General features: G+C 46.0%; 1 protein-coding gene across 3 annotated transcripts; it reads right to left on the bottom strand.

Annotated features, from left to right (window-relative positions):
* Positions 1–12483: 12483 nt before the first annotated feature.
* Positions 12484–46610, bottom strand: YTHDF1 (YTH N6-methyladenosine RNA binding protein F1). Of its 3 annotated transcripts, none has more exons than XM_063959256.1 (6): positions 46220–46610; positions 44092–44116; positions 42255–42373; positions 39445–40983; positions 25749–25811; positions 12484–16670 (listed from the first exon to the last, which is right to left on the bottom strand). In XM_063959256.1, exons 1-5 carry the CDS (start codon positions 46247–46249, stop codon positions 25779–25781), a joined length of 1746 nt encoding a protein of 581 aa, XP_063815326.1. In that variant the 5' UTR covers positions 46250–46610; the 3' UTR covers positions 12484–16670; positions 25749–25778. The 3 variants fall into 3 exon arrangements, with proteins under 3 accessions (XP_063815326.1, XP_063815327.1, XP_063815328.1); XM_063959257.1 differs by having other exon boundaries at positions 42255–42334; XM_063959258.1 differs by lacking the exons at positions 12484–16670; positions 25749–25811 and having other exon boundaries at positions 38260–40983; positions 42255–42334; positions 46220–46609.
* Positions 46611–72089: the final 25479 nt, after the last annotated feature.

Below are 72089 nucleotides of genomic sequence, written 5' to 3'. Positions count from 1 at the left end.
GGAAAACCAGGCGATAGCCTGGCTCAGGTGAGTTGCATGATAGTATTTACGAATGTCCGGCAAACCTCTGCCTCCAGCTACTGGGTCACGTACCAGAGTGGAGGTCCTAATTCTAGGAGGCTTACCAGACCATATAAATTTTAGGAAGAGTCTCTGCATTCGGCATAGAGCCTCAGCGGGGATGCGTACGGGAATTGTTTGAATCAGATATAAGAGCCTGGGTAGGATGTTCATCTTTACTGAGACTATCCGTCCAAACCAGGCTATAATCTGCTTGTCCCAAGCCCGGAGGTCCGACTCTATACACTTAAATAAGGCTGGAAAATTCTCAGAGTATAGGGAGTCGTAGGAGTTTGTGATGAACACGCCTAAGTATTTAATTTTCTTGGAGCGCCAAGCAAAATTAAAGTTGGCAGCTAGGAGAGATCTGGTATCCTCATTAAGATGCAAAGGGAGGGCCTCCGATTTGGAATAGTTAATACGATATCCCGAATAATGAGAGTATGATGATAGGGTTTTAAATAGGTTGGGGATAGAAATATTGGGGGAAGACAGAGTTAACAGAACATCGTCTGCAAATAATGACAATTTGAACTCCTCGTCGCCAACAGTGATACCCTTAATATCGGGATTAGCCCTAACCATACACGCCAGAGGTTCGATGGTCATAGCGAAAATTAACGGAGACAAAGGACACCCCTGACGTGTACCGTTATTGATGTGGAAGAGGTGAGAGTCTTTACCATTAACCCGAACTCTGGCAGAGGGGTTGGAGTAGAGTGCCTGAATACCCTGGAGTAGGCTTCCTCCCAGGCCGAACCTACGCAAAGTGGCGAACATGAAGGGCCAAAGTATTTTATCAAAAGCCTTCTCTGCATCAAGCGAGAGAAGGACAGAGGGCAATTTAGCTTTGTTGATCAGATGGACCAAATCAATGGTTCTGCGGGTATTGTCCCTAGCTTGTCGGCCTGGGACGAAGCCCACCTGGTCAGCGTGAATCAAACGCGGGAGAACTGAGTTTAGTCTCAAGGCAAGAATTTTGGCAAAGAGTTTAATGTCGTTATTTAGTAATGAGATGGGGCGGTAACTAGCACAGGAGTTGGGGTCCTTCCCAGGTTTATGAATTAAAACTATCCGTTCCTCTAGTGCCCGGGACGACAGAGGGTTACCTCTGAGAAAACCATTGAAGAGCCTACAGAGATGGGGTAATAGGATCCCTTTAAATTTCTTGTAATACATAATTGACATCCCGTCAGGGCCAGGGGCTTTACCAGATTTCTGAGTTTTAAGTGCATTATCTAATTCCTCCACAGTTATCTCTGAGCCTAACTGAGAGACTGTCGAATTGCTCAGTGACGGTAGGTCACACTTATCTAAAAGGGATTCGATCCCCTCATTAAATCTCGGTGAAGATGATGAAGGGACCGCTTCCGTGTTATACAATAGCTTATAAAATTCTTCAAATTCACCCAAAATGCGGTCAGGGTCATGAGTTAGTGTTCCCTGTTTGGTGCGAATAGATAAGATATTTTTTGAGGAGATCTGAGCCCTCAACTTCCTAGCCAGAATTTTATCTGCTTTATCCCCTTTTTCATAATAAATCTGGTTAAGGCGTCTAAGACATTGTTCAGTCTTATGAGACAACAGCATATTAAGTTCACCCCTAACTTTAAGTAGCTTGTCTAAATCGGCAGGGTTTAGAGAAGACTTATGAACCTCCTCCAGATGGTGGAGTTGGTCAGTAAGCTCTAAGATCTTTTGGGAGCGCTGTTTGGTGAGCCTGGCCGCGATCTGAATAAAATGGCCTCTAAGGACCGCTTTATGCGCCTCCCACAGGGTCATGTCCGATATACCAGGGGTTTGGTTCTCATTAAAATAATCATTTAATGCCTGAGTAATTTGCTGCGGCACATCGGACTGTTGAAGAAGGGCATCATTAAGGGACCAAGAGGGGGGGGAAAGAGTGCGAGCCAGCCCAGACAGAGATAAGGATATCGGGGCGTGGTCGGACCACGTAATTGGATGAATACAGCATTTCTGGATTCGAGAGGTGAGGTCTCTACCCACCATAATCATATCAATTCTAGTGTATAGATTATGCACTGGGGAGAAGAATGTGTAATCTTTAACTAAAGGGTCGACAACCCTCCAGGAATCGAATAGTAAGTGGTTTTTAAGTAGGGACTGCAGGGCTCTGGAGTTGCGAGTATGTGTATTGGACTGGGATGTTGGTAGGGAGCTAGAACGATCAAGACTATGATGGAGTATAGTGTTGAAATCTCCTGCCATTAAAATATCGCCTTTCCTACACTGAGCAATTTTAGAATCTAAAGAGGCGAAAAACGAGGCTTGATTAACATTGGGGGCGTAAATATTGACCAAGGTGATGGGGACATTATTAAGCTTGCCTACTATAATGAGAAATCTTCCGCGTTTGTCCCTAACGATTTTTTCTGATTCTAAGTGTAAATGGGCGGGGATCAATATGGCAACCCCTCTTTTCTTCTGGGAGCGATCACAGGCATGTATGGCGACAGGATGGCGTCTAGAACGTAGTTCAGGGTGGGAAGTACCTTTGAAATGCGTCTCCTGGAGGAATACCAGATCTCCCCCAACCTGTTTCAAAAAAAGAAATAATTTGGTCCTCTTTTGGGGACTATTGAGACCCTTCACATTATAGGATATTACGTTAACAGACATGACAGTACAGGTGGAAGCAAAACTCTAATGGCCCTAAGGGCCCATAGATGATCTCCCTGGGGAGCGAGGGGAAGAAGAAGAGTGAGAGGTAGAGAAAGAAGAGGAAAAAAGGAGGATAGAAACATAAAGAACAATGTAAAATGAAATGAAATGAACATGTATAACGTACCGAGCCAATGACCCATTGTACGCATCGTACGGGTCCGAATGTTTGAGCTCCCGTATGGGGTATTAAGGGAGAGGAGTTCTCCCCTATGCTCAAAACTGACTATAATGGCTCGGTGGGGGGTATGGCTCCGAGTATCAAGGGGCCCACCGACCAATCAGATGGGGGGGGGGCGACCAGGGGGGACATAACATCAAATAACCGTAATGAACCATTTTTGAATCTTATGAACAAAAAGAGCATATGTTCAGTTAAATGAACACAGTAGAAAAAAGGAACCCGTAAACCTCTAAACTAATATGCATAACAGTAGAAAATGACATGTAGTAACCCGTCAGTGCAGCTGTGAAGAAATGTTCACGAAGGGTCATGTCTCGCAGAGGTTTTTGCCGGGACTGTCAACCACAGGCGTCGAGGTGCCCGCTGCGGGAGGGGTGAGACTGGAGAGCGTTGAAGAACTGGTGCATCCCGCGGGGAGTCAGGTTTATCGGACTCCGGGGGAGAAAGGTTAAGTCTCAAAAGAAGCCGGTGAGCCTCCTCCTTAGAACGTGCCAGCAGTCTCTTCCCATCAAGTTGCACAATGAGGGCAAAAGGGTAACCCCATCTGTAGCGGATTTGGTTGTCCCTGAGGATTTGGGTGTACTCCCGCAGGTCGAAGCGCCTCTTAAGAGTGGTAGGGGATAAGTCCTGAAACACCATTAGCTTATGCGAGTCGAACAGACACAAGTCTCTATTCCGGGCCGCTGTTAGAATTTTTTCCTTGGTTTTGAAGTAGTGACACCGTAAAACTACGTCTCTTGGAGGAGACGAAGTTGAGGGTTTTTGGCGCAGGGCCCGGTGAGCCCTGTCCAGGAGGAACTGCTCACGTGGGACGTCCGGGAGGAGGTGTTGGAAAAATCTGAGGAGGAAATCTTCCAATTGTGCTGGTTCCACCGACTCCGGAATGTATTTAATACGTAGGTTATTACGTCGTGCGCGATTATCTGCGTCTTCCTGTTGGTCTTGGAGCAGGTAGATATCTTCCTGCATAACGTGGACTGAATGTTCCAGTTCCTGCTGGAAGGAAATGACTTAGTCGATTTTCTGTTCAACGTCATTAGTGCGGGCCCCGAGATCAGATATCTCCGCCTTGAGCCCGGAGATGGCTTTATGGATCTCCGAGTGAAAAGCCTGTTTCAGCGATTTCATCTCCGCCAGGATGGAGGAAATGCAATCTTTCATGGAGGGGTCTGGGGCAGATGAGTCTTCCTCAGATTCTGAAACCGGGGCGGGAGTAGGGACGGCCGGTAATTTAGTGGAACTAGACTTCATCTTAGAAATAAAGGAGGAAATTTCCGCAGAAGACGTTGTTTTCTTGGACTTGGACTTAGGCATGGTGTGTGACAGTCCCGGAGCTAAGAGAGGTCACAGGGCAGAGCTGAGTAATAGCATAAATAGTTAGTAGGGAGTGGGAAGCAGGAGTTGAGAATTCACAAGAACAAGACCCCCAGGGTCGCGCCCACAGGCAGTCAGCAGCACATTTCCCTGCTAGATAATATCATAGAAGACTGGAGTATAATGCAGGCGTAATCGCCGGCAGAGGCCAGGAGATGGCGCCCTCGGGCTTGTGGATTGTAATACAGAGAAGTCCAGCACAGTAGGGTAATATCAGAAAACTTCAGCAGGTTATATGAAAGTTTAATACTGGGGGGGCGTTAGAGCATATATAGAGCCCCTGTGGGGCGAGAAGATGGCACCCTTTTTAGCCCAGTTGCACCCAAAGGCAGGGGGAGGGAGGGCAGACGCCAGCATCTGTGAGGGTAGTTGAATGGGGCTCCCCAGCGACCAGGTGGGATCCGCAGGTCGAGGGCCACCCAGCAAGCCAGACCGGAGGAGGGCCGAGGGTCGCAGGAGCCTCCACGCCAAGCGCTGATGATGATGCCCCCGAGGAGAGATAGACGACTGCAGGCCTGGGACCGAGGACCAGCCCCAGAGAGAAGCTGGTGTAGGTGCTGTGGTGCTGCGGAGCTGTGTTCCCCTCCGGCGTTCAGCACAGAGTATCCCGCAGCGGCCTCCCGCTGGCGTCAAGCGCGGGCAACGGTGGGGGAGAGAGTATGTTGGGGAAGCAGCTCACCTCTGGGTATAGTGGAAGCCGCCGGGTCCCGAGTCCGCCGCTCCGTCTCAGGGTCTGAAACCCAAAATGGCCGCCGCTCCCGGAGGACCGGATCCCCGGCGTCTGCGCTCCGGCCGGTTCCCCTCTCCTCCGCCACCCCTGATGTCACGTCAGTTTGGGGAAGCGTGTGTCAGCTCCCAGGGGGTCCACGCCAGGGCACTTGAGAACACTTTAGGGACGGGTCTGAGGCTCCGTACGGCCCGCCGCTGGACAATCCAAAATTGAGGCCCCGGCTTCGGAGTGGTGGGTAGGCCGCAACCCGCAGGAGCCGGTAAACCGGCTCCCCGATTCCGCAGCACTATCCCACCACCGATGAGTGTTCCCTCAGTCAGGGGGAACAAGTTTGGAGGGGTCTTCCGAGGCAGGGAGTGGGTTTTGAGGGCAAAACTCCTCAGTCTCTGCGGAGCTCTCAGTATGTGCTGCCTTTCAGTTCAGCCTCCAGGCCACGCCCTCTGTGGTGTTTTATTTTAATATTTTCTTTACAGGTGCCAGCGGGCCCTTTATGTCCGGGCATGCTGGCACTTGTGGTTCTCCAAGTTCCAGCATGCTGGGGCAGGCTTGCTGGGACCTGTAGGCCACCTGTAAAGAACAATATTAACATACAATGAACCCCGCACCCACCGCCACCAGGGGTGCGGGGCATAGCACTGGGCTATCAGCCCAGTGCTGGTTATTGCTCGGGAGGGGGGACCCCATTTTTATTTTTTGGGGTTCCCACTTTCCGAGGAATTCCAACCCTGGGCTGACTGGCTCGGGGGGATGATTAATGTTATGGCAGGGGGACCCCACACTGAGTGTCTCCCCTGCTATGGCATTACTCCCCCTGGCTGGTTCTGCCTAGTGCTGGTTTTACTGATGTGTCGGGGGACCACATTTTTTTTTTTTTTTCGGGGGGGGGGGAGAGCTTGTTAGCTGCCAGTGCCTCCCCAACCAGTGACCTCACCGCACGTCACTGTCACAGTGCTACTCCTTTAACGATTACAGCCACAATTATCATCTGCACACGGAGACGAGCTGAGCCGGACAAGCAGCGGAGGTTGGCTGACCCGGCTTCATTTCATCCCGCTCGTGTGTGCAGCAGTGTGTCAGAAGTGGCTGCTTCAGAGAGCTGATATAATACTACAGGTATCTCTAAATTTGAGAAAGGTGTGCCATCCATCCCGCGTATCATTAACAGCCACCGACACAACTAAAGGACACTGTGGAGCCATATATATGGTGAGCATATACCGGATATTTTCACCTTTATTATTGGTATATCACAAATCCCGCAGGATCGGATAGAATACCTATTGTAATATTCCCTGTACCTGGACGCCGGTAACAGGTGAACTACCACTGCTAGTAACTGATTATATAGCAAGACTTGGTCATTTTTACTGTGAATGCTCACAAGTTGTAGCAATTTACTGCTACTTCCTACTATACGTGACTGTTGCCATTTAAAGAAGTAACACAATTGTTATTAAGTATCTGATACGCTCAGTATATCCCTGGCTCTTGTTTGAAATGGACTTTTTATTAAATGTGAATATATTTACTTCTATTTTATTATATATGTTGGTGTTCTACATCTGTTACTATTAAGATTATAAACTTTAGTAAAAACTTTTTATTAAAGCAAGTCTCTTAATTATTTAAATTCCCAATGAATCCAAACATATAATTATATAATTAGTTGGTAAATAAAAAATTCATTGTCAGCACATCGCGCGCGCACATTCTGGTGGTTTAGGTAATTTTCTTTTTGGAGCCTTGTATAGCTCTTAATTGTGTGCAGCTGATGAGTGCGGGACCTCGTTATTAAATTATTTATTTGCGCTGGGAGGAAAGGTGATTTATTCACCTAAACAGTTTTTATACTATTTGTAGTATCCAAGGATCTAGATCTGATTGTACCCAGATCTGGCTGAAGAGTTGTAGGCATGCCCCCATCTGAGCGGACTCCCGTAGGGGAGCCCCAGCGTTATGCTGTGGTTTTAGCAGGAGCAGCGGCTGACTTCTGCTCCTGCGATCCTGTTGCAGTTGTAGGTTTCCTACCTCTTCCCCGCCCTCTTCCTGCGAAGGGGGTACCTTAGGCTTTTTTTGTGTTTGTTGGGCCGAACGGACTGCATCGTATGCAAATGATATGCTTTCTTTGCAGGTGCCGCTGCATAAGGGAAAAATGCTGATTTACCTGAGGTAGTCGTCGAAATCATGACATCAATCTGGTCCCCAAATAGCGCCTCACCTTTGTAGGGGAGCGCTTCAATATTCCTCTTTGATTCTGCATCTGCAGTCCACTGGCGAATCCACAGTGCTCTGCGAGCTGAAACCACCATAGCTGAGGATTTGGAACCTAATAACCCAACATGGTGGGCCTGAGTAACGTTCCGGTAGCCATATAAAGGGACTTTAAGGTCGTCTCTAACTTACTGTCAGCAGGCTCCTTTAATGAAGCCGACCCTGGGGCAGGTAAAATTATTTTCTTAGACAACCTAGAAACTGAGGTGTCTACCATGGGGGGTGACTCCCACCTTTTTCTGTCTTCCTCAGGGAAAGGGTACGCCAAACGTATTCTCCTAGGAATATTAAATTTCTTTTCTGGGTTAGACCAGGAATTTTCAAAGAATGTATTCAATTCCTTTGAAGGAGGAAAAGTTATCACCTGCTTTTTATTTAAATTAAAATAAGCCTTTTCCTCAGGTTCAGGTGTTGAATCTGTAATCTCTAACACCTCCCTAATAGCAACTATCATACATTGAATGCTTTTTGCTAGTTTGGGGTCCACCCCTCTCAAATCCCCAGTGTCGACATGTGTGTCGGAATCTGTCTCTGTGTCACCTTGCATAATCTGCGCAAGTGACCTTTTCTGGGAAATTGAGGGGCCCTGTGTGGATGACGTGGAGGGATCAGCAAATAGTACATCCTCCACTGACTTTCTCCAGTATTTTGGCCCTCATTCTAAGTTGTTCGCTCGCTAGCTGTTTTTAGCAGCAGTGCAAACGCTAAGCCACCACCCTCTGGGAGTGTATCTTAGCTTAGCAGAAGTGCGAACGAAAGGATCGCTGAACTGCTACAAAAAAAAAAATTGTGCAGTTTCAGAGTAGCTCGATACTTACTCCTACCTTGCGATCACTTCAGACTGTTTAGTTCCTGTTTTGACGTCACAAAGACGTCCTGCGTTTGGCCAGCCACTCCCCTGTTTCTCCAGCCACTCCCCTGTTTCTCTAGCCACTCCTGCATTTTTATCTGGCACGCCTGCGTTTTTCAGCACACTCCCGGAAAACGGTCAGTTTCCGCCCAGAAACACCCACTTCCTGTCAATCACACTGCGGCGAGTAGTGCGACTGAAAAGCGTCGCTAGACCTTGTGTGAAAGTACGTTGGCTTTTGTGACATATTTTTGCCTGATCGCTGCGCTGCGAACAACGGCAGCTAGCGATCAACTCGGAATGACCCCCTTTGTCTGTTGTTCAGACTCAGAATTTTCTAGAAAGCTTTGACATATTACTTTGTAATTTTCTCACCCACTCTGATGCCTTCTGTGAGGGAAGGGCCAACACATTACACTCCTGCGTATCTAAAATGGCTTCCTCAGGGGAAGAGCTCTCTCCATTGTCTGATATGTCACAAATGTGCACTTTCACACCACAGGGGAGCTATCGGTGACAGACCCACACTAAAATCTGTCAGAGAAATGCAGAGATTTGCCAGTTCACACACTGCGCCCTATATGAAGAGAATTGTATATGTATATTTATTATACAAAACCTTCAGCGCTTTATTTCAATATTAGGCACGCTCACCTAATGTAATAACTCTCCCCCCCCCCTCCTCTCTAGAACACCCTGGTACTTGTTTCAGCGTTGTTATGAGGAGGAACAGTGTCTGCATACCCTCCAACATTTTACACTGAAAAATCGGTACAAATCCGAAAAAGGGGCCCCTTTTCCTATACATTCAATGGAAGTTTGGAGATCCCAAAATCGGTACAGACCATGAAAAAAAGGTACTGTACCTATTAAAAAGGTACAGTTGGAGGGTATGTGTCTGCAAGCTTTTCTCTGTGACCCTGCATGAGAAAATGGCAGAGTGAGTGTCTGGCAAGTCTGAGGAGAAGCCCCGCCTTCCTGCCTCAGCTACAATGATTTTTATACTGGCTGGGGTTTGTAAATCAGAGGCTATACATGTATTTACCATTTTGCCAGTGAGAGTAAGGATTTTCCATGCAGCTCAGGGCGCCCCCCTCCGCGTCCTGCACCCTGTGTGTGTTTTGAGATGCATGCTCGCGCAGCTTCAGTCGCTGCGCTGTACCTTTTTTGCCGCCAACGATGACCGGAGGACCCCTCTCTGCAGGACTACGGTGATATACTCACCAGCCTTCTGGCTCTGTTAGGGGGTGGCGGCAGTGCTGTGGGAGTGAACGCTGGCCAGGCTTGTGATGTGTTCAGTACTCTTCAGGAGCTAATGGTTTCCTGTCAGCGGAAGCAGAACCATTAACTAATTGAGAAGTTGGTTCCTACTTCCCCCCCTAAGTCCCACGAAGCAGGAAAGCTGTTGCCAGCAGCTTCCCTGTAAAACAAAAAACCTAACAAAGTTTTTTTTCTAGCAGAACTCTGTAGAGGGAGGAGCCAGTACACACTGTTGAAAAGTCTTAAAGTGCCGAAGGCTCCTGAGAAACCGTCTATACCCCATGGTACTAAAATGGACCCCAGCATCCTCTAGGACGTAAGAGAAATAAATAAAAATGTAAAAGAAATTGAAGAAAAACTCTAGAGCTAGCAGAGTGTGCATCCTCTCCTGAGGGTACTTTTTTCTAAACTGCCTGTAGGAGGGGGCATAGAGAGGAGGAGCCAGCACACCCAGTGGAAGAAATTTAAAGTGCACTGGCTCCTTTGGACCCCGTCTATACCCTATCGTACTAATGTGTCCCCAATATCCCTTAAGGATGCTAGAGAAATTTTATTTTGCATGTATTATAAAAATTGTACAGAATTGATATATTACTTAATGGTGCACTGACAATGTCATTCTTAATCAGGTAATAATTGGTGAAAAGATTGAAGCCTTATGGCTATTGTTTTGACTTAAGTGATTCAGCTGGAGAGATGTATGTTGGCTAGACATGCTGCGGTCTTACCTGATACGATGTACTTAGCTTATTGAGTTAGAATATTGACAAGAAGAAGGGGGGCCATGGTATATCAAACCAGACATACCAGCACTGCACTGTAAAGCATCATGACAATCTCAGCCTTCCAACTTTGCCATCATGTTTAAACTTATAAAGCGGACATTTGTGATGCTTTACAGCACTGTACTAGCTGCCAACATAGTAGTGAGATTGTGTGGGCACTTGCCTTTTCAACCATGCTGACCAACGGCACAGATATACCCTCAAATTCACATAATTTTGCTTGCAGCCCTATGGGGCTGCAAGTAGTTTTGTGCTAGTTCCAGCTGACGTAAAGTACGGCTGTTGCAGTGCTAACTCACAGGTGTGAGAACTTCACCCGCAATTGGATTCCCCCCCCTTTATATGGACAAATTGGAGAGTCAGAAGTAGAACCAGCATGGGCCCACTGGAGAGGCCAGAGCAAGATCAGCGCTTGTGTGACCACGCTGGAAAGGAAGAGGTAGGATCAGTGTTTCTATGAACAAACTCGAGAGGCAGAAATAGGATCAGCACTTGTGCTACCAAACTGGAGGCATGATCAGCAGGTTTGTGGGCAACTTTAGTGCTATCAACAGTACACAATAAACACAATTCACATATACAGAAAAAAAGTAACCTATGGAAAAGCAAAGCTATATTTCCCAGCTTTCCGTTAAAAAAAAATCTGCCTATCGAGTTTGCATTGCCACAGATGAAATCCACATCTGCTACGAGAAACACACCTCTCATATAAAATCTAATATTGGTGGTCATTCCGAGTTGATCGCTAGCTGCTTTCGTTCGCAGCGCAGCGCACACGCGTCGTACTTATACAACAAACGATGTAGTTTCACACAAGGTCTAGCGAAGCTTTTCAGTCGCTGACCGCAGAGTGATTGACAGGAAGTGACCGTTTTCAGGGAGTGTGCGGAAAAACGCAGGCGTGCCTGATAAAAACGCAGGCGTGGCTGGGGAAACGGAGGCGTGGTTGGCCGAACGCAGGGCATGTTCGTGATGTCAAAACAGTAAATAGTCTGAAGTGATCGCAATCTAGGAGAAGGTCTGGAGCTGCTCTGAAACTGCACAAAATTACTTTGTAGCCGCTGTGCGATCCTTTCGTTCGCACTTCTGCTAAGCTAAGATACACTCCCAGAGGGCGGCGGCATAGCGTTTGCACGGCTGCTAAAAACTGCTAGCGAGCGAACAACTCGGAATGAGGGCCATTGTTGATGCAGCCTTCCACTTTTGCTGGAGAGTCTGCAGGGACAGTCATATCTGGTGGAATACCCATAGATCGTTTCATTTGGGGATTTTTGCGTACAGTTTTAAACTCAAATTAATAACCTGTGGTGCTTCCTTTTGGGTCTTCCCTTTGACTCCTTAGACAAATATGCTGATTATTTGACTACTTAAATCCATAATGCGGCTAGATGTCTAATTGCCTCCCACTGGAACCCGTCCGTCCGTCCCCCTCTCCCTGCAGTCATAAATAAAATTTGGCACTTGGAAACAATGAAAAAATATATATATATATATATATATATATATATATATATATATATATATATATCTGCTTACCTCAATTCCAAATCTCACCAATGTCTGTGGATTTGGGGTCCATGGTATTACCTCATCATGTCCTTCCACACCCTCCACTCTTCCCAAGTACTTTCAGGTCTTCTCTATTCTTTCTAACTTCTTATTTCAGTAAAATAAATAGTGTCATAATTTCAGGAATTTTTTCCCCCATTTTTTTTAACCCTTTCTTCTCCCTCTCCACCGCTGTACCAGTTATGCTTTCATGGTTCACCTTTTCCATTTCATTTGTTCCAGTTTTATATGATCAGTGATTGAAAATATGTAAAATTATTTAAAAAAAATATTAAAATATCTTTTCATGCTTCTTGTTTCTGTGCCTGTCCTGTGCAGGCCTGCCCTCTTATTATATTTTATTTATGGTTTCAAAAACAATAAAAACATATAACACCTTTCACCCCCCCTTCCAGGCTCATACTGCACAATTTTATGTAGGTTGTGTTATTGAATGTCTATGAACAGTTTCAACTACCAAGAAACAGCACAATCATTCAGCACCACCTACAGATGGTGTACTAATACTGCACCCCAGTTATTAAAAAACAACATTACATATATCTTACAGTACTGCATAAGCTGAAGAAAACATTACTTTCACTCACAAAACTATTACTTTAAAACAAAAAGAACATATCTACTCTAATCTGTTCTTTCTCAAGCATTGCAAAGTCCAGCTGCTGTCCTAGCATGGTCCCAAATAACACACCCACAGAAAAGTAAGACACTCCAGTCATGACATTATTGAATTTTTATTAGTCTAGACAAGCAGAGCAGAGTGGCCAGTGCGTGGGGCCGTCTGGAGACGCATAATGAGAATATGCAAGGAAAAAAAATGCGTATTGGATACATTCAGAATCAAACTCAGCCCCTAGACTGACCAGAAAGAGGGGAGCTGGGAGCACAGTCTGCTGTCCCATGGGGCTCCTCAATGCATGCAGGGACTAGAATTCAAACACCTCTAGGACACATAATAGGTCCCCAATGTGGTGAATGGAAAGAATAGGGAAGAAAAAAAATGATATGCAATGTTCACCAGACAAAGGGTTAAATGAGTCATTATAGTTAGAGCAGGACATAGTTGTAACAAGTGTCTATCATGGCAAAAAAAAAGAAGCAGTTCCTGCCACCATACATTCATATTAATCTTTGACACAAGCCACGTTACATTGTTCTCATTGATGTCACTGAATTATTAGCTGTAAAGTATTGATTACCACGGTAGGGACAGACTAATATCCGATGAAAGGGACAGAACCGCATAATTACAAACAATTCCTAAAGATTGGGGGGGGGGAGGGATTGTGAAAGAGCAGATTTTTCCTATTAAAAGATTATTTAAAATCTCCCTGCAAATGTGTACTGTATTACAGTCACCGTCTGTATCAGGTCTAAGCAGCCCATGGACAATAAGTTGTTGTGGAATTTCTATTCTCTCAAACACCATCACCCAGAGGCCATGATAATGTACTGCACCTAAATGCAAGTTTTGTAAACACACACATTCAGAATACGGAGCAGATTGAAACTAGCTTTATAAAGATATAAACCCTCTGCAATACAGGATTCCTTATATACAAAACAGAACTTACAGAAACTGGAGCAGTGAGTAGGGCTACACACACATCGGCATTTGTAATGGGTATTCATCGCACATTGAAATAATAAAGTAAAAACAGACACACACATACAAGGACTTTTTCTTTAACATGCATCAGGTAAGAATGGGAAGTTGTTATGATGCGTTACCATACACATGTGGAAAGATAACCACATCTCGTTATGCTTACAATGCACCCCCCAGAGATAAGGATATGTTTTAACTGTTAAAGGAAAACTTGAAAGCACCTAAATATAAATGGTCTCATTTAGTAACAGGATTTCTACTTTCCAACCCATTTATATGCACTTAATTAACTCCAGAACTGTAATGCCAGTGTGTATGTAGCCTAAAACCAGGCATACACTATACAATTATCTGTCAGATAATCTGTGGTTGGTATGAAAATCTGGTAATGGATGAGAGCAATTGATAATCTGCTACCAAACAGTGGAAAATGGACAAAACCTGTCCGTGATTTACCAATATGTATAAACCACAGTTTTTGTCCATGTTCCACTGTTTGGTAGCAAATGGTCGATTGTCAGTTGCTCTCATCCATTGCCAGGTTTTCATTCCAACCACAGATTATCTGCCAGATAATTGTATAGTATATGCCCAATTTAAGGTTCAGTATGTCGTCAGAGATTCATCAGGGATGATGTAAGGACATCCTAAAAGCCTCCACTGCTGACGTAGGTGGGCAGCCTCGGAGAGGTATAAATGCAGGGAGATATGAAGAATATGTGAAAAACCGAATAAGCCAAACCACAAAACTATGACATGTATGTATGCTCATATATAATGAGACATTACATACAGTAAAAGAACTGGACAGTCATAGACATCTGCTAATAAATATAGTGTGACCTGATGCGACATAACAGCTGCTATATATGTTTTTATTAGTAGCTCTTTGAACTACCTAATAGCTGATAAATATCAGCCGCTGTCAAGTTAGGTGAAAGGCCAACGTTCACAGCTCCCTCTGGTGGTGAGAAAGTTACAGAAAGTCCAATTAGGAGTTGCCTCATTCACACAGTGGAACTGCTACTTTTATACACAGACAAAAACTGAAGATTTTTTTTCTCCATGATTTAATAGCAGGAAAAAAGAAAGTTGGACTTAGAACATCATGGTGTTAGTATAGACCCCTGGAAAGGCTTCAGAGGGGAAAAGGGGGGTGGAATTGGTTATAATCTAGAGATATCTTGATCAATAACCAACACACTGGTCTTTACAGGAGTAACATGCAAACATCGTGGGCTCTCATGAAGCTATGATATGAAGAAAAGACAAGAGGAGCAGATGGCTGGTATATGTTAAAACTACACAAAATAAATATGGTGATTCTCCAAAAATAGAAGAAGCAAAAGTATGGGCCAGTTCAAGATATCACTCCGTGTCATAGGACACAATTCTAACATGTAATTAACACAGTTGATACATACAAAGGTGCAGGCTACAAATACACTAGGGTAAAACAAATTCAGATTTGTAAGCATGATAAATAATGGAAAATGCAATGTGTAAAGGAGATTTCCACCTCCAGATGCCTTCCATTTATTAGCATACCCCTGTAATTCCTATAACTTTTACTAAACATGTTGCTTTCTTCTGACTTTTCCAGCCATGTTTTTATATCAGCAGGCAAATAAAGCAAGCTGTCCCGAAATATGCCCCACAGCTGATCGCTGGTGAAGACTGTATTCATTGCAGAAAACACGGCTCTTATCCCAGGACAATAATAATGTGCTCAACCTCATGATATAAACAAAAGACTGAAAAACACAGGAGCTTGAAAGCAAGAAAAAAATACATTTAATAAAATTAAATGAGCACATGTATGTAACTAAAATTAATTTTGAAGGTGGAAACAACCTTTAATACATTGCAATATTTTTATTATTAAAAGCCACTATTGAGAAGTGTTTATTGGTTAATTATGTCTACTCAAACAGCAAAGCCTGCAGTGCATTGTCATAATTATGGCAGGAAGAGGGTTTGAGAACCTTGTGTTATACACAGTGGAGTGCAGTCTGCCAGTACTGAGGTGTGACTCCGTAAGTTGAATACTGTCTGCCCCCCTGAGTGGAGGTGACTGTAGATCATTTACCCTGGCCAGAGGTGCCATGACAGAATCCCATCCATACTATGATGAACTTACCTTCCCCTCAAGGCTACGGCAATTTACTGCCAAAGCCTCTGCCATGCACGTTCCCAGCTCACGTTACAGCACTCTGCACATCCTACAAGTTGGACTGTTATTTTAAAGAAACTGAGTGATAGATTTTGTCTACTCTAATAGGCCCTACACACTGGCCGATATTACTCAAAGATATGAACGATCTCGTTCATTATTGAACGAGATAACGTTCATATCTTTCAGTGTGGAGTCACCAGCGATGAACGATGGGCGGCCCCGCACTCGTTCATCGCTGGTTCCCCGTCGGCTGTGCATGCAGGCCAATATGGACGATCTCGTCCATATTTGCCTGCACTTCAATGGAGCCGGGTGACGGGGGGAGTGAAGAAACTTCACTCCCCCCGTCACTGCCCCCCCCGACGCCGGGTCGCCCGTCGGCCGTATCCGTCGTCGAGCAGCTCGGCGGCAGATCTTTATATGTATAGGGCCCATTATTCTAAATTAAAAAATAGTTATGCAGTGAATTAAAATGTGGGTTGGGGTTACCTCCGAAACACAACATAAAACTGGCATGTGAACAGACACTCCGAAGCAGATATGATTTAAATGACATTGATCATAGGATTTTGGAGGTACCTGGGAACACAGCACAATTTGTGTTCAACTTCACAGATTGTCACACTGATCATTGTGATGGGCAATTTACCCTTAAGTGGTAAAAATAAAAATTCTGTCCCATGAACACAATAATCTTTGGAGCTTGTCACCTTACTGGGTCAGTCTGAAATAAAGTAGTACTTTCTTATTTTCTTTTTTTTCTTCAGGGCATATAGAGAGCAGATGTTACATATGGAGCAGAGTACACTTATAAACTACAGGTGTATAATGATACAGGAAATACAAGCGGACTGGCCAAAACAAAAGATAAAGAAAATGAAATTTAGTAGTGGAAGGTGGCGGTTACGTTGTAGCCTGCATTAGAAGATACACAGACACTGAAAGATTCATTTCAGTCCCAAGCCTACAGGCTGCACCACAAAATGTCTATTTCTTGAGGTTCTTTTTTTTTTTTTTCACTTGCCAAAGTTACTTTTTTTTTTATTTTTTACTTTTTAAGATCAGTTCTAGTCAGAAAGATGAAGCGGTGTCCTTACGGTTTGCTTCGAGTCAGGCGTTCCTGTAATGAGACATACAATAAAAAAAGGTGGTAAACAATGGCGCCTCCACCTCTGAACAAGTTTATGGACTTCTCGCCCACTTCTCCCAGTTATAGCTCTGAACTGCCTAAATATACAAGATGCATGACATTTAGGCCCAAAGGCAACACCTGCAGATAGTAAGTTTTCAGTGATGGAGCCATTTTTAGGCAAATGGAGGCCAGACTTACCTTAAAAACGAATTGATAGCTAGAGGCTAGATCCAGGTATTGCATTTGCCCCTTTATCTACACTATAAGATGAAGCAACTAATTTATAAAACGCCTGGTGCCTACATAATGGGCTGACCCAATATGAGAATGCCTCCTGTCAATTCGCTATGAAACAGTCCCTCATGAATATTTGGTCATGACGTGCCTCGGTTAATTAAACGTTAAAAATGCATTTTTAAATGTTATTTCTCTGACGTCCTAGTGGATGCTGGGAACTCCGTAAGGACCATGGGGAATAGACGGGCTCCGCAGGAGACTGGGCACTCTAAAGAAAAGATTAGGTACTATCTGATGTGCACTGGCTCCTCCCTTTATGCCCCTCCTCCAGACCTCAGTTAGAATCTGTGCCCGGCCCGAGCTGTGTGCTCCTAGTGGGCTCTCCTGAGCTTACTAGTAAAGAAAGTATTTATTAGGTTTTTTTATTTTCAGTGAGCCTCTGCTGGCAACAGACTCACTGCTACGTGGGACTAAGGGGAGAGAAGCAAATCTACCTGCTTGCAGCTAGCTTGTACTTCTTAGGCTACTGGACACCATTAGCTCCAGAGGGTTCGAACACAGGCACCTGTCCTCGATCGTCCGTTCCCGGAGCTGCGCCGCCGTCCCCCTCGCAGAGCCAGAAGAACAGAAGCTTGAAGACGACGAAATCGGCGGCAGAAGACTCCTGTCTTCATTTAAGGTAGCGCACAGCACCGCAGCTGTGCGCCATTGCTCCCAGCACACTTACACACTCCGGTCACTGTAGGGTGCAGGGCGCTGGGGGGGGGCGCCCTGGGCAGCAATTAAAGTACCTTTTGGCAATAAAAATACATATATACAGTCTGGCACTGTATATATGTAAAAACCCCCGCCATTTTTTTTTACACAGAAAGCGGGACAGAAGCCCGCCACTGAGGGGGCGGGGCCTTCTTCCTCAGCACACCAGCGCCATTTTCTCTTCACAGCTCCGCTGGAAGCAGCTCCCCAGGCTCTCCCCTGCAGCATCCAGGTACAAGAAGGGTAAAAAAGAGAGGGGGGGCACATAAATTTAGGCGCAAATAAAACATATAAGGCAGCTATTGGGTAATCACTTATTATAAGTGAAAATCCCTGTGTTATATAGCGCTGTGGTGTATGCTGGCATACTCTCGCTCTGTCTCCCCAAAGGACTTTGTGGGGTCCTGTCCTCAGTCTGAGCATTCCCTGTGTGTGTGCGGTGTGTCGGTACGGCTGTGTCGACATGTTTGATGAGGAGTGTTACGTGGAGGCGGAGCAAGGGCAGATAAGTGTGGGGTCGCCCCCGTCGGGGCCGACACCTGATTGGATGGATATGTGGAAGGTCTTAAATGACAATGTAAGCTCCATACATAAAAGGTTTGATGACGCTGCAGCCTTGGGACAGCCGGGGTCTCAGCCCGCGCCTGCCCAGGCGACTCAGAAACCGTCAGGGGCTCATAAACGCCCTCTATCTCAGATGGTTGACACAGATGTCGACACGGAGTCCGACTCTAGTGTCGACGATGATGAGGCACATTTACAGTCTAAAATGACCAAGGCCATCCGATACATGATTATTGCAATGAAAGATGTATTACACATTTCTGAGATTAACCCTGTTAATACCAAGAGGGTTTATATGTTTGGGGAGAAAAAGCAGCCAGTGACTTTTCCCCCATCTGATGAATTAAATGAATTATGTGAAGAAGCGTGGAGTTCCCCTGATAAGAAACTAGTGATTTCTAAGAGGTTACTGATGGCGTACCCTTTCCCACCAACGGACAGGTTACGTTGTGAAACATCCCCTAGGGTGGACAAGGCGCTGACACGCTTATCTAAAAAGGTGGCCCTGCCGTCTCAGGATACGGCCGCCCTAAAGGAGCCTGCGGATAGAAAGCAGGAAGCTATCCTGAAGTCAGTGTATACACACTCTAGTACTCTACTGAGACCTGCTATTGCTTCATCCTGGATGTGTAGTGCTGTAGCAGCATGGACAGATACTCTGTCAGACGACATAGATTCCCTCGACAGGGATACTGTTTTGCTAACCCTGGGCCATATAAAAGACGTCGTCTTATATATGCGGGATGCTCAGAGGGACATTTGCCTGCTGGGCTCTAGAATTAATGCTATGTCCATTTCTGCCAGGAGGGTCTTATGGACTCGGCAATGGACAGGAGATGCTGATTCTAAAAAACACATGGAGGTTTTGCCTTATAAGGGTGAGGAATTGTTTGGGGACGGTCTATCGGACCTCGTGTCCACAGCGACAGCTGGAAAGTCGACTTTCTTGCCTCAGGTTTCCTCACAGCCTAAGAAAGCACCGTATTATCAAATGCAGTCCTTTCGTTCTCAGAAAGGCAAGAGGGTCAGGGGCGCATCCTTTCTTGCCAGAGGCAGGGGTAGAGGTAAAAAGCTGCACCATGCAGCCAGTTCCCAGGAACAAAAGTCCTCCCCTGCTTCCACTAAGTCCACCGCATGACGTTGGGGCTCCACAGGCGGAGCCAGGTGCGGTGGGGGCGCGTCTCCGAAACTTCAGCAACCAGTGGGTTCGCTCACAGGTTGATTCCTACGACGCGTCTGCTTTTCCTGGGCATGATTCTGGACACAGAACAGAAGAAGGTGTTTCTCCCGGTGGAGAAGGCCCAGGAATTAGCATCTTTGGTCAGGGACCTCCTGAAACCAAAACAGGTATCAGTGCATCACTGCACGCGAGTCCTGGGAAAGATGGTGGCTTCATACGAAGCCATTCCCTTCGGCAGGTTCCATGCAAGGATCTTTCAGTGGGATCTGTTGGACAAGTGGTCCGGATCGCATCTTCAGATGCATCGGCTGATCACCCTGTCCCCAAGGGCCAGGGTGTCTTCTGTGGTGGCTGCAGAGTGCTCACCTTCTCGAGGGCCGCAGGTTCGGCATACAGGACTGGGTCCTGGTGACCACGGATGCAAGCCTCCGAGGATGGGGGGCAGTCACTCAGGGAAGAAACTTCCAAGGGCTGTGGTCAAGTCTGGAGACTTCTCTACACATAAATATACTGGAACTAAGGGCCATTTACAACGCCCTGAGTCAAGCAGAGCCCCTGCTTCGAAACCGGCCAGTGCTGATTCAGTCAGACAACATCACGGCGGTCGCCCATGTAAACCGCCAGGGCGGCACAAGAAGCAGGATGGCAATGGCGGAAGCCACAAAGATTCTTCGGTGGGCGGAGAATCACGTGCAAGCACTGTCAGCAGTGTTCATTCCGGGAGAGGACAACTGGGAAGCAGACTTCCTCAGCAGACACGACCTCCACCCGGGAGAGTGGGGACTTCATCAAGAAGTCTTCACACAGATTGCAAAGCGATGGGAACTGCCACAGGTGGACAGGATGGCGTCCCGCCTCAATAAAAAGCTAAAAAGATATTGCACCAGGTCAAGGGACCCTCAGGCGATAGCTGTGGACGCCCTAGTGACACCGTGGGTGTACCAGTCGGTATATGTGTTTCCTCCTCTACCTCTCATACCCAAGGTACTGAGAATAGTAAGAAAGAGAGGAATAAGAACAATACTCATTGTTCCGGATTGGCCAAGAAGGACTTGGTACCCGAAACTGCAAGAAATGCGCACAGAGGACCCATGGCCTCTGCCTCTCAGACAGGACCTGCTGCAACAAGGGCCCTGTCTGTTCCAAGACTTACCGCGGCTGCGTTTGACGGCATGGCGGTTGAACGCCGGATCCTAGCGGAAAAAGGCATTCCGGATGAAGTTATTCCTACGCTGATAAAGGCTAGGAAGGACGTGACAGCAAAGCATTATCACCGTATATGGCGAAAATATGTTGCTTGGTGTGAGACCAGGACGGCCCCTACAGAGGAATTCCAGCTGGGTCGATTCCTGCACTTCCTACAGTCAGGGGTGACCATGGGCCTAAAATTGGGGTCCATAAAGGTCCAGATTTCGGCCCTATCCATTTTCTTTCAAAAAGAACTGGCTTCACTGCCTGAGGTTCAGACGTTTGTTAAGGGAGTGCTGCATATTCAGCCCCCTTTTGTGCCACCAGTGGCACCCTGGGATCTTAACGTTGTGTTGGATTTCCTGAAATCCCACTGGTTTGAGCCACTTAAGACCGTGGAACTAAAATATCTCACGTGGAAAGTGGTCGTGCTGTTGGCCTTAGCATCGGCTAGGCGTGTGTCGGAATTGGCGGCTTTGTCATGTAAAAGCCCATATCTGATCTTCCATATGGACAGGGCAGAATTGAGGACTCGTCCCCAATTTCTCCCAAAGGTGGTATCATCGTTTCATTTGAACCAACCTATTGTGGTGCCTGCGGCTACTCGGGACTTGGAGGACTCCAAGTTGCTGGACGTAGTCAGGGCTTTGAAAATATGTTTCCAGAACGGCTGGAGTCAGGAAGACTGACTCGCTGTTTATCCTGCATGCACCCAACAAGCTGGGTGCTCCTGCTTCAAAGCAAACTATTGCTCGCTGGATCTGTAGCACGATTCAGCTGGCTCATTCTGCGGCTGGATTGCCGCATCCAAAATCAGTAAAAGCCCATTACACAAGGAAGGTGGGCTCTTCTTGGGTGGCTGCCCGAGGGGTCTCGGCTTTACAGCTTTGCCGAGCGGCTACTTGGTCGGGTTCAAACACCTTTGCAAAGTTCTACAAGTTTGATACCCTGGCTGAGGAGGACCTTGTGTTTGCTCATTCGGTGCTGCAGAGTCATCCGCACTCTCCCGCCCGTTTGGGAGCTTTGGTATAATCCCCATGGTCCTTACGGAGTTCCCAGCATCCACTAGGACGTCAGAGAAAATAAGAATTTACTCACCGGTAATTCTATTTCTTGTAGTCCGTAGTGGATGCTGGGCGCCCGTCCCAAGTGCGGACTTTCTGCAATACGTGTATATAGTTATTGCTTAATTAAGGGTTTTTGTTATGAGCCATCAGTTGAGTGAGGCTCAGTTGTTGTTCATACTGTTAACTGGGTAAGGTTATCACAAGTTGTACGGTGTGATTGGTGTGGCTGGTATGAGTCTTACCCTGGATTCCAAAAATCCTTTCCTTGTAATGTCAGCTCTTCCGGGCACAGTTTCCCTAACTGAGGTCTGGAGGAGGGGCATAGAGGGAGGAGCCAGTGCACACCAGATAGTACCTAATATTTTCTTTAGAGTGCCCAGTCTCCTGCGGAGCCCGTCTATTCCCCATGGTCCTTACGGAGTTCCCAGCATCCACTACGGACTACGAGAAATAGAATTACCGGTGAGTAAATTCTTATTTTTATAAACGTCAGTTTGCACTGTAGGCATACTGCCTCATTAAATATGTTCTGTCACTTACACATGGTGCGTGCTATTTTGTTATATGAACATACAGAGTATCCAGAAAGTTTTCACAGCATTTCACTTTTTCCACATTTTCTTATTTTACAGCCTTATTCCAAAATGGAATAAATATATATTTTTTCCTTCAAAATTCTACACACAATATCCCATAATGACAACATGAAAAAAAAGTTTTTTGAGATTTTTGCAATTTATTAAAAATAAAAAAACTAAGAAATCACATGTACATAAGTATTCACAGCCTTTGCCATGAAGCTCAAAATTGAGCTCAGGTGGATCCTGTTTCCACTATTCATCCTCGAGGTGTTCCTACAGCTTAATTGGGAGTCCACCTGTGGTAAAGTCAGTTGATTGGACATGATTTAGAAAGGCACACACTTGTCTATATAAGGTCCCACACTTGACAAAGCATGTGTGAGCACAAACCAAGCATGAAGTCAAAGGAATTGTCTGTAGACCTCCGAGACAGGATTGTCTTGAGGCACAAATGTGGGGAAGGGTATAGAAAAATGTAAATGGAAGAAGTTCAGAACAACCAGGACTCTTCCTAGAGCTGGCCGGCCGTCTAAACTCAGCGATCGGGGGAGAAGGGCCCTAGTCAGGGAGGTGACCAAAAATCCAATGGTCACACTGTCAGAGCTTCAGCATTCCTCTGTGGAGACAAAGGAGAACCTTTCAGAAGGACAACCATCACTGCAGCAATCCACCAATCAGGTCTGTATGGTAGAGTGGCCAGATGGAAGCCACTCCTTAGTAAAAAGCACATGGCAGCCTGGAGTTTGCCTAAATGCACCTGAAGGACTCTGACCATTAGAAACAAAATTCTCTGGTCTAAAGAGACAAAGATTGAACTCTTTGGCGTGAATGCCAGGCGTCATGTTTGGAGGAAACCAGGCACCGCTCATCACCAGGCCAATACCATCCCTACAGTAAAGCATGGTGGTGGCAGCATCATGCTGTGGGGATGTTTTTCAGCGGCAGGAACTAGAGACTAGTCAGGAGAGAGGGAAAGATGAATGTAGCAATGTACAGAGACATCCTGGATGAAAACCTGCTCCATAACGTTCCTGGCCTCAGACCGAGGCAACGGTTCGTCTTTCAGCAGGACAACGACCCTAAGCACACATCCAAGATATCAAAGGAGTGGCTTCGGGACAATTCTGTGAATGTCCTTGAGTGGCCCAGCAAGAGCCCAGACTTAAGTCCGACTGAACATCTCTGGAGAGATCTGAAAATGGCTGTGCACCAACGCTTCCCATCCAACCTGATGGAGCTTGAGGCTGTAATTGCTGCCAAAGGTGCATCAACAAAGCATTTAGCAAAGGATGTGAATAAATACTTATGTACATGTAATTTCTTAGTGTATTTTTAATAAATTTGCAAAAATCTCAAAAAAACTTTTTTCACTTTGTCATTATGGGGTATTGTATGTAGAATTTTGAGGGAACAATTAATTTATTCCATATTGGAATAAGGCTGTAACATAACAAAATGTGGAAAAAGTGAAGCGCTGTGAATACTTTCTGGATGCACTGTAATGGCAAGCTATCAATCCACTCAGAAATGGAAACATCAGTGAGATTAGGCGCTGCGGAAATGATGTGGCTCCATATTAATGAAAATAAAATGTTGGCGCTTGAATAGAACTGACAGACCGAATGCCCAGTGCAGAGTTGGACAGAAATGAAACCTGATTCAGAAATGTACGCAAACCCGATTTCTTTGAAGTTGGCGTTCTACAAACGCATTTACATCTTGCAATGGCAGTTGCTGGAAGGATTTATTTGTAAGGAGATTTACTGTTTGGGGGAGGTATCCGGGAGTGGAGTCAAAAATTCAGATGTGCTGCTATCGCTTTAGGAGCATGTTTGCATCTCCGGCATGTTACTTCCTGCAGCCATGCTGCATGACCATAGGGGCAACACCAGAGGTTCACACATTTTTTCACATCATGGCGCCAATACAACAAAAGTTTCTTTTTGAGAAATTTAGAAAGAAAAAAACATTTAAATTAGGCTAAATTTTCAGGTGAGGGACAAGATTTGCTTCTGTTTGTCCACATCTTTTAGGATTGGCAGCCACTAGCACTGGTTTTGTCTATTACATTGACCAGAAATTATTTGTATTGGGCCTGGTTCCCCAATCCCAGGCACACCAGCAAGTGTCCCGAGGCACCCCAGGGTGTTTAGGCACAGTTTGAGAACCACTGGGCTACACAGAACCTGGATAATAGACTCTTCTGCTACCGATACTGAGTTTTTGTTTACAGCAATTGGGTTTTACAAAGCTGCAGGTGGGTGTCCCAATACAAATACAAACAGCTGCAACATTTGCATATTTTGCAGAGCTGCTGCGTACAAATTCACAGCTGTGAATGCATTTGCGTACAACTGTGTATCAGGCCCTTAGCGTGCATTTGCACCAGCCCTATACTAGGTGTAGCCCATTTGCCTGGAAACGGCCCTTAATTACACTTATGTCCAGCTCTTCAGCGTCCACGGTTGTCTATGTGAAAAAGCTCCCAGGTACGGTCTTGCATACACTCAACTCCAGATAATACGTGGAACGGAAACACACAAGATATGATCCACCAACGGGCATGCATTCAACTCTGCATCAGGCCCCGAATGTTAGTTCAGACCACAGATCAGCTGCCTCCCATGTACAGTATATGTATATGACTAACCCATATTAAAGCGTGTGTGACCTACACACAGTGGAGGCAGCCATTTTGTGGAAAGAAGCAATAGCAATTTGAATGCAGCCTGTCGATTCATTTAGAAGACCTCATTGAAGGATGATTGCCAAACATTGAGGCAACCCTCATAACGGCTGCTTGCACTGTGTGTGGGTGGGCACACACTTTAAAAAGCTACTCCAAATTGGAGAAAGCCCAAAAGGTACTTATTGGAAGAGGTGCCCCTGAAAAATAGAAGGTTGGCAAGACATTAAGGCTACGTACACCCTGCCTGTGGTAAATGCAATGAGATGCTATGAACAGGTCTTTACGGACACGTTTCAATATTCGTTAGACTTGATCACGACGACAACTTCCTGTTTTGTCACAGATATATATTTAATATATGTGAAGGCATAGCTTACCGCATAATACATTCATGCACATATGCAATGCAGGGTTATATGTATATGCATTTTTCGGGTGTGGGATGGCTGACCGACAGGAGAAAGGCGGTCAGCATACCGACGCCGGTATCCGCGGGGTGGGGCGAGTGCAAGCCCCTTGCGGGCTCGGTGGCGACCTGCAGTTGCCATGGGTTCTGTTCCCACTCTATGGGTGTCGTGGACACCCAGGAGTGGAAATAGTCCCTGTTGGTCAGCATAGCGACCGTTGGGATAGTGAGGGCGCGGTCATTTGACCGCCGGTCACATGAATACCACCCGCATTTTTCTTGTGTCTTAACATACAATAAAAGGGACTGCAGATGTCAGAGTGATCGTAGCCTTAAGTCAATAGAAAATACAATCCCTAATTTGTCTTTACAGCATGCTTTTTTTGTTAATGATTTACCTTTTGTACAAGTCTTCTCCCTCTCTTTTGCTAGCAGTTCCTCTCTCTGATGCCACTGCCATTCTATGCAAATGAAGGGGAGAAGACAGATTGAGTAGGATTCCTGACATATTAAAAATTAAGCAATTTTATCAATTGCATGCAAAAGAAAACTTCTCCAACAATCAATTAGATAATATTTTTATGCCATGTTTACTGATGGCCATTTGATTTAATGTGTGTGTCACTATTACACCTGGGATAAGAATACAACAAAGTGTATTGTACAAATGTTTGAAAAAGATTTGGAAATAAAATGTATATTTGGATATCAACTGCATCAATAAAGGACTATACAACTGTATTCACAATTCATAAACACTGGTGGGTAATCTGTAAAGCCAACTTAATATACCACGATCTGGGTGTTTGGGTCATTTACAGAACAGTAGAGCAAATATCTTCAAAATAAAAAAAGGAGTGTCATATTAACGCTTTACAATAATGGTTATATCATATGTATAACACAATGCACAGTTCTGTGTATTTATAATAATGGATGTCAATACTATACAGCAGGGGTTCCCAACAAGGTCCTCAAGGCACACTAAGGGTGCCCACAAACAGCATGATATAGCTGCAGATCCGACAGCTATATTGTTCCGTGTGTAGGCATGATATCGTCCATTGCGCGCACCCGTGGGGTCGTCTGCCTGCATCGCTGATCTTTCAGCCTGCTCAAAAGATCAGAGATACAGGTGGGCAATCCCATGCTGCGTTATGCGTAAGAGGGCTGGCAAAGCGGGCGGACACCGGATCGCCCCGTGTGTGGTGACTGCCCGATATATCAGCCCTCGGACGCTCAGTGACATCGGCCGCACACGTTGCCTCGTGTGTGGCCACCCTAACAGTCCTGCTATACGGAAATCCATACTTGAGCACAGGTGACTCATCAGTACCTCAGTTATTTTTATTTAACCATCTGTGATCCAGCATGGATATCACTAAAACCTGGACTGTTTTAGTGTGAATTGAGACAGAGTTTGGGAAGCACTGCTATACGTGTTAGTTTAACCAGGCATATTTGGATAAAGCCAGGAACAGCAGACTAACTGAATGCCCAGGGTGCAGTCTTGCGTATAAATAGAACCCAATAAGATTTTATTTGCTGCCATTTTGGTGTTGCATTTCCATTTGGATTACTCTTGTTACTTCTAATAGACATCAGGCAATCACATAATAAAATTTTAAAAAAATTAGGTTAGGATCGCCAACACAGTTTTTAGAGATAATTGGATTACACTGCATCATTATTTTTCAGTGCCACGCCAGAATTGCAGATTTCTCTTTTCTATGGTTTTAGACACACAATAAAAAGATGTTGCAGGATCTTCTTGCAATCAGTGAACAGGATACCATACAGTAATTATAAAGCTGCTGCACCATCAATCCTACTAAGAGTGGAAGTAACATTAGACATAATGGTTGAGGACCTGTTAGAAATATAGATGCCGACACAGGTTGATTGTGGGAGTAGTCATGAAGAAACAACACCTAAAACAGTTCATTACAGAGGACAAATTCTTTAAAAACACAAACGCATATTAGGTTCCAAATCTCAGCCATTTTTATACTCCCCATGCCACCGACAAGGTCACCCAGGTGGGGATCCGACAACCCAAATAACCACTCTAGAGCATAAAGCAGAACCTCCACTTCGGAACGCTATATTAGGTGGTGATTTATTTTGCTGAAGTGAAAACTTGCTGAACAGTGCATTCACTGCAATTCACGGTATGCCAGCTGCACTGAGAATGTGGCTACCCATACACATTTATCACTGTGGCAAACCATAACCCTTATTCATATATGCAATCAAGGTGCGAAAGAGTACCTCATTTCCTGTGCTGAGAGCATATGTTACATACCTCAGGCAAATCCATAAATGGTCAGTGTAGAGAAAGTGTGTAATTGTCTGATGAAAACCTCAGGTGGGACCAATTATAAAAACAATTGGCACACACACACACACACACACAACGAGCATTTTCAATAACAAGCATGATGTACAAGTAGCAGACAAAAGAAACACACAAATGCGAGGTTACATAATAGGGCATGAATCCACCATCTCTATAGCCTGACAGCGTTTATGTGCCATGGTATTAGGCTGCTGATGCCTGGAAGTGTGGATGTGGGACTATTCTTCCACAAGAACGTCACCCAGCTTCATTTTGAGGCATCATTGTAGCATTCAACTAAAACACTTAGTTTGGGACTAACACAATTTATATTTAAGGCATCACAACATTCTTCAGTAGGCAAAATAGGCATACCAGCATGTAAAAATGTAGTGGTACAACAAGCAAAGGAAAAATGCAGAACATTTAAGAAACAGGAAAAAAAAATTAATTATGTGAAAAAGAAAAATAACACGTAACATGTAAGACATAAAATAGGCAAGGTACAGGAAAACCGTAAAGGCAAGTATATACAGGTGGCATGACAATACTATACAGCAGGGGTTCCAATCCACGGTCCACAGAGAACATCAGAATAATGGGGGTCATTCCAAGTTGATCGCAGCAGGACATTTTTTAGCAGTTGGGCAAAACCATGTGCACTGCAGGGGAGGCAGATATAACATTTGCAGAGAGAGATAGATTTGGGTGTGGTGTGTTCAATCTGCAATCTAATTTGCAGTGTAAAATAAAGCAGCCAGTATTTACCCTGCACAGAAATTAAATAACCCACCCAAATCTAACTCTCTCTGCAAATGTTATAACTGCCCCCCCTGCAGTGCACATGGTTTTGCCCAACTGCTAAAAAATTTCCTGCTGCGATCAACTTGGAATTACCCCCGATGTACATCGATCCATTGCATGTCACCATATGGCGTTTGGATTGAGTCAATCCAGACGCCACCCCTTCTATCAGGAGATACTGCAACATGTGGTGAAGGTGATCAGTCTTTATGTCACACGGAATAACTGTGCTCATTATGAAATGAAAATGCACCCTCATTGCATAACCCCAGATGCAATCACTCTTGGAATAAAGTAATCGACACTGTAGCTTTCTTTAGGATGGCAGCACAGAAGGGGTGGTATTCATGTGACCGGCGGTCGGGTCACATGACCTCCTCCACCATGCCGAGCGCTCACTATCCCGATGGTCGGCATGCCGACCAACAGGGATTATTTCCACTCGTGGGTGTCCACGACACCCATAGAGTGGGAATAGAACCCGTGGCGACCGCAGGTCGCCACCGAGCCCGCAAGGGGCTTGCTGCACTCGCCCCTCCCCGCCGGGATCCCGGCGTCGGTATGCTGCCGGGATCCCGGCGTCAGTAAGCTGACCGGCGGTCAGGAGACCGGCGGTCAGCCGTACTACACCCGCACAGAAGGGCTTGTCCATTTTCAAGAACATGGTGAAAGGATGATTTAACTGGCCACATCATCTTTCACTACTGCATGTGCTCTATTTACCACAGAACCCACTAATGGGCCCTTCACATATGGCGATGTGCCGCCGAGGTGCCAGACGGCCGATACGGCCGACGGGCGACCCGGCGGCGGGGGGGCAGTGACAGGGGGAGTGAAGTTTCTTCACTCCCCCCGTCACCCGGCTCCATAGACGTGCAGGCAAATATGGACGAGATCGTCCATATTGGCCTGCATGCACAGCCGACGGGGGACCAGCGATGAACGAGCGCGGGGCCGCGCATCGTTCATCGCTGGAGCCTCCACACTGAAAGATATGAACGAGTTCTCGTTCATTTATGAACGAGATCGTTCATATCTTTCAAAAAATCGGCATGTGTGTAGGGCCTATAACATAAATTGCCAAATGGGATGAGCAGTTTATGCACCACAACCAAACTATAGCCTGCTGTGTTGTTCTCGTCAGACTATTCTTGACTGGTTGCTCATGCTACAGGTTAGAATTTGCAACTGATTTGCAAAGCAGTATGTTTCTTCCCAGTATTGATATCATTGTTACGTGCTGACATCAATTAGACAGGCAGATGGTGAAACACAAGCAGGTTGAGATGCCTTGGTCGCTAACACTTTAAAATTCTTCCCAACAATCACTTTGCTTTCTGCACGCTAAATGTAATTTCTTTACCATGAGAATCCTTTTATCTTTTCATAACTACCTTTAAATAAATATTAGGCCTCTATTGTGATCAAAACCTAATGCAAGCATTTTTTAGTTCTGGAAAATTCCAGACGCATTCATCCATACACTGTACATTACTGACAGATAGGAGACATTTTTGTTATATTTTAACATTAAGAACAAAACAAAAGAACTTTTTGTTTGATACTATATTTCCCCTAGTATGCCTGGCAATATGAGTTATTTATACAGTGCACTCATATTCCACAGCACTTTACTGAGAATATTTCCCACTAATCAGCTCCTACTGCCATGTTACAGGCTGTGTTTGACAAAAAAAAAATGACAGTAGCTGGTTGACTGGTACTTTGGGGTAGATGTATTATCGTCAGTATGGGGGAGAAGTGGTATCAGCCCATTATGTGCGCTAATACTGCTTCCCCCACATGTTTTACAGGGGTGGTATGTGCAGAGCAGATGTACAGGGCAATGTATGAACACTCAGTTGTACCGACTGTTCCGATAGCTGCAGGTGACATTGCCAAACACCACAGCCAGGGACGACGCTGTCCCTGGCCTCAGGTTTCTGCTGGCTCCAGGCTGCATGTGAGATCTCACTGGAGTAGCGAGATCTTGCACATGCACACTTAAGCCGCCCGGTGAAAAGAGCCAACGCATCAGCACTAAGCTGATGTGCTGTGCACTCAGGTGGGGATCACCAGAGGGGGGGGGGGGGGGGGTACTGTTTTGTGTCAGAAGCCAATTAATCTACCAATATGTTTTTTTGGAGAGAGGGGGTGTGGGGGAACGGAGAATCAGAAGGACACCCATGCAGACTCCAGAACATACAAACTCCTCACATTTGTGCCATAGCTGGGAATTGAACTCATTACCTCAGTGCTAAGAGGCAGTAATGCTAACTGCTGACCACAATCATCCATGTTACTGCATTAATAGATCTGCACAATAATTTCATAAAACACTTCTATACACACATTGCATTTATTAGCGATAGCAGGGTAGAAATTAAATGTAATGATGTGTAATAGGTGTTGTCAGAAGGATGAACCCCATTGCGTGTCAGCAACCTAATATTTAAAACTTATGTGACTGAACTTGGTTTTTGAAGGGGATGACAGTAAATCGTTGTTTGCAGTAGTACAGCAACTTAACATATTGGATTAGTGTGTACTTACAGTATCTTTAGTAGTTACATAGAAACAGAATTTGACGGCAGATAAGAACCACTTGGCCCATCTAGTCTGCTCCTTTTTTATTTTATCCTTTAGGCAATCTCAACCCTTTTTTAACCTTAGTTCTTTGTAAGGATATTCATATGCCTGTCCCAAGCATGTTTAAATTGCCCTACAGTCTTAGCCTCTACCACCTCTGATGGGAGGCTATTCCACTTATCCACTACCCTTTCTGTGAAGTAATTTTTCCTTAAATTTCCCCTGAACCTTCACCCCTCCAGTCTCAATGTATGCCCTCGAGTTCTAATACTTATTTTCCTTTGAAGAATGTTTCCCTCCTGAACTTTGTTAAGACCCTTGATATATTTGAAAGTTTCTATCATGTCCCCCCTTTCCCTTCTCTCCTCCAAACTATACATGTTAAGATCTTTTAGCCTTTCCGGGTAAGTTTTGTGATGTAGGCCATGCACCATTTTAGTTGCCCTTCTTTGTACACTCTCTAATTTATTTATATCCTTCTGGAGATAGGGTCTCCAGAACTGGACACAGTATTCCAGATGGGGCCGTACCAATGACCTATACAGTGGCATTATCACTTCTTTTTACCTGCTACTGATTCCTCTCCCTATGCAACCAATCATCTGACTTGCCTTTCTCATTGCTTTGTTGCATTGCTTTCCTGCCTTCAAGTCACTTGAAATAGTGACTCCTAAATCCCTTTCCTCCTCAGTAGTTTCCATTATAGTACCCTTGATACTATACTTAGCCTATGGGTTTTTGAGACCCAAGTGCATGATTTTGCATTTTTTAGCATTAAACTGTAGTTGCCACGTTCTTGACCATTTCTCAAGCCTACCTAGGTCATTAATCATTTGTTTGACCCCTCCCGGTGTGTCTACCCTGTTGCATATCTTTGTAGTTCATGTCATTTCCTTTATATTGCCAACATTATCAGCTGTCTAAACTCACCCATTACCCTGGATTACCTTTTAAATGAGATCCATCTTTACTGTAACAGCACCGCTTGTAAGAATGGAACATTTAGTCTCCCAGCTACAGCAGACAGGTAGATAATAGAGCGCTCTTTTCCAACTTTGGCAAGTGAATATTTAAATGCAAGCAATAAACGATTGGCCGGCCAGTAAGGAGTTATCCATGTTTAATATCCAATGGTGCTCTGTACTTGTAGCCCTGAGGTCTAGGTGTTATGCACATGTGGTAACAGGAGAAAGAACCTATACTGTACCTTTCTATGACTTGAAAGAAAGGAAAGCAGAGAGTTCTCCTTTCCATGGGACAAGATCACAGATGTAATTACTTTGTTCATGCAGCTATCAATAAATGCATAGTTTTGACACCTACTTTCTTATGTTTCTCACCAAGGCCATTATAGTTAACAAATATTTTTAGATGACTGATTCCTAGGATACGGCACAACCCACAAGGATGTGTAAACTATATGGACATGTTTTAGTAGGTGGTTATTTAGCAAACTGGCAGGCGCTAACAAAATGGACTTGTAATCTTACAACAGCACATGGGCTGGGACACGGGTGATCTACACAAACCCTTAAATCTAAATTGACTGATCCAGCATAAAGGGAGCATTATGTATTTCATTATTAAGTTATAGAATAGCACATACATAGTCCACAGCACATTACAGAGTATAGTTTACCATTGACAACAGTCTCTGCCCCTGTGGCTCTAACAATCTATAGTTCTTACCACCCACATTGGGGTTAATATTTGTCAAGAGCCAAGTAATCTACCAGTATACTTTTAGATTGCTGAAAGAAAGCCACACAAGCACAGGAATAATATATACAGTTATGGTGGGAACTGAACCCAAGACTTGAGAGCTGTGAGGCGGTATTGATAACCATTACACCAACTGTGTTTCTCAATATCAAATAGACGCAGCTTAGCTTGGCACAACTGAGCCAAGGACATTTGTGAGGATACATTTAATTTCAACAATTTGTCAGTTCTTATTTAGATATAGAGACATTATATATATATATATATATATATATATATATATATATATATATATAGAGAGAGAGAGAGAGAGAGAGAGAGAGAGAGAGAGAGAGAGAGAGAGAGAGAGAGAGAGAGAGAGAGAGAGAGAGAGAGAGAGAGAGAGAGAGAGAGAGACAATAGCTGTTTGTCTGGTCAGTTTCTGAAAATAAAATGTGTCCTTTCTAGATGTACAAACATTTACCTATGGCTACATAAACGTTGTTTCAATATTTTGATATTATAAAATGAATGTGCTGAAGAGATGGTATGCCAAGCCTACATCTGACTCCAATTTTACTTTTTCAAAATAAAACCTGTAGCATGACCACTTCTGCCAACAAGTAATTGATACTTAGCACCTACTATAGATGATGACAGTAGGGCAGTTGAATTAATGCAATACATGAATTTCACTGTCTTGTATTATCTAGTTATACCACTTTTACACAGCCGCAATAACCCGAGTTATTGCTGGGTCACAGCTCGGTGTGAAAGGGTCCACCAAAAAATAACCTGGGTCCAGGGACCCAGGAATTGAACCTGCATAGCAAGCAGGGTTGGTCCTGGGAAAAACCAGAGTTAAAGGGCAGTATGAACGGGTGACCCAGGTCCAATTAACACTGTATGGAGAGAGGGCGCTCCAGCACTTGGAAATGTCATCTCCAAGTGCAGGAAAAGAAGCCCCAGTAATAACCCGGATCCAGCCTGTGGTGTGAGGGGTTTAAGCCACTGAGACATGGTTTGAAACCTGTGTTCAGTGACCTGGCCTGGACCTAGGATTTTGGTGTGACAAGTGTATTAGTCAGGGATGGGGAACCTTCGGCCCTCCAGCTGTTGAACTACACATCCCAGCATGCCCTGCAACAGTTTTAGCATGGCCAAATAGCAAGGCATGCTGGTATGTGTAGTTCAACAGCAGCTGGAGGGCCAAAGGTTCCCTACCCCTGGTATTAGTAATGAACAATGCTGCACCAACATTAGTTTAGTAATCCTCTAATCCTAGCCTTTACTGTACCATTACTATGATGTGTTATTTCTTGAACTTCAAAATCACTTCACTATGCAGCTAGTTTTACTGCTTTGAACAGAACTTTGTATTCAGAATAACTACTAGGCTGGTGGTCTTTGGGTTTTGTTTTTTTGGTCAATAAACCTTTATTGCAGTGGTTCCCAACAGTCCAGGTTTTAAGTATGGCTGAGCATGGATGGTTAAATTAAATGGGCTGAGGTGCTAATTAGGTCACCTGAGCTCAAGCATGACTATCCTTAAAGAAAATGGACCATTAGGGTGCCTTGAAGAACCTCTGCTTGACTTTCTCCTCTTGCTATAAAGCATTTCTGCCAGATAATAATCAGGCTCTTATGGTAAGAGATGCATTGGATATATTTGGAGCGCCTGGGAAATGAGTAATCATGAACACTTGTACAATACAGGCATTAATGCAATCTCTATTATAGGCTGTAACCATATTAATATTTGGATCAGTCTGGGACAGATGTAAAGCACTTGTGGAGCTAAAGAACCTAAAGAATTATAAGGCTCAGCATGCCCTGATCATTTTCCACAACATGTACAGTGGTGCAGGATGACAAACACCAGTCTAGTGTCACGCAGAATAATGCAAGGGTCTAATTGGTTGCAATGTGTAACAACCATTTGAATGCAACATTAAGCAGTTAACTGCTTAATGCAAAAAAAAAAAAAAAAAAAATTACGCAACTTTAGACCTATTTACACACACAAAGTGATAACTGGTAACATATTGAGGACTACACAATTTTGAAGTCTAAAGCTTTTGCTAAATGGGCATGGCAAAGTCACTCTTTGTAGGTAGTATTATACCATAGGATTTCAAACTTGGCCCTCAGGACCCCCAAGTTTGTTTTCCAGGTCTCCTCACAAAATTGCATGTGAAATCATTAGCTGTATCTGTGGATCTTTTAAAATGTGTCAGTGAGTAATGACTGCTCCTGTGCACCTGCCAAGTGACCTGGAAAACATGAACTATTTGGGGTGTTTGAGAATCACTGGGCTGATTCAATTATTTCCTGTGCCCCCTGCTGGGTGTCTAATAGGCATCTATCAGAGGTATTCAATTGCTGCTCCAATCAGACGCCCATTGGGAGTAGCAGTCAGAGGTGCAAGAAAAAAAAAAAAAAAGGGTCAAGTCTGAAGTTTGGCCACCCAAAGCACCAAAACTCAGACTTTGAATGCCCAAGATCTATAGAGCAGTCAAGCGCATTAACCACTAATGGGCGTCTGATCAAAGCAACAATTGAATTTCTCAGATAGAGAGCCCATTCCTACAGACACCAAACAGGGGGAGCAGGAAATAATCGCAACGGCCCCTCTGACTTATACAAAGCCATTAAGATGCTGTGAGAGAAGCCCTTTGCTACAATTGTTATTGAAAAACCATGATATGTAAAGTTGTAAAGGAAGTAGACTATGGGTGCAGTATACTTTAACAGCAGTTTATTGATCCATGTGATCTGAGATTAAACATTCACAGTAATTAAAAAAAAAAAAAAAAGGGGGGGGGGGGGGACGGAGCATGTTGCCACAATGAAGTAAACATCTGATCTGACATTCAGATATATTCAGTTTGGCTGTGATAGCACTAGAACAGGTCTGGCTAACATGTGGTGCTCCAACTGTTGTAAAGCTACACATCCCAGCATCGCCCTGCCACAGTTTTGCTATTAGGGAATGCTAAAACTGTGGCAGGGCATGCTGGGATGTGTAGTTTCACAACAGCTTGAGAGCCACAGGTTGGCCGGGCCTGCACTAGAGCATCTGAAAACATGTTGCCGGCACTCCCTGCTGGGAGTCTATGCTACTGTGCGTCTATTGGAGCTATTCAATTGTTTCTCTGACAGACACCCATTAGCCACGCAGTCAATTTTTTCCTCACAACTTCTGGAAGTTGAGAAGAAATTTTTTTTTGTTTTTTTTTTGTTAAAAAAGGCTGGACTTTGGATGCACAATCAAGTGCTTTAGACAGCTTTAGTCACTTTGCGCAGCTAAACCCGGAGCGGAGAGGAGTGTTAGCTACTAATGGGCATCTATCAGAGAAACAATTGAACAGCACCGATAGACGCCCATTAAGCAGGGAGAACCGGCAACAACTGAATAGGCCCCTTAGGGTCCGATACGAACTTAGAAGCTAGTCTGAATGCAGCCACATCTCACACATCGTAGTCAACATAAAGCAGCTACGAGAGATTCTCACAGATGGCTGAATGGGTTGCAATCTAAGTTCAACGTCTCTTGGGTGCGTATGGAGTGTGCACGCCATTTTCAGGCACATCTTTTGCACCAAGTACAGGGTAGGTGAAAGAGTTAATACTAGTGATCGCATAGATGCACACATCTTAGAGTAGAGACAGTCGCATATGACTTCTTATCACTATAGACATCCAGAATTGCTACCACATTACATGAGATGCAGAGTAAGGCCATAAGGCTTTCAGATGCCAGATGAAAGATTAAGCGTGTTTTTTTTTTCTTTTAAATGCTGCATGTTATATGGATTAGTTATCTTTTGTACCTATAGCACTGCACATCAAATGTCAAATCATTTGTATTAATCCCTGCAGTCACATCTCTTTGGGTGTTGTTGGACTGTGAGAACATTGGATACCAAACAAACTCCACACAGAGGACAACCCTAGTCAGACTGGAACAAAGACCTCAGCATTCTGAGGCAGCAATGCTAATCACTGTGCTGCAAACCTATTACAAGCCTGGCATAGGTAAGGCAAACAGCATAATACATCATTAATTAAAAAAAACAACCCACTTTTTACAGGCAGAGATAGCATGGTTGAATACAGTGGAAAGTTAAATATAATTAAGTCTACAAGGGACCTTTCTGCATATTTGCAGTTACAAGTGAATGGTACTTCCTCTGTTGAGGAAATTTAATGTATGTTAGTGTGTATTGTGCTGTATATTATGTTGGAGCTTTATAAACAAAGCATATTGATGATTTAAGTACAAAGGAACGACACTATCTAGTGGCAAGTGTTTTGTACCAGTAGAAAGTCTGCAAATGAATTTCACTCTGGTTTATGAGCAGTGACAAGAGAATGTAGGCAGCGCTCAACTATAAAACAGTTGCTTTTAATATCTCACCTGAGAATTGCACCTATATTGACACATTCTGAAGTGTTTGCTAAACCAAAACCCATAGTTGTCACCATGAATAAATGTGTGAGTTGTATTAAATGAAAATACACTTTTCCTTAAATACTTACGCAACCCAAGTGTCACAAGGCAAAGCATCAGGGAAGTTACGCAGAGAAAGGCACACAACACTGCCATGTAAATAAATACCAACAACAGGATACCCAGGCTTATAGCATTGGAGCTTCCAATCACACCTTGTGACCTCATCTTGCAAGCTTCTGGGGACTGACCGATGTGCTCTCACTGAAAAGTGTGGGCAAGCAATAGCCACCCTCCTTTAAGCCATAGTGACTGGGGAATCAAACCAGCATACATTTTAGGGACAATTTAACTAGTTTATTAGAAAAATAAGTTTATTATAGTTCTTATAGTATAAGTAGTTTATTGTTCTTAAAATAAACATACCCAGCCATTTTATTTCCAAATATGCCCTACTGTATTATCAAGTGTCCATGGGCTGATCTCAAAAATTAGTGCATGGAATTAATGTTGAGCATACTAGCCTTAAACAACCTGGAGTAATTTTTATTTAAGTACAGGCTGAAAGTTTATTACCAGGATGCTATGGTTACACCTTAAGACAGGAAAATTATATATTTGTTTACAGTGTATACAACCTCCTCCTCGATTGGTAAGCCATCACCCTTGTTAGGATCCCCAGAGTAAGAAACCCATCATTAGCTGTAATAAACATCCCCTGCACTAATATTGAAGCATCGGTCCAGCAAAGGTGACAGTATGCAGTGCAAAGTGCTGTCAGTACAAGTTTTCAGGCACAAAGTGCGCAGCACCTTATTGGACAGTAGTCACCGCCACTTCCATCAGATGGACACGCCTCATTCTTGCTTTACAAATAACTAGCCTTAAAAACTGCATGTACATGAATGGTACAAACTGTTCTACAAAAATGAAGATCAGCAATAGTTTTCCTTACCAAAAAATACAACATATCTTGAGGACAGGACAGAACTGTGAAAGGTGGGGTAACTCGGGAAACCCTGGATCAACCAAATCAAAAAATCTTTATTATACACATGTAACAAGTATTCTGTTGTCAGTGGGTTGTACTTTATCAACTTTCTTGATTTAGACACCAAAGGATGGAGGAATGGGAAAGGTAAAAACAAGTCCGCTTGAAAGAATTAAAGAAAATATCCTAGTCATTTTGAAGACGTGCTAGAACAAATTGATTAGATGACAGTGTCATTTATTTCAAAAAAGTACATGGTATCATATACAAGACAGATCCCCTTTAACATACAGCGTACACAAGTCACCCTTTCTGCCACAAGACTGAAGAAATGGGCTCTCCATTTCACAATACTTATTTCCACGTACAATCCCCTTGTCACAACACTAAATCAGAGATTCACAACCATCTGGTTTAGTATCATGAACGAGCCATACTTTGCTGATCTTCTAGAACAAAGTTTATGTCCTTGTATGCAGTCTGTGGGCTAAATTAAGATTCAGATTATCAATGCACTAGGAAACTGGTGACACCACTGAGGTATAATGTGACTTATGCCTCTGTGAGGTCTTTATTTCCTAGTGAATGGAAAAGCTGCATTCTCACGAATACTGGTTCAACCCACACATTTGCCTTATGCATTGTGTGCAGATGACAGGTGCATTTTGAAGGGAACATGTACACTACTTCTGAACTGGGATGTATTACACATTTCCTTTCCTACTGTGCAGAATAACCAAGTAATATACCTTCATTAAGAAGGACAACGTCATTAACAACGCTTCTCCCATGTGTGTGTAATAATTCCCTCTGAATGTAGATATCATTTCAAAATATGGCTTGTCAGGGTACTAGAGAAACTCTGCACAAGACGGACCATCAGTGTCTCCTATAGTACCACGAAGTAACTGTGGAAGGAATTCTTATCTTAAACTATTTGACAGGTTTCATGCCATTCCTCACTAAACTGTAAGCTGTTTGGGATAAGCTCTGCCATGTGTACCACTACCCTTGCTAATGGTTTATGAATTTATTAGAGTACTATCTGATCTATGTGTATATATAGTTATATATAGAAGACATGACATTTTAGACTACAATAGATTACTCCCATGGTATTATATTTGCAGAGCAGCCATTTAATCTTTTTTTCCAATTTATGGCTACCAGAGTCACAGACAGCAAAAGGACCAAGAGTTAACAAGGCTGGTATATTACCTTGCGCACGACCTCTTCCTCCTCCTGGCGCTTCTCATAATGAGAAAAGTCATCAAAGATGGAGGTCGTGTGCTTGTAAGTGGCAATGATTTTAAGCACTAATTTTGCTTTTTCTAAAGGAACCTCCTGCGTGTCCCGCGAGTTTGTGACCGGTTTGTTGTCGTTGTTCTCCAGGCGGATATGCCTCAGCTGATTGTTGGGGACGTCCTTGACAAAGAGCCACTTGACATCAAACTTGCCCTTCCACTTGTCCTGTGACCAGACGCCAGCACTGGTGCCATAATCAACGGGTGACCGCATCTCAGCCACGCCACAAAAGTGTCCACTGCCATTAACGCTGAAGAGCAAGTAGACCGGGCCTTTGCCATTCATGGAGCGGAACGCGCTGTCCAGACGCTTATTTCCATGCTCTGTGCTACACCAGATAGAGTACTTGATGGAACGGTGAATATCGTCCTCTGAGTAACTCTTGATGATAAACACTCTACCATTTTTCAGATTCCAGTCAAAGTCCTTGGGGTTGTAGCTGTGAGAGGCTTTAAGCTTCTCCAACACTGGATGGGAGTCACTACCAGGAACAGCATGAGGCTGCGCCCCACCCAAGGGATTGCCTTCTGATCCCCCACCTTGCCCATAAGCAGCGTTCCTGTTACGAGGGGCCACCCAGCGGTTCTGTGGTGCCTGCTGCTGTGGTGGTGGTGGTGGGTTTTGATAGGGAACTTGGGACATCGGCGGAGGTTGAGCTGGGATGGGCTGCAGCATCTGTTGGGGTTGCGGTTGAGGGATAGACTGAGGAGATGGAATCTGCTGAGGCATTGGGGGTTTTGTAACAGGGCCTTTATTGTCCCAGGTACCAATATCCATGTTATGTTTAATGGGAGGTGGAGGGAGCGCACCACCGATAATGGTCACGGGCTTAGTTTTTGTCTTGGGCTGTGGTTTGGCGGGTTTGCTGGCTATGGCTGCCCAAGAGGTTGGTTTTGAGGGTGGCATGCTTATACTTGTGCCACCATTGCCAGACAAAGCACTTGGCATCCCTACACTGTTGACCACAGAGCCCACCGTCTTTACCGCAGAGGCAGTAACATTGTTGCCTATCTTTAGCCCCACCATGCCCTGCTCAATGCTGTTCATGCCTGGTGCTTTATTTAGAGTCTCATTATGAAACCCAGTCTGTCCATCCACAATTGTTCCTCCCAGAGAGCTTGGAGGGTAGCTGTAACTGCCCCCATAGGCAGAATTCTGAGTCTGCTGACCCTGAGAGCCACTGGTGCCCCAGGCAGAGAATGCTGGGTTTTCTGGGAAGAAATTGAAGCGATGTTGGTAGATATTATTCCCAAGTCCTCCTGGTTGGCCAAACACTGCATCGTGCATGAAGTGGTGATCTCCGTTGCTGAGCTGTCCATAAGGAGTAAGATACGGGATAGGAGGATCTCCACCAGTTGACCATGGCGCCTCGCTCAGGGAGTATGGGAAACCAATAGATGGCGGATAATAGCTGGAAAGGTATGGGTCTGTCATGGATGGGTAACTGTTGCTCTGTTGGAAGAAAAATATAGTTTGGTATTAGAAATAGTGTTATATGCTCAAAGTACCCATTAAAAATAAAAAATAAAATAAAAAAATTAACACCTATTGTTATATTGTATATCAAACCGTATATAAAATATTGTATATCCAATACATACCAGATATACAGTAATCGGCGCTCAATCATAAATACGAGATTCTTCCTACAATCACTTATTTTGTATCCTTTTAAAGTGAACCCATCACTAAACCATGTGGAGACAGGCTTTTATGTTTGAAACAGTTATTCGAAATAATGCAGACAAGCATCACTAAAGTATTTAGGGCCTTATTCAGTATGCATAGCACTTGTGATGCGATTGCATTTCTTCGATTTTCAGACCCATGCGCACACGCAGGGTCCGTTCTGCGCGTGCATGGACTGGAAAATGCAATCACATCACAGGTCCGGCCTGTTTGAGGCAGCCACGTGACATGACATGTGGCCGCTGCGACCAGAAAAGTGGCGGAGTTCCGACTGCATACACTGCTTTTCTGCATATGCAGGGGGTCAACCCTAACGTCAGATTTTAGGATGTGATCGCAATTGATTTGCGATTGCATTGCTGGCTGTCGATTAGCATCCGATCGTATACAGTTCCAGTTTGCCTAAATTCCAACTGATGCTGAATAAGGTCCTTAGGGGCAGATGTATTAAGCTTGAAGTGATAAAGCAGTGATAAGTGGAAGGTGATAACGCACCAGCCAATCAGTACAAGTTTGAAAAAGGACAGTAAGTAGCTGGTTGACTGGTGCGTTATCACCTTCCACTTATCACGTCTTTACCACTTCTCCAGGCTTAACACATCTGCCCCTCAGTTACTAGTGGATTGATAGGCTAAATATGTGTTTACAACTCAACATGACCACCACAGGTACACGTCTGGACCACTTTATAAACCAGCATGCATCTTACGTGGCTTAAATTTAAAGGATTAATTTGGTCTGATTTAAATACTATGCCCCAACAATAGGTTTCCCAATTTCACTAAATTTATATCCAACCTTCCTATATAACATTTATCAAGATACAGTTTATAAATCAACAGCACAGCTGCAAACTCCCCTCCACAGAAAAACCTAAAAAAACTTGACGTAAACATAATTAGTAACAGTGCAGTGCCATTTAGTGTCAAACCTTTGAAAAGATACATACTAACTGCTTGTGTTAGCTACTTCATACAATAGGTCAGTTATTGTTGTAGCAAGCTATAGAATTCTTACACAGCAAACATACTAACCTGATTGGACTGCCCAGACAGATACTGCTCGAAGTCATTATCATGCACGCTGTCCTTCTGGTGCAAGGATCCATTTTGAACTGAAATAAGATCATTGTTTGAGCGCCCTAGTGGAAAAACTTTTGGGGAGAAATTGAGTTTGCAAACTAACATGGCAAGGAATGACCTCACAAAATGTAAACATAAGCTGTGATAGGGGATAAGCTATGTTACATTGCAACTAAGCTATAAATATATTTAGCATTATATTAAAATATGCTGAGACTACTGTGATTCACCATTACATACATGTGTTTCGGGAATTTATGAGACTTCCTTAAGAAAAAAGCAAAATTCCTGCACTAGAACAAATTGTGATCAGCTGTAAGGTTCCCTATCTACAAGCATTTTTAATCAATATTGTCTGTTCATTAGAGGGATGTGCTACAGCCTCAGTCTTTCAGTGTTCTCCACAGAAAATACTACTAGCCGAATGGTGGCAGTGTAATACTTTACAATAATGAAAAATGTCAAAATCCTTATTTTGATTTTAATGAAGACTTAATTGTAAAAGCTTCCTGAGGTTTTTGCCCACTTGCTGTCTGGACACATATAACAGTACCCAGCAATGTATACCGAGCCTCCCTGCAATGTTCCCACCGTCCAAACTGCACCCTGCCTCTTAAAAGCAGGGTGCAGATTTCTGTAACTGGGCCTATCACAGTAACTTATTAAGCCCATCTGACACCTGAAGCAGAATAGTACCAGGTGGCATACAATTAAAGCTGGGTGGAGCACCCATTTAATTGAACCTGGGGAGGACACTTTACACTTACAGGGGGGAATTCTAATAGCCGTGGTAAATTACCATGGCTAATTGTTTCTTGGAGGGGCAATTCAATTATCCTTTATAGCCTGCACTATCTGGGATTTTGTTTCAGCTGCCTGGAGACATGATTAACAAAACCATCATTAAGTGGCATGTTCTTGCAACCATGATAACACATGTACACAGAAACTTATCCTGGATCCTGCGTTATCGCATAAAAGTGGGGGGTGGAACAAATAGTGGGTAACTGAATTCCCTCCCCCCGCCCACCAATAATCTGAAACGAGTGAAAAGTTGCTATGGCAGTGCACTGCAGCAACGTATTTCCTCTTCCATTTCAAACTTCCTATCAAAAAGACATGGGGCATGCAATCATTCATAACTGTATACAAGATACCCTAATTGAACCTGCATTACTAGCTTTAAGGATAACTAACGGACCAACAAAGCTACAGCTTGATGCAAAGTGGTCTGAAAACAGGAGAACGTGTGGTATGCCACATTGGGTTGCTGTGTTGGCTGCACGTCTGATGAGACATTACCATGTGGTTGTTTCTAGCCCAACAACATAGTAAACAGCTAATGTGACCTTCCCTGAACAACACAGAGTAAGGCAATCCCTCAAATGTATAACAGAGGAAGATAAATATCCTCCACATAGGTAATTGGGTTACATGTCAAATATTTTAACAATTTTTAAGATACTAAATTTTTACTTATAGATTTGTGAGCACCACCTACATTTGCCCAATGAATACACTGGTGTTTTAGGTTTAACGGCCTGTTCCTACTAATGATTACATTACAAAAGATAATATATATTCAAAACCCTGGAGAAAATGTAAGTGATCGAGAGTCTGAAGGATACCTGACAAGCAGACGTTAGAATATTATATTAAACATACCTACAAGATAATTGAGTTTTAACCACTGTCTTTGGTGCAACTAAAAGTGTATACTCAGAGTTTACAAAATATATGTTGCTTTTAGGAGGCAACTGAGACATTATAGTAAAGTCTTCAAATTTACCTTTACTGTCTTGTCCTTTTGGTCTCTGTTGTATAGTGCCAAAAAATAAAAAGAATGACAGATTAGATGTGGCTATTCAAGTAGGCATGAACATGTATAATGAAGATATTAAAGCAACACATAGGATATGTTCACTGAGACAAGACCCTATGAGATAGATATATCCAGTACAATAAGGGCCTATGATATGGGATGAAGATAGGGAAACAAAATTGCAGTAAAGAATGAAAGACCTTAAGCTGGATACACACCCATGTCCCATACACACAGGGTGACTTGTACCTGTGTGCTACGCGATCTAGTTAGCACACATCGCTATACACACAGCCATGTGTGCTAACCAGTGTTTTCTTCATGCATGCTAGGCGATCTGACTAGATTTATACTACATGCATGAATGATCTGAGCCGGCGATAGCGATGCGCGGCCCTATCGCTATGGGGCATACACGCGGAGCGATTTTGTTCTTCATTTCTAAGCGATCTAGTCGGATCACTTAGAAAATAGGCAAAAATTGCTCTGTGTGTATGCCCCATAAGATTTTGTCCAAATCTTCTGGTTGGAGCGAAAATCTGGTATTGAATGAGACTAAATGACAATCAACCATTTGCTTCCAAAAGCCAGAAAATGGACAAATGGTCATTCAGACAAATTTGTTAAATCAAATGGATTTAACCAATTAGTCTGAAGGTCCATTTTTGTCTGTTTTTCAGTGTTTGGGAGCAAATGGTAATTTGCTCCCATACATTATCAGTTTTGTGTTCCAACCGGTAAGATTGGACAGATAATCTTAGAGTGTGTATCCAGCAGACTAGAAAACAATAGAGAGACCTATAAAACATGAATATATATAGTAGAGTTTGTATATGCTCCCTGTGCTTGTGTGGGTTACCTCCCACACTCCCAAAAACAAACTGGTAGGTTGATTGGCTCTGAACAAAAATTAACCCTAGCGTGAATGTATGTGATAGGGAATATAGATTGTAAACTCCACTGGGGCAGGGACTGATGTGAATGGACAAATTCTCTGTAAAGCACTGAGGAATAGGAGTGCTATATACATATCTGGTAATAAAATAGATGCCAAATGAGAACATTTAGGGGAATCCGATAAAATTAATCTAGTCATAGGCTCAATTATGAAAAAATGCAATGAAGACATTCATGAGGAGAATACATATGTAATGGATTGGGACATACTGGGCTAGGAAACTGGATGATAGCTTTAGCATTCATTCTAGGACCTAATCAGTGATGAGGTCTTATCTTAATATTTAAGGGAAAAATGTTATACTTGCTGTACCGCTAAAGTAGCGATACATCACATCTAAAAATTTTGCCCTGAAAAATGTACATAAGCCCACCTCACCGATTATGTGCAGATTGCTATAATGAACACTAGATTGATATTGGGGTGCTATGTAGAAAACATGCAGCTGTTAACAGGTGGGATGATAAGAGTCATAAGCAGATAAAATGTGATGAAAAAGAAAATAAATGGTCAATTAATATATTACATATATGTGAGGTTGGAGCTAATATTCTAATCATCCTTTATAGATATAACAAATAAAATGAGAAAGGAACACAGAAAATAGTTATTGATAAAGAGGGTGGAGGGCACAGTATGGGGCAATATGTGGGATGTGAGAAACAGGATGATGCTGTAAGATACTGAGGAAGGGTCAGTGACAGGTGAGTGATGGGCGGGAGGCCATGGCAGGCGCACAAGATGCTGGCAGATGTAATGGGAGGGACCAGGATGTGATGATAGGTGGGGTAACAAATAATCGGGGTTACCAGGGGTAGACAATGGACACATCTATCTAGAAGTGGCTGTAGAAAGGGGAAGGAGCTCCGATTGAGAGAACACGGGGATGAGAATATCAGGGACTGTGAAACATAGATATATATATATATGTGTGTAGGGGCTCCAGCATATTGCTGGGAGAGAGGCAGAGGCCCCGACGAGGATGTGTGACGAGGGCAGAGACATGTGGGAGGTGGGTGAGGACACTTGGGGGAGGGGGCCCGGGGCGGATGACGAGGAGAGAAGCGGAGATTGCGGCCTACAGCCTGGCAGAAGGACAGAGACAGCAGAGGGTGACACGGGGCACATCCTCCTCACCTGCGGGTCCACGCTTGTGGCAGACATCATTCATGAAGAGCGGAACCGGAGAGCCACACGTTACGGGGTGAGGGACTCACTGCAGGCCAGGGCCCGGGAGGCAGGTATGGGCTGCGGGCGGTCTTTCGGCAGGCGCTTGGCTCCGGGTGTGTCTGGCTCGCCGGGTCAGTCCGGGCCTAGGCGGGAGATTGGCGCTGGCTCGGGGACCGCTGCCCGCTGGCTGTGTGGCTTCAGGCCTGGCCCGGGAATCACAGGCTCCACACACACCAATGGCGGCGGGGACTGGGCAGAGTGCGGCTGACGTCAGCACCAGCGCAATGCACGCCGGGAGCGGAGCGCACGGCGCACGCGCGTGACGAGCCAGTGGCAGGCGGCGTGGTTACTAACCGGACGTGACGTAATATATGAGGGCGGAAGTTGGGCGTTTGGAGTGGCTCAGGACCAACATGTGACTGCCAGGCCTTTTAGCCTTCTAAATGGGTTTAAAGTTTTCTGTGATGCATTTATAAAATAAATAACATATTTGTCTGTATGTCGTTATAGTAATTATTTATTTAAACTATTCTGTGGAGTGTGTTCAGGTGGTAGGTAATTTCAACCTGAGCTAGTGCTGTGGTGCAGTTCACCTTTATGTGAAACTATAAACAGCCGCATTCTTGGCTGTTCTCATGCATTTGCATTTTTCCAATACGTATAATAATATTTTTCATTTAATTAGCACTTTTCTACAAAAGGACTCTAAGGGATATAGGGGTCTATTTACTAAGCCTTGGCTGGAGATGAAGTCGCTGGAGATAAAGGGGCTAATTCAGACCTGATCGCTGCTGTGCGTTTTCGCGCAGCGGGCGATCAGGTCTGAACTGCGTATGCACTGCAATGCGCAGGCGCAACGGTCCGAAGCGACGGGATGGTGTGAAAAATCCGATCGACAGGCTATCGCAAGAAGATTGACAGGAAGAGGGCGTTTGTGGGTGGCAACTGACCGTTTTCAGGGAGTGACTGGAAAAACACAGGTGGGAGCAGGCGTTTTGCGGGATGAATCGTGACATCAGTTCCGGCCCCGATCATCGCAGCCGGGCTGTGCAGAGACTGCACAAACCTCTGTTTGGGCAGCTCTCCTGCACATGTGATCGCACACCTGCACAGCGTATTCCATCTCCCCCTATATGCGGCGAATACCTGATCGCAGGGATGCAAAAAACGCACCCTAGCGATCAGGTCTGAATTACTCCCAACGTACCAGCCAATCAGCTCCCATGTTACAGGCTGTGTTTGAAAAATGACAGTTAGGAGCCGATTGGCTGGTATTTTGTCTCCAGTGACTTTGGGGTATATTCAATTAAAGTCGAAACCTGCTGTCTTGTCAGAAAGACAGCAGGTTTCCACTTTTTCAGGTCAGAAGGGGTTCCAACCTATTCAATATACCCCATTTTTTTGCAACAAGTCGGGCATTTCGACTTGTCGGAAAGCACGTGGATCCGTTCCGCGTGCTTCTGTCGGAAATAGGGCCAAATTCGACAGCTTTTGGCCCAGTTTCCGACAATCTCAATCCGACTTTAAAAAAAAGTCAGATTGAGGAGATGATACAGGGGAGCGGGCCGACGGGATATAGGGGCAGCAGGGCACAGGTACCTCTATAGCAGGGTGTCCCCCCGGCCAGGCTCCTTTCTCCCGCAGCGCTCCCCGGCCGACACTATGCATCCCCCCGGCCAGGCTCCTCTCTCCCGCAGCGCTCCCCGGCCGGCACTGACAGCAGCAGAAGGACGGGATACCGGGAACGGCCAAGTCAGACGGTAGGATTTGGCCGTTCATTGAATAGGTCCTGTAGGATCCATTCCGACAAATGCATGTCGTAATGGATCCGACTTTAATTGAATATACCCCTTTATCTACATCCAAGGCTTAGTAAATAGAACCCATATTTACTAAAGTGTGTGTTTTTAGAAGTGGAGATGTTGCCCATAGCAACAAATTAGATTCTAGGGGCGGTATTCAATTCTTTTCACCCCTTCCACACCAGTTCTGTTTCTGCTGATGGGCGTGGTATAATCATTCCAGCTCGCTACCCATGCGGTAGCGAGGGCACCCAACCCATTACACAGCTATATCTGATTACTATGGGCGCGATATGTGCGATAACAGGGATCACTTTAGAAAGAAGATTGGGCGTGATATATCATTTGAATACCGCCCTAGATATATTCTAGAACAGGTCTGGCCAACCTGTGGCTCTCCAGCTGTTGTGAAACTACACATCCCAACATACCCTGCCACAGTTTTAGCATTCCCTATTAGCAAAACTGTGTGAGGGCTTGCTGTGACTTGTAGTTTCACAACAGCTGGAGAGCCACAGGTTAGCCAGGCCTGTTATAGAAGGTGCTACAACATCTCCACTGCTAAAAACCCACAAGCGTTTTACAGTTGCAGGAAATAAAACAAAATACAAAGGAGGCAGCCATCTTGGGTGTCCTGTAGTGGCCACGGTGGGAGAATATAAAATTACAAAGTACAAGCTATCCATAGAATAATTAGAACCGCAGATTTTTCTTTACACTGACTGGTACCCATTCAGTTTGCTGGCTGTCGGGATTCCGACGGTCAGGATGCCAACGCCAGAATCCCGACAGCCTGCATTGCTGACAGCTGGAATACCAGCGCACAGGGGCTATTTCCACTCATGGGTGTCCACGAGGGTGGTATTCATGTGACCGGCGGTCACATGGCCTCCACCAGCATCCCGCCCTCTCACTATCCCGATGGTCGGCATTCCGACCAGCAGGGACTATTTCCACTCGTGGGTGTCCACGACATCCGTAGAGTGGGAATAGAACCCGTGGCAAGCGCAGCGAGCCCGCAATGGGCCTGCTGCACTCGCCCCTCCCCTCCAGGATCCCGGCATCGATATGCTGACCGGCAGTCTCCTGACCGGCGGTAAGCCATACTACACCCTGTCCATGACACCCATAGAGTGGGAATAGAACGCTCGCCACCTAGCCCGCAAGGGGACTCGAACCTCTCGCCACACTGCCGGCATTCTGCCGAGCGGGATGCTGTTGCGATATTAACAGTCGGCATCCCGCCCGGCGGGATTACGTATGTAATCCCACTGACTGATTGTTCAGTTATTTATAGTAATTAAAAAAACGCTATTTGTTTCCTGGGCATTGTTTGGGTGTTTGACTGACCAGCCAGACGTCCCCAGGTCTAACAAAAAACTACTTATGATATTATCAGCGGCTGGCAGGAAGGCAATCCTACAACAGTGGATCCACAACATACCTCCTAATCTTTCGATGGTGACCTCTAGATTATTTTTTCTATTCACCATGGACTGGCTGGAGGCCTCTATCCATAAAGAGAGGCTCACCCCTGCCTTGTTCCAATGTTGGGACACCTACATTTTGACACTCCCCTTGCACACTAAACAAGCCATTGACAAATGCTTTCAATCTACCTCATGGTACCTCCTCCACACTTTAGCCCAACCTAACCCCTTGAACATCTGACTTACCCTCTCTCTTTTACTTTTTCTGGACCCCTCCTCCACTCCGTTCTATATTCAATCGTCTACCGGGTTGACTAGAAATATGGACCCCCGATATGGGAAGATTGCTCTGTGGATGGATCGACGACCCGTGTCCCATAGTAGGCATTACATGTTAGTTTATTTTCTTATGTTTTAGGTATTATGTATATGTTTAGGGATCTTGAAATAATTTGTCCATATTGGCGGAGAACTGATGTTTAAACCACCCCTTTTCATCTATAGTCTGCTCCGCTTTGGTAATTAAAGCACATCCTCAATTCCCTGATATCCTTAGTTATACATCTGTTACCTTTCTTGGAAGGGTATAAAGGTTTTATGTGGAGAAAAGTTTGAAAATATGTTTTGATCTCTACCAGGTTTTATATGAGACTGAATAATCTATAACTCCCTGTTTCTTGTCCAGAGGTTTATATATAGTGCATATTATGTTATTTATTTATTACCAGTTATTTATATAGCGCACACATATTCCGCAGCGCTTTACAGAGAATATTTGGCCATTCACATCAGTCCCTGCCCCAGTGGAGCTTACAATCTATATTCCCTATCACATATACACACACACACACATTCACACTAGGGTTAATTTTTTTTTTTTTTTTTTTGTTGAGAGCCAATTAACCTACCAGTATATTTTTGGATTGTGGGAGGAAACCGGAGTACCCAGAGGAAACCCACGCAAGTACGGGGAGAATATACAAACTCCACACAGTTAGGGCCATGGTGGGAATTGAACCCATGACCTCAGTGCTGTGAGGCAGTAATGCTAACCATTACACCATCCGTACTGCCTATGTTGTACAATGCTAACTATATATTCCATTCTATGTCTCGAAATTCCGTATATCTACTCTGTATGGTGTGAGATTATAATAAAAATAGTTTGGGGAAAAAAAACGCTATTTGCTGTTCTTTTCCCAAGGACAGTGTCATTCTACATCAGTAGTGGCTGTTATTCCAGGTTTGGGAAAGGAAAGATGGTGCTTTCCACTGTAACTGTACAGAGAGTCATGGGTTACAGATCAAGAGAAGTGGCACAGTTCAATTCAACATGTATATAATAAAGCTAATACATACACAACAGAAGGTAGATGGTATTGTGCACGTTTACATCTTATTAGCCTGATAGGAACATATGTTGAATGCCAGATCCAAAAGACTGAACAAGCGTAATGGTTTTGTTTATTTACACAATGTAATTACAGATTATGGTGTACATTTCTAGTGGTGATTACCCCCTTTTCTCTCTAAAAAGACAGATAAAGGTGTTATCTCTTAGTGAAGTTCATGAAAAGGGCTAGGGCATTGCAGTGTCTATAAAATTGGTCGGACTTTATCATATTCCTATAGGCTGTAAAAAGGAAGAGTGACAGCACTTCAATTTATAAACATGTGATAAGCTCACCTTATTGTAGAGATGAGCGGGTTCGGTTCCCTGAGAACCGAACCCCCCAAACTTCAATACCCAAGCCCAGATGCGAGCCCGACTCGGGTTTTCCCGACTGACTCGGAAACCAGAACGAGGCATAACGTCATAATCTCGCTATCGGATTCGCGCAGGGTTTGGATTCCATATAAGGAGCCGCGAATCACCACCATTTTCACTCCGGCATTGGAGAGTTTAGCGATAGGACGTGTCTCCGTCCTCAGTGTCTGTGCGGGAGGGAAAGTGGGGTGGTGATTCAAGTGCTGTCTTGTGCTGCTCATTCCAGTTTAGTGTCTTATGCTGCATCAGTCCAGTCACAGTGGTGGTGTCCTCTGCTGCCATATGTCCAGTGCTGCTGTATAAGTCCAGTCCAGTGGTGCTGTGTTGTGCTGCATCAGTCCAGTGGTGGTGTCCCTGTGCTGCTCTATAAGTCCTGTGGTACTGCCGTATAAGTCCAGTGGTACTGCCGTATATGTCCAGTGATACTGCCGTATATGTCCAGTGGTACTGCCATATAATTCCAGTGACACTGCCGTATATGTCCAGTGGTACCGCCGTATAAATCCAGTGGTACTGCCGTATAAATCCAGTGATACTGCCGTATATGTCCAGTGGTACTGCCGTATAAATCCAGTCCAGTGATGCTGCCGTATATGTCCAGTGGTACTGCCATATAAATCCAGTGGTACTGCCGTTTATGTCCAATGGTATTGCCATATAATTCCAGTGATACTGCCGTATATGTCTAGTGGTACTGCCGTATTAATCCAGTGGTACTGGCGTATAAATCCAGTGCATCCTGCATCCTGCCATATAATTCCAGTGGTACTGCCGTATAAGTCTAGTGGTACTGCCGTATAAGTCCAGTGGTAATACCATATAAGTCCAGTGGTACTGCTGTATAAATCTAGTGGTACTGTCCTGTTCTGTATTTTAATTACTCCATTTAAAGGGGTTATTAATATTTAATCCAAATAATTTTTACAGGGTTTGCCCTGTGTGGTGTGTCACAACTGAGGGACTGAGCTGACGGGAGGCAGCCTCAGTTGTAGGGGCTGAGATGTACCGGAACCTGGGAGGTTGTATCAGACCCCTGGACATGTAAGTAACATGAAGAAGAACCGCCCGAAGGCGTGACCACGACAACTTGAATAAAAGTCAATGATGTTTATTTATGACAAACTCCATGCATCACAGTAGCAGTAAAAGAAACATAAAAGTCAGCAAAGAATAAATACAGTTCCTGGGAACTACAGGGTGGCAGGAGCCACAGGGCACTGGTAGTGTGAGATAGTTCTTATAATCTTCTAGATGGAAAGTCCTTACCAGGCCCGACTGTAGCAATGGAGATAACCCAGGATTGTACCAGCTGGTGTTCCAGGAAAAGCTGGGCTGCTGTAGATAAAACGGCTGCTGTGGATACTGGCTGGAACCAGACTGTTGTTGGCACGGAGTGGATACTGGCTGGAACCAGTTAAATAATAAATGAACTTGGGAGCGATGAAATATGAGCTGAAGTTAGGAGTTTGAGAGCGGTGAAATTATAATACCGGTGGAGAGTGGTAAACTGTAGAAAGGACACCGGCCCTTTAAGAGATGCTGTACTCTGCTGGAAGCTGGGCTGGAAGCAGGTAATGTTGTAGCTGGAAACAGATGAATCCAAAATGGATCGGAGAGTCAGGCTACACCGCAGGTGGAATGCTGGTGCGGGTCTCTATGGTGGAAGTCTTGAGACAGGAGCTGGAACCTGGAAGACAATCACAGGAGAGAGACAAACAGGAACTAGGTTTGACAACCAAAGCACTGACGCCTTCCTTGCTCAGGCACAGTGTATTTATACCTGCAGCAAGGAAGGGATTGGCTAGGCAATTATGCAGATTATCAATACTGAGAACAGATTGGTGGAAATGATCAGCTGACAAAATCCAAGATGGCTGCGCCCATGCAGACACTTGGAGGGAAGTTTGGTTTGTAATCCATGTGGTAATGAAAACAGTAATGGCGGCGCCGGCCACCGGAGACAGGAGGTGCCAAGCTGACAGGTGCACATCCAACCACGCGGACACAGCGGAGGCCGCGGCTGACGTAATCGCCACTCAGACACTCTGCATGCAGAAGCTCAGGGACGGCGGCGGAGGCCGCGGGGGACGCCATGCCAGGTGTAATATGGCGTTTACTGTGACCGCGTCTCAGAGTGACAGGAGAGGATACAGGAATGTAAACATCAGGATAACAGATGGGATCCGGTCCTGGAGCGCTGAGCCAGCCTTAGGAGGCATCTGATGGGTAAGAAATGGCGTCCAGATACCCGGATCGTGACAGCACCCCACCCCCCCCTTTAGGAGTGGCCCCAGGACACTCTTTTGGCTTTTGAGGAAACTTGGAATGGAATCTCCGGACCAAGGCAGGAGCATGGACATCAGAAGCATTGGTCCATGAACGTTCCTCAGGGCCATAACCCTTCCAGTCAATAAGATATTGTAGTTGACCGTAACGGTGACGTGAGTCCAGGATCTTGGCTACTTCATACTCAACGCCTCGTTGAGTTTGGACTTTCGGAGTTGGAGGAAGTGAGGAATGAAACCGATTCAAGATCAGCGGTTTCAACAGGAAAACATGGAATGTCCTGGGTATTTTTAAGAAGGGAGGCAACTGGAGTCTGTAAGCAACAGGATTGATGACTTGTTCAATCTTGAAAGGACCGATATAGCGAGGTGCAAACTTAACCTCAAATTCTTCGTGGATAACCATACCCGATCACCCACCTTGAGAGCAGGAACTGCTCGACGCTTCTTATCCGCAAACTTCTTGTACCTGAACGATGCCTTGAGCAGAGCTGATCATACGCTCTTCCAGATATTGGCAAACTGATGCAAGGTGATATCCACTGCGGGAACAGAAGTTGCTGGAAGCGGTTGGAACTCAGGGACTTTAGGGTGGAATCCAAAGTTAGTGAAGAATGGTGTTGAAGCAGATGAAGAATGATACTGGTTGTTATGACAGAACTCGGCCCAGGGAAGTAATTGAACCCAGTCATCTTGAGAGGAGGACACATAGATGCGGAGGAAGGCCTCCAAGTCCTGATTCACCCTCTCGGTTTGACCATTGGTCTGAGGATGGTAAGCCGTGGAAAACTTTAGCTTGACTTAGAGGACTTGACATAAACTTCGCCAGAATTTGGCTGTGAATTGAACTCCTCGATCTGAAATAATTTCTTCAGGAAGACCGTGGAGTCGGAAGATCTCTTGTATGAATACTTGAGCCAACTTGGAAGCTGATGGAAGACCGGTGAGAGGAATGAAGTGTGCCATCTTGGTGAACCGGTCAACTACCACCCAGATGGTATTGAACTTGTTGCACATGGGTAAATCTGTAATAAAATCCATCGACAAATGGGTCCAAGGTCGACGGGGAACAGATAGTGGAACCAGTTGCCCCGCAGGCGACTGGCGGGATACCTTATGTTGAGCACACTTTGGGCAAGATGCAATAAACTCCAAGACGTCCTTTTTCAGAGTTGGCCACCAATAGGACCTAGAGATAAACTCCAGGGTTTTTTGGATACCTGTATGTCCGGCAAAACGGGAAGCATGGGCCCAATGCATGAGCTTCTTCCTTAGCATCGGTTTCACAAAACTTTTCCCTGATGGGGGCGTAGAGTCCATCCCTACCGTGGAGAATGCCAACGGATTTATAATAGGATGCTTGTCTGAAGACTCTGACTCATTTTCTTGCTCCCATGAGCGGGAAAGGGCATCGGCCTTGCGATTCTGAGAGCCTGGACAGAACTGGAGTTTAAAGTCGAACCTGGAAAAGAAAAGTGCCCATCTGGCCTGACGAGGGTTGAGACATTGTGCGCCTTTCAGATATAAAAGGTTCTTGCGGTCTGTAAGTATGGTGATTGAATGAGAAGCTCCCTCCAACAGATACCTCCACTCTTCTAGAGCGAGCTTGATGGCTAGCAACTCCTGGTCGCCAATGGCATAGTTGCGCTCAGCTGGGGAGAACTTCCGGGAGAAAAAACTGCAAGGGTAGTGTGGCCGGAGAGCCCCAGCCACGAGGGGAATGGCCGCCTGCGGCACTGAAGGGGTTAACCCCTAGTGCCCGGCGCCATTCCGAGAGACAATGGGCGCTTGGCGCCAGATTTAAAAATGTATGGGGCGCTAGGCGCCGTGTTGTATTGAATGTGTAAAATGTATTTTAGGATGTGCCGTGGTCCCGGACCTCTCCGGAGACCACGGCAGGGAGGACAGCCCCCCGGCGCGCTCAGCAGAGTGTGCACGCCGGGGGAGAGGGCAGCCGCCGACCGCCGGAGTCCGGGAGCTCCGCTCCCGGCAGCGGTCGATGCAGCCCCGGGCGCACTGGAGTGTGCGCGCCGGGGAGAAGGGTGAGCGCTGCAGCTGGGAGCTCGGCTCCCGCTGCAGTGCTCTCTGTAAGAGCCGCCGCTGGGGGCGGGAGCTCTGCTCCCGGCGCCTCAGCCCGTCGGAGGTGGCCAGCCGCGGCAGCCGGGACGGACGTCCCGGGCTGCCAGGCAGAAAGGGGGGTGCGCCGCACACGAGGACCGAGTTAGCCGGCTCCCTGTGCGGCGAGGCCACCAATCAGCGCCGCTCATGGGGGACCGGGCTAGCCGGCTCCCTAGCGGTGTGGGGGACATTAGGCTGCCGAGCATGATGGTGAAGCACTGGGGTCCGGGAGCTACGCTCCCGGCGCCTCAGCGCTGAAACAAGCCAGGGTCACGGCGGCCGGGACAAGTGTCCCGGGCCGCCGGACTTCGGTACAGGGGGGTGCGCCGCTGCGTGCGGCGAGGCCCCTGGTTAGTGCCACACTGGGGGGACAGGGAGAGCCAGCTCCCTGGAACCCCAGAGGCAGGAAGGCAGGCTGGAGGATGGGGGAAGCCAGCCCCATACCTCCAGCACGGAGAGAGCCCTAGCAGTCAGGCTGCAGGGCTAGGGCTAGTACACAGTAGTTACAGACCGGAACATTGTGTAAAATAATGACATACAGTGGGTTGTAAGGCACTGCAGTGCCTGAGTATGTAGAGTCTGTGCAAGGCACAGGCTCAGTGTATATTTAAAGGGAAATGTACAGTGTGATTTAAAATGTAATGTATTTAAGGATAAATTGCACTTACTTGATTGTGTGTCCCAGGAGGGGGGAATCCATAGCTGTGCAGGCTGATGGATTCTCCCAGACCTTTTCCCCAAAAACGGAATGTTTTCCCATCCAGCCTCACAATTCCAAGAGGCACAGGGAGAGAGAGAAGCAGCTTAGCTATGAAACAAGCTGAGTGGTTTCTTGGAGCTCCATGGAGATCAGCCGTAGTGCCAAGAAACCTGGACCGGGGAGCCAGGCTGCCCAGCTCTGGAGCCCAAATCCAGGCTGCAGGCAGTGAGAGGGGTCCCGGGCAGGTTTCTGGAAGTCAGTTTAGGAGGGAAAACTCCCCCCCAGCCAGACTGAACGGCACCGTGGGAGTATCCTGATTCTCCAAGGTAGGAGAGTCAAAGGAGACCGACCACTCCCCACTATCCATAGGGAACAATGTAAAGCTGTGCATGAGACCAGAGCATGCACAGCTCATGGGTAAACATTGATTGGTTGTGCACCACAGGGCGGGCTTACCCCCTGTGGTAAGGGGTCTTGGAGAGGGATAAAAGAAGGGCAGTTGGCCCATAGGAGAGTGTATTGTAACATCTTCTTCTGCTGAAAACATCTTGATTGTATGCTGTTGCCCCTAGCAATAGTGAGGAGCCTTTTTAAAGGTTATTTGAGCAATAAACACCTTTGCCTCAAGAAGACTGCTTCATCTTGTGACCTACAGGGTTAGGCCAAACCTAGCCCCATTCTCCGGCTGTCCAGGGAAGCACCTGACGTCTCCAAGCTCCGCCTTCCGCCAGCTACCGGTAGAGGCCTAGCAAGTGGCTAGAGGGGATTCGTCAACACCACACAGGTGTGGTAAGGCAGTGCGTCGGCACATACAGAGCAGAACCGTGGTTCCAAACGCCACGGCAGGTTAGGAGTTTGGTGGTGGCAGCGAGAACCCGCCCACAACGCAGTGGGTGGAGTCAGTAACAGGCGGTTACTGACGGTAAGCTGGAATCCCCTATGTGGTCAGGCCTCGTGCGGCTTGACCTTCCAATCTGTGCGCAGTCAACGGGACGCGAAAGCGGCGAGTGCTTTCGTACGGTACCGTCCTGTCACAGGTGTAAATGGCCATCTTTAGCCCTCTGAGATAACACCGCTCCTACTCCAACGGAGGAGGCATCCACCTCTAAGATGAAAGGAGAGTCGATGTCAGGCTGTTTCAGAACAGGCGCAGAGATGAACCTTTGTTTTAAAAGATGAAATGCTTGCATGGCTTCTTCAGACCACTTGGACGGGTTAGCACCCTTCTTAGTGAAAGCAGTAATAGGCGCCACAATGGTGGAAAAGTCTCGTATAAACTTTCGGTAATAGTTGGCGAACCCTAAGAACCTCTGGACCCCTTTGAGGGTTAAGGGTACCGGCCAATTTTGGATTGCTTGTAGTTTCTCAGGATCCATCTCTAGTCCGGAACCGGACACAATGTACCGTAGAAACGGAATGGACTTGACTTCAAAGACGCATTTCTCTAATTTGCAATAGAGATGATTGACACGGAGACGGGACAGAACCTCTTTAACCCAAAAACGATGTTCCTCTAAATCGTTGGCAAAAATGAGGATATCGTCTAGATAGACCACGACATGACGGTATAGAATGTCTCTGAAGATCTCATTGACAAAATGCTGGAAGACAGCTGGAGCATTGCTCAATCCGAAGGGCATGACGAGGTACTCATAATGTCCGTCACGGGTGTTAAAGGCGGTCTTCCACTCGTCACCCTCACGGATCCGGATGAGATTGTATGCACCTCTCAAGTCCAGCTTTGTAAAGATGGTAGCTCCGCTAACTCTGTCAAAGAGCTCAGTAATCAGGGGTAAAGGATAACGGTTCTTGATGGTAATGTCGTTCAAACCTCTGTAGTCGATGCACGGCCGCAGACCACCATCTTTCTTTTTTACAAAAAAGAAGCCTGCGCCGGCTGGAGAAGAAGAAGGTCGAATGAACCCCTTTGCTAGGTTCTCTTTAATGTATTCCTCCATAGAATGCGTCTCAGGCAGAGACAACGGATAAGTTCGGCCTCGAGGTGGAACCTTCCCTGGAACGAGATCAATCGGGCAGTCCCATTCTCTATGAGGAGGAAGGATATCAGCAGAAGCTTTACTGAACACATCCGTGAAATCTTGATATGGAGGAGGTGGAACATCAGACGACCTGGGGGAGGAAGAACAGAAGAACAGACAGGCAATACTTTAAACAAACATGTCTCAGCACAGGAGGAACCCCATGCCAGGATTTGCGTAGTCGTCCAATCAATTGTAGGATTGTGAAGACGGAGCCATGGAAGGCCCAGGACCACAGGATGTGTGGCTCTTGGAATCACTAAAAAAGAAATAAGTTCGGAATGAAGAACTCCCACTCTCAGACGAACTGGTAGAGTCCTTAAAGAAATAACTGCATCAAAAATTTTGCTGCCATCCACGGCAGTTAAAGAAATGGACGAAGGAAGTCTCTCGGTGGGTAGGGACCACCGTTTAACATAGGCTTCGGTAATAAAGTTCCCAGCTGCTCCGGAATCAAGGAGGGCAATGACGTTCCGATAACGTTGAGCAACTTGAAGCGAGACTGGGAGATTACAATCTTGAGGAGATGGAGAGGAGATCATTACTCCTAGCCGGCCCTCTCCTTGGCGAGCTAGGATTTGGAGTTTCCCGGACGTTTGGGACAGGCATTAATGGTGTGAGACGGAGCTGCACAATAAAGACAGAGAGACTCGGAGAGACGTCTTCGGCGCTCAGCAGGAGTTAAACGGGAACGGCCAATTTGCATGGGCTCATCTTTAGTTGGTGACAGTTGGCGAGGAGGAGGAGCAGAAGATTTTGGAGCAGATGATCTTCCACGCTCAGTTGCTCTCTCTCTGAAACGTAAATCAACTTTCGTGCAAAGTGAGATTAGCTCATCTAACTTAGAGGGTAAGTCTCTGGTAGCTAACTCATCTTTAATACGCTCAGATAAGCCATGCCAGAATGCAGCATACAGGGCCTCGTCGTTCCATGCCAGTTCGGATGCCAGGATCTGGAACTGTATCAGATATTGTCCTACAGTACATGACCCCTGGCGTAAACGGAGAATCTCGGATGAAGCTGAGGTTACCCGGCCTGGCTCGTCGAAGATGCGCCTGAATGTTGAGACGAATGCAGTGTAAGAAGATAGCAGGGTGTCGGACCTCTCCCATAACGGTGATGCCCAATCAAGGGCTGAGCCACTGAGTAGAGAAATAATGTAGGCAATTTTTGTACGGTCACTGGGAAAATTGCCAGGTTGTAGCTCAAACTGAATCTCACACTGGTTGAGAAATCCCCTGCAGAATCTTGGAGATCCGTCAAATTTTGCTGGCGTTGGAAGATGAAGACGTGGAGCAGAAAAATGGGTAAGGTGGGTGGGGTTATAGCTGGAGTCACTGTGGTTGACGCACCAGACGCGCCTGATCCACGGAGAGTTGTCTGAATCCCATCCAGCCGAGTAGAGAGATCCTGGAGACAGCGGATGATGTGGCCCTGTGCAGCCTCCTGATGTTCTAGTCGGGCTGCCAGTTCTTGCATCGGCCTGGCCGCTTGATCCTGGTCTCCGGCTGGATTCATTAGGTCAGTGCTTACTGTCACAACTGAGGGCCTGAGCTGACGGGAGGCAGCCTCAGTTGTAGGGGCTGAGATGTACCGGAACCTGGGAGGTTGTATCAGACCCCTGGACATGTAAGTAACATGAAGAAGAACCGCCCGAAGGCGTGACCACGACAACTTGAATAAAAGTCAATGATGTTTATTTATGACAAACTCCATGCATCACAGTAGCAGTAAAAGAAACATAAAAGTCAGCAAAGAATAAATACAGTTCCTGGGAACTACAGGGTGGCAGGAGCCACAGGGCACTGGTAGTGTGAGATAGTTCTTATAATCTTCTAGATGGAAAGTCCTTACCAGGCCCGACTGTAGCAATGGAGATAACCCAGGATTGTACCAGCTGGTGTTCCAGGAAAAGCTGGGCTGCTGTAGATAAAACGGCTGCTGTGGATACTGGCTGGAACCAGACTGTTGTTGGCACGGAGTGGATACTGGCTGGAACCAGTTAAATAATAAATGAACTTGGGAGCGATGAAATATGAGCTGAAGTTAGGAGTTTGAGAGCGGTGAAATTATAATACCGGTGGAGAGTGGTAAACTGTAGAAAGGACACCGGCCCTTTAAGAGAAGCTGTACTCTGCTGGAAGCTGGGCTGGAAGCAGGTAATGTTGTAGCTGGAAACAGATGAATCCAAAATGGATCGGAGAGTCAGGCTACACCGCAGGTGGAATGCTGGTGCGGGTCTCTATGGTGGAAGTCTTGAGACAGGAGCTGGAACCTGGAAGACAATCACAGGAGAGAGACAAACAGGAACTAGGTTTGACAACCAAAGCACTGACGCCTTCCTTGCTCAGGCACAGTGTATTTATACCTGCAGCAAGGAAGGGATTGGCTAGGCAATTATGCAGATTATCAATACTGAGAACAGATTGGTGGAAATGATCAGCTGACAAAATCCAAGATGGCTGCGCCCATGCAGACACTTGGAGGGAAGTTTGGTTTGTAATCCATGTGGTAATGAAAACAGTAATGGCGGCGCCGGCCACCGGAGACAGGAGGTGCCAAGCTGACAGGTGCACATCCAACCACGCGGACACAGCGGAGGCCGCGGCTGACGTAATCGCCACTCAGACACTCTGCATGCAGAAGCTCAGGGACGGCGGCGGAGGCCGCGGGGGACGCCATGCCAGGTGTAATATGGCGTTTACTGTGACCGCGTCTCAGAGTGACAGGAGAGGATACAGGAATGTAAACATCAGGATAACAGATGGGATCCGGTCCTGGAGCGCTGAGCCAGCCTTAGGAGGCATCTGATGGGTAAGAAATGGCGTCCAGATACCCGGATCGTGACATGGTGTAGGGATACGCTGTCCTGTGCCACATATAGTGTTATATAACTCCAGAAAAATAATGGAGGATAAAATAAGGAAAGATCAAGCACCACTTCCTCCTAGTCCTGAAGCTGCTGCCACTAGTCATGACATAGATGATGAAATGCCATCAATGTCATCTGCCATGGCCGATGCCCAATGTGATAGTAGAGGGCATGTAAAATCCCAAAAGCCAAAGTTCAGTAAAAGGACCCCAAAAAATAAATTTAAATGGCCTGAGGAGAAACGTAAACTTGCTAATATTCCATTTACGACACGGAGTGGCAAGGAACGGCTAAGGCCCTTGCCTATGTTCATGACTAGTGGTTCAGCTTCACATGACGATGAAAGCTCTCATCCTCCCGCTAGAAAAATGATTAGAGTTAAGCTGGCAAAAGCACAGCAAAGAACTGTGCGTTCTAAGATGGTACCACAAATCCCCAAGGAGAGTCCAAGTATGTCGGCGGTTGCGATGCCTGACCTTCCCAACACTGGACGGGTAGAGGTGGCTCCTTCCACCATTTGCACGCCCCCTGCAAGTGCTGGAGTAGCACCCACAGTCCAGTTTCTGGTATTCAAATTGAAGATGTCACTGTTGAAGTACACCAGGGTGAGGATATTGGTGTTGCTGGCGCTGAGGAGGAAGTTGACGATGAGGATTCTGATGGTGATGTGGGCTATTTAAATCAGGCACCGGGGGAGACAGTTGTCTGTGGGATGAATAAGCCCATTGTGATGCCTGGGCAAACTACCAAAAAAGCCACCTCTTTGGTGTGGAATTATTTCTCCACAAATCCGGACAACAGGTGTCAAGCTGTGTGTTGCCTCTGTCAATCCATAATAAGTATGGGTAAGGATGTTAACCACCTAAGAACATCCTCCCTTATACGCTGGGAGTCGATCGTCATCCCAGAGGGGAAGTCGGAAGACCACTTGTACTACTTCAAGTGAGCAATTGACTGTCCAACAGTCCTTTGCGAGGAAGATTGAAATATGACATCAGTCATCATGTTGCAAAGCGGATAACTGAGGCCTTGACAGCTATGTTGGTGTTAGACTTGCGTTCGGTATCCACCATTAGTGCAGTGGGACTTAGAGAATTGATGGAGGTAGTGTGCCCCGGTACCAAATCCCATCTAGGTTCCACTTCTCTAGACAGAGATGGAAACTGAGGGACATCATCACACAATGGCTTACCCCACTTAGACTCTCCTGGGGATTTGAGATATCGGACAACGCCACCAATATTGTGCGTGCATTAAATCTGGGCAAATTCCAGCACGTCCCATGTTTTGCACATATAATTAATTTGGTGGTGCAGAATTTTTTGAAAAATGACAGGGGCGTGCAGGAGATGCTGTCGGTGGACTGAAAAATTGCGGGCCACTTTCAGCATTCAGCCACCGTGTGCCGAAGACTGGAGTGCCAGCAAACACTCCTGAACCTGCCCTGCCATCACCTAAAGCAAGAGGTGGTAACGAGGTGGAATTCAACACTCTATATGCTTCAGAGGATGGAGAAGCAGCAAAATGTCATTCAAGCCTATACATCCACCTACGATATAGGCAAAGGAGGGGGAATGCACCTGACCCAAGTGCAGTGGAGAATGATTTCCGACTTGTGCAAGGTTCTTCAACCCTTTGAACTTGCCACATGTGAAGTCAGTTCAAGGAGGAGCTAAAACGGAGAGATTCCGCAAAGTATGTAGGACTTGCGGATGGAGCGCTTCGTTCGATTTGCCAGGATTCAAGGGTGGTCAATCTGTAGAAATCAGAGCACTACATTTTGACCACCGTGATCGATCCTAGGTTTAAAGCCTACGTTGTATCTCTCTTTCCAGCAGACCGAAGTCTGCAGAGGTTCAAAGACCTGCTGGTGAGAAAATTGTCAACTCAAGCGGAACGTGACCCGTCAACAGCTCCTCCTTCATTTTCTCCTGCAACTGGAAAAGATAAGATTTCCTAGCCCACTCGCTGGCGGTGATGCAGGGCAGTCAGGAGCGAGTGCTGACATCTGTCCCCGAGTGAAGGACCTGCCAACGATTACTGACATGTCTACTGTCACTGCATATGATTCTGTCACCATTGAAAGAATGGTGGAGGATTATATGAGTGACAGCATCCAAGTAGGCATGTCAGACAGTCCGTATGTATACTGGCAGGAAAAAGAGGCAATTTGGATGCCCTTGCACAAACTGGCTTTATTTTACCTAAGTTGCCCCCCCTCAAGTGTGTAGTCCGAAAGAGTGTTTAGTGCAGCCGGTAACCTTGTCAGCGATCGGCGTAGGAGGTTACTTCCACAAAATGTGGAGAAAATGATGTTCATCAAAATGAATTATAAATTCCTCCAGGAAGACCTTTACCAGCAATTGCCTCCAGAAAGTACACAGGGACCTGTTATGGTGGATTCCAGTGGGGACGAATTAATACTCTCTGAGGAGGAGGATGTACACACTGAAAGGGGTGAGGAATCAGAGGATGAGGTCAACATCTTGCGTCTGTAGAGCCAGCTTGTGCAAGGAGAGATTGATTGCTTCTTTTTTGGTGGGGGCCCAAACAAACCAGTAATTTCAGCCACAGTCGTGTGGCAGACCCTGTCGCTGAAATGATTGGTTTGTTAAAGTGTGCATGTCCTGTTTATACAACATAAGGGTGGGTGGGGGGGGGGGCAAGGACAATTCCATTTTGCACCTCTTTTTCTTCTTTGCATCATGTACTGTTTGGGGACTAGAAGTGCCATCCTGTCTGACACTGCCGTACAACTCCAGGGGTACTGCCCTATAAGTCCAGGGGTACTGCCTTATAAGTCCAGTCCAGTGGTGCTGTCTTGAGCTGCATCAGACCAGTGGTGGTGTCTTGTGCTGCCATAAGTCCAGTGGTAGTGTCCTGTGCTGTATATTATTTACTCCAAATAAAAGGGTTATATACATTACTTATATTATTATCCAAATAATTTTTACAGGGTTTTCCCCGTGTGTGGTGCAGGGGTACGCTCGCCTGTGCCACCAATATTGTGCGTGTATTACATCTGGGCAAATTTCAGCACGTCCCATGTTGTTTGTTCCGCACAATTGTGTCGCTTAGCTTAGTCATACAGCTACCTCATTGCTCCTCTTTTACTTCTTTGCATGATGTGCTGTTTGGGGACTAGTTTTTTTAAGTGCCATCCTGTCTGCAACTGCAGTGCCACTCCTAGATGGGCCAGGTGTTTGTGCCGCACACTTGTGTCGCTTAGCTTAGTCATACAGCCACCTTGGTACAAGCTTTTGGCCTAAAAACAATATTGTGAGGTGTGAGGTGTTCAGCATAGACTGGAAATGAGTGTAAATGAATGTTATTGAGGTTAATAACACCATAGGATCAAAATGACCCCCAAATTCTGTGATTTTAGCTGTTTTTTTTTTTTTTTTTTTTACAAAAATCATCCAGGTCCAAAACCAAAACACGAAAGGGTGGTTTTGGCAAAACCAATCCAGATCCAAAACACAGCATGGAACCAGAACCAAAACCAAAACACGAAAAGTGCCCGCCGCACATCTGTACTTTATTGCAGTATCATACTCTCCAACTGTACCTTTTTGGTAGGTACAGTACCCTTTTTTTAAAGTCTGTACCGATTTTTGGCTCTCGAAACTTCCACTGAAAGAACAGGAAAAGGCCCTTTACCTGTAGCCACACCCCCTTTTTGAATTTGCACCGATTTTTATGTGTAAAATGTTGGAGGGTTTGCAGTATTTTGTGAAAACTCTCAGGCTGGTGTAAGTACAAGTACTGCACCGCTGATGTGCAGAATAAGAAAGTGCATACAGCTGCTGGTCCACAAAAAAGTATTATTCTGTACACTATGGTGGTCATTCCGAGTTGTTTGCTCGGTAATTTTCTTCGCATCGCAACGATTTTCCGCTAATTGCGCATGCGCAATGTTCGCACTGCTACTGCGCCAAGTAAATTTGCTGTGCAGTTAGGGATTTTACTCACGGCATTACAAGGTTTTTTCTTCGTTCTGGTGATCGTAATGTGATTGACAGGAAGTGGGTGTTTCTGGGCGGAAACTGGCCGTTTTATGGGTGTGTGTGAAAAAACGCTGCCGTTTCTGGGAAAAACGCGGGAGTGTCTGAAGAAACGCGGGAGTGTCTGGGCGAACGCTGGGAGTGTTTGTGACGTCAAACCAGGAACGAAACTGACTGAACTGATCGCAGTTGCCGAGTAAGTGTGGAGCTACTCAGAAACTGCTAAGAAGTGTCTATTCGCAATTCTGCTAATCTTTCGTTCGCAATTTTACTATGCTAAGATTCACACCCAGTAGGCAGCGGCTTAGCGTGTGCAAAGCTGCTAAAAGCAGCTAGCGAGCGAACAACTCGGAATGAGGGCCTATGTACTATACTAGTGGTTCTCAAACTGTGTGCCTAGGCACCCTGGAGTGCCTCAGGGCACTTGCAGAGATGCCTTGGATTGGCATACCCTCCAACATTTTACACTCAAAAAACGGTACAAAGTAGGAAAAAGGGTGTGGCCACGGGCCCCCTTTCCTATACTTGCAATGGAAATTTAGTGAGTCAAAAATTGGTACATAGCCCTTTTCGGCTGGTACAAACCATAAAAAAAAAAAAACAGTACTGTACCGGCCAAAAAGGTACAGTTGGATGATATGGATTGGTGGTCCAGGACCAATACAAATTATGCAGTGGCGCACGCAGGGGGGGTTTCCGAGTACCTGGAAACCCCCCTGATGAGCCAACATTTTTATTTTGGAGACGGAGACAGCAGTGTCTCCGTCTCAGTAAAAGCCGCGATCGCGACAGCGGAGCTGCTCTAGCAGAGAGCTGTGTAGTTCTCAGCATAGAGAGTGTCACGGGAGGGGGGAGGGGGGGGGGGGGAGCTGCTGGCTGCGCATGGTCAACCATAGCAGCTCCCTCCGAGGTCCACACAGTGCGGCCTGTCAGAGTCACACAGTCAGCGGCGGCCGGAGGCAGTCACTGTCTGCGGCAGAGATGCAGGAGTCAGCACATCAAAGCTCCCTGGAAGCAGCGAACGGAGGCAGTCACCATCAGCGGAGGAGCTGCAGACCTCGGCAATGGTGGCAGGAAGGCAGATGTGAGCATGTATCTTTTTTTACAGTTTGTGAATACAGCTATACTACGTCCCTGATATGTACGTGTATAAACCTGCGGTTTACAGTATCAATTATTTGAAAAGTCCTGGTCTAACCCTCCCCTTACCCTACCTAACCCTCCCTTTTAGGTGCCTAACCCTAACCCTCCCCCACCACCACTACAGCCTAACCCTAACCCCCGCCTTCCCCCGGGTGGCACATAAACCTAACTCACCCTCCCCGCACACCCTAAACAGTCTCCCCCCGGAGCCTAACACCCCCCCCCCCCCTTCATGGTGGTGCCTAACCCTAACCCCATCTCCCCAAACCCTGAACCAAACCTCCCCACCCCCCACACCCTTACTCTAAGTCCTCTGGGGGTCAACTAAACCTAAACCCCCCTCCATCCCCGGTGTGATACCTACCCAACCCACTGTGACGACAGTCGGGATACAGCGTCATGTCCTGGCCCCTTTTGGGATTCCGGTGCGGCATTCCGTTGTGTGTTGGGATTCTGGCGCATCCCATATTATATATATATATATATATATATATAAGCAGAGAAATTAGGTGGCACTCACAGGCTTGTAGTTAAACGTGAAAACTCCGTGAAGAGATTTATTGTGCAAACCAGTAACGTTTCGGGGACGTGTCCCCTTCCTCATTATATCTATCTATCTATCTATCATACTGTATCCGGAAACCCCCCTTTAGAAATCCTGCGTTTGCCCCTGGTCTGTATGGGACTTCCTATTTGTGCCATTGCTCTCCTCTCATCATTACAATGCTTTGCCACATTCAACCTTGTCCCAACATCTCCTGCTGCCAACATTCTAAAGATCTGATTGGCTACAGACATTTATATTACATCATTGGCTAAACATTCATCTATCACCCACCCTCTTCAATACTGCATACAATTAGGAGAGCAGTAATTGAAGGTTGAATAACAATAAACTTCTTAAACTAGGGATATCCATCGATGGGTCTACCATCGATGGTCTCTCTCAATGGTCAACATCGATGGGAGGATACCATCGACACCCATCAGTGTGGTATTTCAAAGCAGGGGCTATCCCTATCTTAGACCCCAGTTAAACTCACCTTAAAAATTGATGAACACATAGGAAGTGTTTCAGAAGTGCGCTAAAGTGCGTCTTTGTACGCACACTATCGGATTCGCACTGCAGCTGGTGGGCATCATAATAGGACCTTATCGGCTGTAGCATTAGCATAAAGACAAAGTAGCGGCTACAACAAAAGTCTGCATTTACCTCTTAATTACCCCCAGAATTTGAAACGATCTATTGACATGTATTATTATTATTATTATTACTATTATATTTGTAACACTAATTTATTACTGTGGATTGATGTGGTATTATTAGTGACTCCACCCAAACTTGTATTACAGTAACATAGGTAAGAAGGGTAAGTTTGGGAAAACCCCTCCACTTTATGTCAATTATTTTACAGGTTCACAGTGAATTACCTGGACTCGTAGATGCCACCGACCTTCTCTGGATGCTGGCAAGGTGTGCATACAGTGGAGATACACATTACAGGAATAGCACAAAGAGGGGTGGAAGAGAGAAAAAGAAGACACATGGTAAAGAAAAAATGTACAGGTAACCAACGGAGGGGGAAAATTAGGATAACATTATTTTGATGAAACTATAAATGTCCTGGTCTCATGGGAGGAGAACGGGTGGGTATGAGAATGTGCGGAACACACTCAAGTCTGATGGAAATGTCGCTGCTGAGCCTGCTCCTGGTGCTCTCCCCACATAGCTCCCTGCTTATGTTGAGGGTTAGACCTGAGGTTCTCATGGCAGAGGTGAGGAGAGGCCACATAATGACTCTGAGTTTTGTAGTTGTAACGCAGTCCTACTGTAGTAATGTTGGTTTGTTTGTTGTTTGTTTGCCTTCTGTTTTCCTTCGGTTTAACGCAGGTATAATACTATTATTGATTTCAAACTGCCACTTTATAACTAGGCACTGTAGCGTCCTAAAGGACTCGCATCCTACCCTATACTGACTGGGAAACTGCCCGCAATTCGCAAGCCCACGGTGCAGAGGGCCAGATTAAGGCTGGTGGTGGCCAAGGAACAATGAAGTTGTGGGGGCGCCCACCAGAAAAAGTTATGGCAGATCCTCAGCACCCCCATGTATCGTTATACACAACCACCTCCCAACAACGCTGGACGCTGCAGCATGTACAGGGGGAACAGGGACATGGCCGGCACAGGGTCAGTGTCTCGCGAGATGATTCTTCACTATTCCGCGATACTGGCCATAGACAGAGTAGCTCCTTGGCGGCCGCTGTTAATGAACAGCTGAGCCGCCAGGGACTACTCAGCCTGAGACAACACTGTGTGGGGGCCCCGAGATGACCGCCCCTGTCGCCCCTGCCTTAATCCAGCCTTGGGGGTAGGGCTAAGTGACGTGATTTGCGTCTTTTAGTCCTTGCCACTTTACACAGACACTCCGATAACATAGATTTTATTCCCATCCTGCTGGCTTCACTAGGAAGCAGGTGGGATGTGGGAGAGCCACATACTCTTTGGGTGTTGCATGGGGACTACCCTAAACCTCAGGAGTCTCCCACTCACAGGCTTACTGCGTGATGTCATGATGTCACACACACTGTGCTGCAGTGAACAAAAATTTTTTATTGCACCGCCAGAGCAATAAAGCTATATCCCAAAATTGCTAATTAGAATTGAGACGTTCAGATGCCCCTAGGCTTTTCAGGAGATGTAGTTGGCATCCTGTTAATAAGGATGGCGGTGGTCAGAAGACCGGCATTGGAATCCCGGCATCTCCACAGACACCGGAATCCTGACGGTCACAATCCCAAATGTTAGTATGAGGGGGGGAGGGTTAGGTTGTGGGAGCAGAGGTTAGGGTTACGCACTAGGGGAGGGCTAAGGTTAGGCTGTGTGAGGGGAGGTAAAGTTTAGGCTGCGGGTAGGGAGGGTTATGGAAAGGGTTAGGGCGAGGGTTAGCCTGCTTACCTAAGTGTGTAGGGATTCTAACCAGCGGGATACCGCTGTCGGTATTCTGACCACCGGCATCCAGACTGTCGGGATCCCGCACACAATCCCTTTTCAGATGCCCCAAGCATTTGCCTATACTGCTTATTGCAAGGACCGGCTCTGAAAGTACTACTATTATATTTTTCCAAGTTAATTGACTAAGTGATCATGAAGGCACCCCAGGTGTCACTTAAGGCACTATTGGGTGAGCAGCCCACGTTGATTGCGCAAAAATATCAAAACATTATGCAAGTATCCTCACATTTACTACACTCTAAGGGTGGGTTCATACTTAAGTAATATTGGCCATATTGCTTCGGGCAAAATCGGGCAAATCATTAAGTTTGTATGCCCTATTGGGCGCTCTCGTTGGTCGCATGCAATATCTTCCAGCTGGCTATGCTGCATAGTCAACCAGAAGATATCATGTATGCTGCCATGCTGCCAAATGCAGCATGGCATCCTACATTGTGCCATCGTTACCTGCATTGTCCAAGTGTGTATGGGTCCTGTTGCCCGTCAGATCGTTCTAGTGTGTACCTGGCCTAAGGGGCTGATACAGAGTGAGCACTTTGCAAGTTGGTATAGCATGACTTTAATGATCTTGCACCACATATGAACAGTGTATGCACACATATATACCTCCATGATTGAGTGATTTGGATACTTAAACTGCTCAACCTGGGGAGATTGAATGGCATTTTAACATAGGACACTAGGGGGCATCGTCACCCAACTATAAACACATCCAGGCCAAGAAAATGTTACACTTTGTCCCTTGTCCCTTGGAAAGTCGTATTCAGGGTCCAACAGGCCCACAAGGTTACAGGGGAAACCCCCCCGGTGCCCCACCCCCAATGCCTGATGGCCCACCCCTTTCTCTAGAGATAAGAATCCAGACTGTGCACTTGAATTATACATCTCCTATATAATAGCCCAGAATGACTGTGTGTATAACGCTGGGCGTGGCTAGGAGCTCTCATTGGGTTAGCGGCAGGTCTATCACACCCAGTCCACAGCTGATAAACGCCCTCCCACATAGGTTACATCCAGGGCCGGTTCTATACCTTGTGGCGCCCAGTGCAAAAGTTTCCACTGGCGCCCCCCCACCGCGGCAGAACAGCTAGCGAAAAATAGGGGCGTGGCTTCATAGGGGAGGGTCATGGCCACAGTTATGCCCCCAGCAGCTGTGCCCCCAGATTTGCCCCAATTAGTTGTGCCCCCAAGTTGATTTGCCCCTAGTAGATTTGCCCCTGTAGCTGTGCCCCCTGTACTTGTGCCCCCCTGTAGATTTGCCTCCAGCAGCTGTGTCCCCAGTTAATTTGCCCCCAGTAGCTGTTCCCCCTGTAGCAGTGCCCCCTGTAGTTGTGCCCCTAGTAGTTGTGCCCCCTGTAGCTGTGCCCCTTGTAGCAGTGCCCCCTGTAGTAGTGCCCCCAGTAGCTGTGCCCCTTGTAGCTGTGCCCCCAGTTGATTTGCCCCCAGTAGCTGTACCCCCAGTATGTTCCCCCTGTAGTTGTGCCCCCAGTAGCTGTGCCCCTTGTAGTAGTGCCCCCTGTAGTGGTGCCCCCAGTATGTGCCCCCTGTAGTAGCGCCACTTTGAAACCCTAAAAAAAAACACACAATACTTACCAGCCTCGCTCCTGCTTCCGGACCGCTGCTGCTGCTGCTGTCTCTGGGCGCCGGCTCCTCTCTATGGGAGAGACGTCATGACGTCTCTCCCATAGCAGCGCTGCACTGACACTAGGGGTCAATTTTGACCTCTAGCGTCAGTCAGCGATGCCGGCTGCAGCGGGCGCACACGGCGCTCGCTGCAGCCGGGGCCAGGGAGCGGGGAGGGAGGATTAGTAGCGGCTCTTGCCATGGCGGCAGCGCCCCTAGGGTAGCGGCACCCCGGGCAAAAAGCCTGTTTGCCCATGGCAAGAATCGCTACTGGTTACATCCAATGGGAGGCTCTGCCCTTTGGTTGCTGTGTGTTCCCAGAGCAGGATTAACAATGGGGCAGATGGAGCTGCAGATGAATGCCCTTTTCAGCTAGGATCCGGCGTTCAACCGCCATGCTGTCAAACGCAGCCGCGGTAAGTCTTGGAACAGACAGGGCCCCTGTTGCAACAGGTCCTCTCTGAGAGGAAGAGTCCACGGATCTTCTATTTGAGGCAGTCCCCACTGACTTGCAAAAAGCCTGTTTGCCCATGGCAAGAACCGCTACTGGTTACATCCAATGGGAGGCTCTGCCCTTTGGTTGCTGTGTGTTCCCAGAGCAGGATTAACAATGGGGCAGATGGAGCTGCAGCTCCGGGTCCACACCCCAAAATAGGCCCACTGCATCTGCAGCAACATACCCTCCACAATTTACACATAAAAATAGGTACAAATTCGAAAAGGGGGTGTGGCCATGGGTAAAGAGATGTAGCCACGCCCCTTTTCCTACTTTACAGACCAAAAAGGTACAGTTGGAGGGTATGCCAATACATCTGCAGCAAGTCTCTGCGCTGTAGATAGGGAGAAAAAAAATAAGATTTTAAACCTACTGGTAAATCTTTTTCTCTAGTCCTTAGAGGATGCTGGGGACTCCGTAAGGACCATGGGCAGGGCCGGATTAAGCCCTTGGGGGGCCCAGGGCACCCAAGACAGGCCCCCCCCCCCCCCCCCCACCAGCAACAACCCCCCGCAGGGGCAAAAGCAGGATTCGGAAGGGGGTT

The sequence above is a fragment of the Pseudophryne corroboree genome, chromosome 3 (genome assembly GCF_028390025.1).
Source record: "Pseudophryne corroboree isolate aPseCor3 chromosome 3, aPseCor3.hap2, whole genome shotgun sequence".
NCBI lineage: Eukaryota > Metazoa > Chordata > Amphibia > Anura > Myobatrachidae > Pseudophryne > Pseudophryne corroboree.
The sequence above is the reverse complement of the archived record's forward strand: the minus strand, read 5'-3'. Positions and strand labels throughout refer to the sequence as shown.

Coding starts and splice junctions, on each gene's coding strand:
- YTHDF1 (XM_063959256.1), bottom strand. CDS start 46,249: ATGATGTCTGCCACAAGCGTGGACCCGCAG. Junction 44,117..46,219: donor CCACAAGCGTGGACCCGCAG/GTGAGGAGGATG, acceptor ACTATACAACAG/AGACCAAAAGGACAAGACAG. Junction 42,374..44,091: donor AAAAGGACAAGACAGTAAAG/GTAAATTTGAAG, acceptor TCTCCCCAAAAG/TTTTTCCACTAGGGCGCTCA.